Genomic DNA, 72,089 nt, shown 5'->3' with positions numbered 1-72,089 from the left:
TCGCGCTTGACTCAACTTAACCACCCAACGCAACTAACCCAACACACACTCGACCCAACTCTCAAATCGAATATTTAATTAATAATAACTGCATATATATATATATATATATATATATAGAGAGAGAGAGAGAGAGAGAGAGAGACATATAGGTACCTTTTTGTTAGTGCAAAGAGAGAGAGAGAGATAGAGAGAAAGAGAGAGAGGAGCTCCGGTGCAATGGGCTGGGCAAGGAAGGGAAATGGTAAGAAAGGGACGGATGGGTTTAAGCTGAGTCAATTGAGTTAGGAGCTCGATTGGGCTCAAGCTGAGTTAGGACCAAGTCAATTGGGCTCAAGCTAAGTCGAATCAACAATGATTGAGTTAAGCACTATTAGAGTTTTAGCTCAAGCTTGTGTAAACATTAAATCAGGTGAGTCATCTTCCATTACTTTGATTTTCCAATTTTGAAAATTTTCTTTTCACGATTTATGGGTCTAGTAATCCTTGGTATGTGATTCTTTCTACACTTGAATTCGACTTCCTATGCAACCATATTAGTCTATTGTTAGTACTGAATGATTAATATTATTCTTCATTTTATCTCACGTAAAACGAGTTTATGTTGTTAAATTCCTCTTAAGTTTACTTTGTACACATGATTCTTTTGTACCCTGCACCTAGAATTAATTCTAACATGAATATCCTATACTACGTTGTTAATTCTTGTGTTTGATGTTGGTGTTTGATTTAGGTGATTATCGAGCGGGGGTTCTCTTGGCCTATATGAGAAAGATGATTGTTTGGGAGATTATGTCGTGCTCCAAAATCCACTGTCAAGCTTTCCAACTTCTAAACACCGATCCCAGGTTTCTCTAACTATCTCGCCATGCACCAGACTAAGCAAACGAGCTTACAAAATTTTCGAACTCCAAGTTCAGCTTATAGCAAAGGGAATTTTTTTATTTTTTATTTGTTAGACAAGTTATATTTATAATAAAAACATCAAACGTTAATATCGCATAACAACTAGATCATCAAATAAGTCTAAAGTATATTACATTTACATCCCAAAAATTTCAAAATAGAAATAAAGCTACGGTAAGGACATCCATTAACGTCTGTAGGCTCCTCGAGCCTACTAGTGTCCTGAAAGCAAATAAGGAAACATGGGTGCGAGCAACAAGCTCATGGATCATACTACATGCTGGAAGGTGGGAACAACTTTTATTATGGATCTTCCTCAATTACCAAAGGTATAACATATATAAGCATAATAAATTACTACTGCTATGAACGTTAAGCATGTTATCAAAGACATGATATCATAAATAGGCATTTTATAAGAGAATACATAATGAATGGGTTGAGTTGTAGTGTGTAATTTCGTGGGCCGATGGGGGCCTCACACCAAGGGACATAACCCATGTTAGTGTCATACCTAACGTGCGAAGTAATTCCATACCTATTGGAGACCATGGCCCACAAATATGTGCATCTAGACTATATTTTTACATCTACAATCCCGAATGCATGAATGTATAAATATTAAAATCTCTTGTGATGGGATTCCAATGAGAGAGGGAGAGAGACTTACTTCAAGAAGACTTTTTACTTTTTGTAGAGAATACTTTTGTTACAACTTTGGCATTCTATGCTCTCTCGGATGCATACATCTCTAACTCCTATTGAAGTCATATATAATACATAGCACGACTGCTACGCGGCATCTTCTGAATCATTTAATCTGGACACGCCAAATTAGATATAAACAATGATGAAGGGTGTGAATAAAATTTCTCCCACCATTTAGCACATAATGCTAACATGTATCGGTGTTAGAAGAGGCATGGGAGGTACACATGACTCCATGTCATTGGTGCAGATATGGCATACCTATATGAGATTGAAACCATTCACTGGACATGTTAAATTATATGTCAACCATAGTTCATAACTCGGACTATGGGCTAATACGAGGCCTTTAATTGGAGTATTATAAATTGATAGATGGGACACATTCAGTGAAAGGGGATCAGATTGGCTGGTGTACCACTGACTGGTGTGGGTACATGCTGTACGAAGAACAGTGCTTACGCTCCTTGAGCTTTGAGTTGCACGAACCGTTCAAAGGAAATCAAAGTTGCATGAGACCCACAATGAGGTATTTATTATATCCACACATTTGGCTAGATCATTTTAGAGCACGATCTCAAAAAGAGTCATATGCAAAGCTCAAGTGGGTCACACGCAAATAGCAGTGTGAACAATGATCCCCTCCATTAAAATATTAGTAGGGCCCACCATAATGTTTATTTTCCAACTAATTTGTTTATAAGGTCACACAGACCTAAATAAGAGGAAAAATAAATATTATATTGATCCAAAACTTATGTAACCCCTAAAGGGATTTCATGATAGTCCTTCAATCAACTGCTGCTTTTTGCAGTGTGGTCCACTTAATTTTTGGATCTGGTTTTTTTTTTTTTTTTTTTGTGGCTCAAACCTTACAAAAAGCTATAGTCTGACAGTTTGGATATAACACATACCTCATGATGGGACCCACAGAACTTAATGACATCAACACATCAACTGTTGGTTGGTACACCAGTTAATCCGCTCCCAGTGAGTGAGGGAAGCTGATTGTGTAGTGAGTAACTCGGTAAGTTAAGCATACAGAGCAAACTCTACGGGGTCCATTGTGATTTATATATTTTATCCACTCCTTCCATCCATTTTACCATATAATTTTAGGGCTTGATCCCAAAAAATGAAGCAAATCCAAAACTCAAATGAACCACACCAAGGAAATAGTGTGAATTGAATGTCTACCGATGAAAATTTCTTGAGGGCCACTGAAGTTTTGGATCAAGCTTATATTTGTGTTTTCCAATCATCAATGTTTTTTGATCTTATGACCCGGTTGGAAGACAAATAAATATCACTTTGGGGCCTAGCAAGGTTTCAACAGTGGAAATCAGTATTCCCATTGTTTCCTATGATATGATCTACTTGAGCTTTGTATATGCTTTCATTTTGGTCTCTAACCCCTCCAGTGAGCTGGAAAAATGGATGGACAGCGTGGATAAACCACATGCATTCACGTTAGGCTCAATAGAGTTTACTCAGTACACAGTTCGATTTCATGAGTGAGGGTATTTAAAAGGTTTTTTTTTTTTGGCGGGTGGCCCCTCAGGAAGGGAAGCGGATTAGCTGGTGTGTGGTAGGTGTCATGCGAAGACGAGTGACGCTCCTCAAGTTCCAAGTTGTATGAACGGTTTAGAGGAGATAAAAGTTTAACGGCCCCAAAATGATATATCTCATTATTGGGAAATTCGCGACTGTACGACCCATTTATGGCCCATTTACGAGACCAAGACCACCTTATTTTACCTGGTAAAAATGAGCCCCAGCTGTGCGGATGGCTTGCCAAAGGTCAAAAATGCCCCTGCTTTTTCCTTCAAGCGGATCGGCCGCTGCTCGAAGACGAGTGCTGACGCTCCTCGAACTCCGGGCTATACAAACGGTTCAAAAGAGATCAACGTGACATGGGCCCCATAGTTATGTATTTATTATATCCACAACGTTCATCCATATTTCGAGATCATTTGGGAGCATTATCCAAGCAAAAAAAATCATATCCAAAGAGCAACTGGACCACACCACAAAGAGCAGCAGAAAATTGATTTTCACCGTCGAAACTTTTGTAGGGCCCACCATAACATTTATTTTCCATCCAATCTATTCATAAGGTCACAAAGACCTGGATGAAGAGGAAAAACAAATTTCATAATGATCCAAAACTTCTAGGACCCCTAAAAGGGTTTCAATGGTAGACGTTCAATCTTCCACTGCCTTTTACAGTGTGGTCCACTTGATAGCTAAATCTATCTTATTTTTCTTCCCAAACGTTAGTAAGAGTTCGCCAAATAGATGGACGGTTTGGATATAACACATACCTCATAAAAGGACCCACAAAGGCGATGGGGATTACAACATGGAAAAAAATAAAGCCTGGAATCTATGGCTACGGATTATAACCGTAGAGATAACTACAACCCATACATTTTCGATATGTCCTTTACTATGCATCGAAGGTCTTTCGATATGTACTTCAATATATCTAATGTCTTTCGATTAATTGAAAAAAGTCCAGAACTGTCCAGCAAATTTGCATAAAAAAATCCTGCAATTTTCGATTAATTGAAGTGTATTTGATATGTATCGAAGATATAGCTACAAATTATAGCCGTAGCCATAACTGCAGTCTGTAAAAGTCTATGCAAATTTTTTTATTTTTTTATTTTTTATTTTTTATTTTTTATTTTTTACATGGAGAACTTTATTCTACCTACAATTTTCTCTAATACATATTTATATAAATATGTATATATAAGCATATAAAAAAAAATTCTCTGTTTTTTTCATTTATTTCTCTATTCATTTAATAAAGGGAATTGACCGTGAAATGTCTCGAAATGACCGTTAATTAACACAGAATAATTTGAAATTACCGTGAAATACATGCGAATGATCATGAATTGAAGCGAATTGGCCATGAAATGCATGCAAATGACCGTGAAGTGAAGGGAATTGACCGTGAAATGCCTCGAAATGACCGTGAATCAACACGGAATAGTTTGGGATGACCGTGAAATGCATGGGAATGATCATGAATTGAAGCAAATTGACCGTGAAATGCATGCAAATGACCGTGAAGTGAAGGGAATTGACCGTGAAATGCCTCGAAATGACCGTGAATCAACACGGAATAGTTTGGGATGACCGTGAAATACATGGGAATGATCATGGCTTGAAGTGAATTGACCAGGAAATGCATGCAAATGACCGTGAAGTGAAGGGAATTGACCATGAAATGCCTCAAAATGACCGTGAATCAACACGGAATAGTTTGGGATGACCGTGAAATGCATGGGAATGATCATGAATTGAAGCAAATTGACCATGAAATGCATGCAAATGACCGGGAAGTGAAGGGAATTGACCATGAAATGCCTCGAAATGACCGTGAATCAACACGGAATAGTTTGGGATGACCGTGAAATGCATGGGAATGATCATGAATTGAAGCGAACTGACCGTGAAATGCATGCAAATGACTGTGAAGTGAAGGGAATTGACCGTGAAATGCCGCGAAATGACCGTGAATCAACACAGAATAGTTTGGGATGACCGTGAAATGCATGGAAATGATTATGAATTGAAGCGAACTGACCGTGAAATGCATGCAAATGACCGTGAAGTGAAGGGAATTGACCGTGAAATGCCTCGAAATTACCGTGAATCAACACGGAATAGTTTGGGATGACCGTGAAATGCATGAAAATGATCATGAATTGCAGCGAACTGACCGTGAAATGCATGCAAATGACCGTGAAGTGAAGGGAATTGACCGTGAAATGCCCCGAAATGACCGTGAATCAACACGGAATAGTTTGGGATGACCGTGAAATGCATGGAAATGATCATAAATTGCAGCGAACTGACCGTGAAATGCATGCAAATGACCGTGAAGTGAAGGGAATTGACCGTGAAATGCCTCGAAATGACCGTGAATCAACACGGAATAGTTTGGGATGACCGTGAAATGCATGGAAATAATCATGAATTGCAGTTTCCTAACAAGCATATTCATAATGAGGAAGTGCCACAACTCAAAAGCACTAAATGCAATTGCAACTTAAGAGACTAGAATAAGCATACTATGAACACAACTTGGCTAACATGGAGTGTGTACCGACATGGGTGTGTACTAACAATCTAACCTAAAAAAGAAAAACAAACAAAAAAAAAAAACTTTAGAAAAGAAGTAAAAATTACCTTCGATATATCGAACTTTACACGATATATCGACAGTTGATGCATTTCGATATATCGAATATCATATGATATATCGAAAATAGTTTAAAACTGTCTAGAGACGAAATGATGTTTTAAAACAATTTTCCAATTATATCGAGGTTGTTTCGATATATCGAAGGAAGAAATTTCGAAATTCATCGAAAGACACTCGATTATATAAACAGAATCCAATGAATTTTAAGGAAATAACATAAGTACGATCCGATATTATCGAAATCTAATCGATTACAAGTGGCTTAAGTTTTCGATTACATCGAATTCTAGTCGATGATATCGTACTAAGTCACGTGTCGATATATCGACTATAGTTCAATTTATCGAAAATGGACAGAAAATGTCCAGAGACAGAATGCTTTTTTATAGGAATTATTGAGAATATCGACTACAGTTCGATACATCTAAGACACGATATATCGAATAGAGTTCGATATATCGAAAATGGTCAATAAATTTCCAGAGACAAAATGTTTTTTTAACAGGATTTATCGATCATATCGACAATATGTCGATATATCGAAGTAACGATATATCAATTAAACTTAGATATATCGAAAAACATCAAAAACTCTACAAGGATGAATACTCATTTAAAACGAATTTTCGAGTTTATCGATTAATATTCGATATACCGAGTATCTTGTCAATATATATTGAAGTAGTCTCGATTGAAATTCTTTGTAGATATATCGATTGGCATTCAATATGTCGAATTTGTGCGTGTATTTAAAATTCGGCGCCTCCATTCCATTTCAACACAGAATGACCGTGAAATGCGCGGAAATGACTGTGAAGTGAAGGGGCATGACCGTGAAATGCGTCAAAATGACCGTGAATCAACACGAAATAAGTGGGAATGACCGTGATATGCATGGAAATCACGGTCATTCCCCTATTCCGTGTTGATTCACGGTCATTTCGGCGCATTTCACGGTCATGCCCCTTCACTTCACGGTCATTTTCGCGCATTTCGCGGTACAATCGCCTCACTTCACGGTCATTTCCATACATATCACGGTCATTCCCGCCTATTCCATGTTGATTCACGATCCTTTCGACACATTTCACGGTCATGCTCCTTTACTTCACGGTCATTTTCGCACATTTCATGGTCAATTCGCTTCACTTCACGATCATTTTCATGCATTTCACGGTCATTCCCACATATTCCGTGTTGATTCAGGGTCATTTCGACGCATTTCACAGTGAAGTGTAGCGATTGGACCGTGAAATGCGCAGAAATGACCATGAAATGAAGGGGCATGACCGTGAGTGAATCAAGAAATGCGCGGAAATGACAGTGAAATGCGTCGAAATGACCGTGAATCAACACGGAATAGGCGGGAATGACCGTGATATGGATGAAAATGACCGTGAAGTGAGGCAATTGTACCGCGAAATGCGCGGAAATGACCGTGAAGTGAAGGAGCATGACCATGAAATGCGTCGAAAGGACTGTGAATCAACACGGAATAGGTGAGAATGACTGTGATATGAATGGAAATGACCGTGAAGTGAAGGGAATTGACCGTGAAATGCATGAAAATGACCGTGAATCAAAACAAAATCGCTGGGATTGACCGCGAAATGCATGGAATTGATCGCGAAGTAAATGAAATGAATGAAATTGACCGCGAACTGATTGAAATTGACCGCAGTAGCTTCTCCTACCCTAAAATCATATAGGGTACGTCAAGTAACTAATTTTGGTTTAGAAGATATTCTTGTTAAATGAATAGAGAAATAAATGAAAAAAAAGAGAGAAATTTTTTTTATATGCTTATATATAGATATTTATATAAATATGTATTAGAGAAAATTGTAGGTAGAATAAATTTATCCATGTAAAAAATAAAAAATAAAAAGTAAAAATAAATTTTTTTTCATAAACTGGCATAGACTGCAGTTATGGCTACGGTTATAATCTATAGCTATTGGTCATATCACCTTCGATGCATATCGAATACTCTTCGATATATATCGAAAATTGCAGGATTTTTGAGGCAAACTCGCTGGACAGTTCTGCACCTTTTTCAATTAATCGAAATACCTTTGATACATATAAAAGGACATATCGAAATGGCGCGGGCTACGGCTATGGCTACGGCTATAATCCGTAGCTATAGAAAACACCGTAGTCATAAGTTTTTGGCCTATTTATTTATTATTATTTTATTTTTTTACTGTTGTAATCCCCACCGCTTTTTGTGGGTCCTATTATGAGGCATGTGTTATATCCAAACCGTCCACATATTCGACAAACTCGTGTTAAGGCTTGAGACAAAAATTAAGACAGATCTAGCTATCAAGTGGACCACACTGTACAAGGCTGTGGAGGATTGAATGTCTACCATTGAAACCCTTTTAGGGGTCATAGAAGTTTTGGATTATTACGAAATTTGTTTTTCCTCTTTATCTAGGTCTTTGTGACCTTATGAATAGATTGGATGGAAAATAAATGTTATGGTGGGCCCTACAAAATTTTTAACGGTGAAAATCAATTTTCCAGTTACTCTTTGTGGTGTGGTCCAGTTGATCTTTGGGTATGATTTAATTTTTTTTGATAATGCTCCGAAATGATCTCGAAATATGGATGGACGTTGCGGATAAAATAAATACAAAACTGTGGGGCCATGTAACTTTGATATCTTTTGAACCGTTCGTACAACTAGGAGATCGAGGAGTGTCAGCGCTCGTCTTCGAGATCCTCTTGAAGGAAAAAGTAGGGGCATTTTCTATCTTTGGCAAGCCATCCGTACAGCTGGGGCTTTTTTGCAAGGTAAAATAAGGTAGGCTTAGTTTCGTAAATGAGCCATAAATGGCTCGTACAGTCGCAAATTGCTTATTATTATATCAATACAGTTCATCCTTCTATCTTTGCAGAGGTTATTTTAGAGCACGAGCTAAGAAAAAAAAAATTTGAATCACATGCAAAGCTCAAATTAATAAAAATGAATCATATGCAAAGCTCAAATTAATAAATAGCAGCAGGGCAATGATTTTCAACGCAAAAACATGTGTACAGCGCACCATAACGTTTATGTTACCGAAAAGGGTTTCAATGATAAGCATTCAATCTTTCACTGCTTCTGCAGTGTGGTCTACTTGATCTTTAGATCTATCTTATTTTTCATCTCAATCCTTTAGACGAGCTCGCCAAATGGATGGATGGTTTGGATATAGCACATACCTCATAATGAGCCTACAGAACTTGCTGACCTCAATGCACCGGGTGGTACACCAGCCAATCCGCTTCCCTCAATAACGTACTTTCTTCGATTGGACAGGAATATTCTACAACACCTATGTTAGCCAGTGCATGAGACACCTGGTCCGTAGGGTCAACATATGGATAATAACATTTTGACAGCTCATTTAGCTGGAGGAAAAAAGAAAGGCAAATCTAATCCTCACGTAGGCTTCTTCCAAGACTTTTGTGACCCGGTGGAGTTTTTAACGGTGGTAGTTCAATCGCGGCTATTTCCTACAATGCGGTCAACTTGAGTTTTGGATCTACCTAAAATGATATGGAAAAAATGGATGTACGGTAAAACATATGCATCATGCAGCGGCCCACGGTGCTTTATCATCACCGATGCTGGTACAGGAGGGATCACTAACGAATCCGCGTTCGCTAACCATCAGCTAGATCCACGACGTAGATGCCGCACTCGACATGTAACAATGTGAATGACATGCGGATCATAGATTTCAGTGTAGGCCAGCATGGTGTGTTCTTGAAGCAGTTTAACATTGGTTTAATCGGGCTTATCCTCCGAACGTACGGTGAAAATAATGTATCTCACCAGATGAACGGAGTGGATTTTACATATAAAGTACGGTGGACCACACAGAGCTTAAGCACCTTAAGCCTTGACGATTGGGTCACTTTCAGATTAAATACTCGGCCCGACCTTTTGGGACGCGGATTCAGAGGATCTGAGAGCCACGAGTGGGGAACGGATTGGCTACTCCCCCTGACACCAGCCCCGGCGCTGCTGGTCGGTGCTCTATGGGCCCCGCCATGATGTATTTTTTTCATCCATTCCGTTCATCCATTTTTAAAGATCATTTTAGGGCTTTGGATTAAAAATAAGAGGGATAGGAATATTCGGTGAACCACACTACAGGAAAACAATAGTGATTGGATATCTATCATTTAAATTCTCCTAAGGCTCAATGTACTGTTTACCTAACATCCAATCAGTTGATTAGGTCATAAAGACGCAGATGAAGGGAAAAAACAAAGATCAGATTCATCCAATACCTTTATGGCTTCCAAAAAAGTTTTTAATGGTTGAAGTTCATTCGACACTGTTTCCTGTAATTTGATCCACTTGAGATTTTTATATATCTCATTTTTTGTGTAATACCATAAAATGATCTATAGAAATATATGGACGGAATGGATGAAAAACATACATCATGGTGGGGTCCACATAGCACCGAACACCAGCTATTGGCCGGTGGCAGGGGGAATAGCCAATCCGTTTCCCCACGAGTGGTGGGCTCCCTGAGGTGGCAGTATTTGATTGGGGGCACCTGCCCCTGTCAGAGACGGGACACCCAAAGCATTTTTCTTGGATGAATTCTTCCGAGGCAAGGCGGATTGGCTCTTGCCGAGGACGTCTGTGGACCGTTCAATCACCATTTTCTTATAATGTGGTCTAGTTGAGATTTAAATTTTCTTTATTTTTTGGATCATCACCTAAAACGAGTGGGCCCAGTGACGGTCCTACCAAAGCGCGTCCCAAGCAAGTCAAGTCGTCTCCCATGTTTTTTTTTAAAAAAAAAAAATGTTTTTCCTGAGTGCACTCCGGCCGCACCAAAGACGGTACGGTCCTGACTGCGGGGTCCACCTTGATGTATATTTTATATATCCACACCGTCCATCCGTTGTTCTAGCTCATTTTAGATTATGAACCCAAAAATTAGGAAGATCAAATCTAAGGTGGACCATACCATTGGAAAAACTGGTGACTGAAAATTAAAAACTGGTTGTATATTACTAAAATTTTGGATCAATGTGATAATTTTTTTTTTTTCCCTTCATGAAGGTATTTTTTACCTTATCTACAGGTTGGATGGAAAATAAACATTACGATCCAAAATAACGGTGTGCAATAGGAAGCTTTTAATGGTGGCCGTTCAATCACCACTATTTCCAAAGGTACGGTCCATCTAATATTTGAATCTGCGTTATTTTGGGCCACATTCCGTAGAATAAGCTGGAAAACTGATTGACAGTGTGGATATACAAAATATTCATTAACGTGGGCTCCACAGTTAGGGCCGCACCGTGTTTTATACGGCTGGGGCGGCACCTAATCCACTCCCGTTTTTCCACGAAATTGAAGCCATCTCATTATGAACCAAAAAAGTATGTTGGGTACTGTCACACAGGATTCCAAAAAGCTTGGCTTGCTGCCACACCTAAGTCATATCCTAAACTAGGGGGGTTCTGGGCTAAGTCTGGACTGAAGAAAGAGGGTAAGCTCTGCCACTTTAACACTCTCAAATAGAAAGCTCTTGTGTAGCTCTATCCATGCAAGAATTTTCACAAGCCATACCTAACACGTATCCATCTCTCTTCTATGTAGATCGAAGTTGCGTTTCTTGAAAACTGAAGTATGCAATCCTTTCTCCATCCGGATCTCTTTTCTCCTGCTTTCTCTTCTTTTGCTGTTCTTCTTCATTTTATTTATTTATTTACTCACGTCAATTGATTGATTTGTTAACACCCACTAATCATTTTATTTTCTCGAATTAAAATAGTAGAACCAGTTGGACTATAAGTAGACTTGGGCATCCGGTTGAGTTGGACCGGATTAAGTCCAACTTGATTTGATCCGGTTTTTGGAAGTAGTTGACCCGAACTCAATCCGATTCGGGACCGAGTCCAGTAGGGTTAACTCGATCTAAATCAATTCGTTGCTCGCCTAACCCGAACCGAGTCCAACTCGGTTAGGAAAACCGAGTCAGATCAAGTCAAGTTTGTCCAGTCGATTCGGACTGGGCTGAGTCAATCTGAGTCGGAGACTCTAGTACTACGAGGAAGGAAACATGAGGGAAATCGAAAGAGAAAGAGGGAGAGAGGATGAGAGAAAAGAAGATGGAATGGGAGAAAGTCGGCTCAGGTAAGGTTAGGGTTCGAGTAGAAGAAGGGTAAACATTAAAAAAGTAAAAAGTAAAATCTACTTTATACTACCTGATTCCGGTCCAGCTTCGGATTGGATCGATTTGCTACATGACCTGAACTCAACTCGGTTTGACTTCGAATCCGAGTGGGTCTACTCGATCCGATCCGACCCGACCCTAACTTTCGATTTGGTTGAGTCGGATCGGTTCGAGTTGAGTCGGATCCGACGAGTCGGGTCAAGTTGGATCATATTTGACTGGTTTGGTTCGAGTTGGATCCGACGACTCGGGTCAAATCCTATCCACCTCTAACTATAAGTTACAGTCCACCCAAGTAATAACTTCTAACTTTTCATGTTTGCCACTTCCAACACATTGAATAGTTGGCCTTATCACGAGGATCACCTTCTAATTTTATTTTTATTTTTTAAATCTCTTTATCAAGTGTAGCATACTTTTGTTTATTATTTATTACTGGCTAGAAATTGTTTTGTTTAATACAGCCCACCTGATAAGTAGATGGGGATGATTTTTGCATTAGATGATCCTCATGGTGGGACCAACCTATTGAAAGGGTTGTATGTCACATACACTTAATAGATTGGATTTTATCAACTGGTTGGACCGTAATTTGTGTCAAATTCATTAAACTTGAGCATCTCTTTATTTATATGTGTGTATATTTATTTAAGCATGTTGCATTTATTTTGAGATACTAAAAAAAAAAAAAAAAAGTTTAGAACTATGATTTTACCAAACACCCCTTCTTGAGTAATTGAAAATCATGAAAAGTGTATTTAAAGGGAGAAATGATTAGTATCCACACAAGTGGATCACACTTGGGGACAATTGAAGAGGATGGAGTGGATCTCCACTCTCTAATGTACTTTCTCTCTTTCTTCACACTCACACATGCGATGGGGTAGGGACATCCAGGGCTAACTCTACCTCTCCTTTAAAATATAATCATATAAATAAGGATGAGTTAGGGTTTCAGGATTGCACCCAGTAGAGTCCACCTTATAGACTTCGGTGTAATCGACTGTGAATAAAGCTCATTAATCTGCATTATCCATGCATATACTCATGATTCAATCCCTCCACTGCCATGACGTATCCACTACCATGATCACGTATCTACTAATGATCGTATCACATGCCAATTAAAAGTGTATCATTAAATCTAGGCCATCCAGGTTATCATCATGTGCATTCAAAATAGTTTTAACAGTTGAAAAAAAAAAAAAAAAACCTTCAATGATTATACCTTTGAAAATCTGATTAAACAATCAAAATGTTGGGCCTAGTAGAAAAATCACTTGATAAGTCTCTGATCTATACAGATCAAAGGCATAAACATGTTCTTAGGAAAACCAGTGGATCCCTTATTGGTCCATGCAAGAATCAACGATTCTTTATGAAAGCAACCGGCTACATCCACTTTATTAGTCCCTACATAGATATAACGCCCCGGTTTTCAGAACCCGAGTATACAACTCGTTCCCTGAAAACCTGGGTGTTAATGATCAAATCAGTGACAATAATAGTAAAATCAAGGCGCGATAGTGAAATTAAGCATGGATAAAGCCATGAAACCAAATAGTAATATCTTGGTCCACTTAGCTGGGGACTCAAATACAAAACCAATAAGTTCAACTGTGCCAACAAATAAAATCCACTACAATAACTATTGATTTAATCCAAAATATTATGCCGCCTCCTGATGCGGCTCCTCCTTGTAGAACTCTTCCTCCACTACGGCTACATCAACTCCGGAATCCGTGTCATAGTTGTCCCACCCACACCTCCATTCTCTATATGGTTGAACATTAGATGAATGATTGGCCAACTCAGTGTGAATTCCTCTAAGGATTACACATCATCACCTTAGATAAGTATAACGTGAAAAGCAACAAGGCATACAAAACATAATAAGATGTAGTCTTATTATATGCATGGATGCGTGAATGCATCATTTATCTGAAGATGCTCATCCAGTCGAACTTGGGCTCGTCACCTATGCAAAAAAGGCTGGTCATCAGCGCAGCACATCACGTGCGTACATCATGTACCGTATAATGACCAAGTCATCATACATCACGTACGTAGATCGATAGTTGGTGGTATTGCAGCCAGCGAAATGATACCCCAATAAACCTAAGGGCATGTATTACAACATCCAAAAAATAGCCACCCGTCATCACAAATATGTCATGTATGCATGATTAGCTTGGCCATTATTAGTCCAATTATAATCAGTCGGTTTAATGAAGCCCAGGGTCACTAAGGGGGGCTCATCACCCAGCGTAGGCCGACAGCTCTGGCATAGTGTCTCATACCACCATCCCCGGCCTATGAGTCTACCGCCTTAGGGTGTTGATAGAACCCGTCAATATGTGGCCAATCGATTCTCAATATAGGAGGCACCTACCATCGTATATTGAGTAGGAATGAAATGTCGAAGATACTAAATTACACGAACAAAATGAGTCGGTATGTATGCTACAAATACGAATAAGCAACAGTGATAAAAACGTTAAATGGTTCATCCCATAGTCAAGTAGGTGGAATCACCCCATAGATGGTAAATCCCATGAATAATTTGTTATTCACACCCCAAGTATAGGGCTGCAATGTAGTAATAATCTCGGTAAGACCGAGGTCGAATCTACAAGGACTGAACTTTGTACGTAATTGTTCACACCCCAAGTGCAGGGTTGTGATGTAGTAATAAACTCGGTAAGACCGAGGTCGAATCCACAGGTAATGATACCTATACGTTATCTGAAACCAAGTAGAACTAGAACTAGACTAAGATGTGATCTAAACCAAGTAGAATTTAAGAAATAATTGTGGAACAATTATCTAAAATTTTAAGGAATTTAGAGGAAGGAAACTAAGGTTTCAGAGGATCCACTTGTAGAGATCAGGGAGATCTTATGCCTGCATCAAGGATTATGGAATTCAAACTGAACTTACTTGATCTAGTTTTCAAGAGATGAAAGGTATATGAATTAGAATGGATTCCATCACCAAACCATGCCCAGGAGACAAAGTAAACAACAGAATTAAACTAATTACCAACCAACCAACAATGTATGAAGATCAGGAAGGGTACTGTCATCCTACCATGCCTATGGAACAATGACGAACAACAGGGCTTCCTGACTTCATAAACACAAAAAAAAAAGGAAGAAGAAATATTCAAAGCCATTGCAAACCCATTGTAATTTCAGTCACAACAGACCATTAAAGACTGAAAAGAATATTCCTTTAATAATCAACTTAAAACCAAGTTCAGTTCAGAAATTTTAACTTAAACGCATGAAACAGTATCTCCCATCTCGCTACAGGCTTCACCTCTTAGCCCTAGCTAAGAGGTTTAGCCACACATGATTGGCCTAAACCCAAAGCAAATAGAAAGAAAAAGAAAACGAAAAATAAAAGAAAAATAAGAAAAACTTCTTATCTTTTCTCTCCCATCTTCTCTCTCTGTATTCTTTTCTTCCGTCCTCCACACACTGCCAGCAGCTTGAATCCCTCCAGCCACGTCCAGCAGCTCTCTCTCCAAAACCGAGCTCTGCCTCTGTTCACGGCGTTCACGGCTTAAATCCCTTTCAATCCCTCCTTCAATCTCCGTTTTTCTTCTCTTGCCTTGCTCCTCACGTCCCAGCCGTGGATACCCTTCTCTCTCTTTTCTTTTTCCTCATATAGAGCCAGGAGGTCGGTGCGGAAGGCTGGAGTCCGCGGACGAGTCAGCTGCAGAAGCTTTCTTTACGCACAGCAACTAAATTCGGAGCCTTCCACTCTTCTTCTTCTTTGCTTTCCTTCCAAAAGGACAACGTCCCATGGGAGATTTTTGGCAGATCTACATGATGAATGGCTCAGATCAGCCATCTGATCGCCCCCATGAGCGCACAACTCGCCTTGAAAATCGAACGGCGTCCGATCGCGAAACAGAGTGCGTTACGCACTTGCGCTGGCTGATGGTGGGGCCCACATAGCTTTCGTTTTGGGAAATCCACGCCGTCCACTGGTTTCCCCTCGAAATTTCAGTCAGGAAGGTATATTTTGGAGTGAAATCGAAGGGGTACACAAGATCTTCTACTCCACCATTCATCATGCATTTAACGGTTAGGATTCTGCAATATTTTACATGGTCTCAAAAGGCCGCCTTGGTGAGGTAAATACCCCACCTACGCACATAATGGACGGTCCCGATTGATGTTATGCATGATGTGTGGGGCCCACAAGCAGAACCGACGGTCGGCAGCGTTACGCTGTTGCGTAATTTAAAAATTTTGAGTTTGAGTTGGTCAGCGCCTGCTGACTGACTTTGAGTGCACGGGTGCACGGCTGGTGCACGTGATGTTATGCACATTCATCACAGGCGGGGCCCCACAGAGATGTTAATGAGAAATCCGTTCCGTCCATCAGCTTTTTCACCTCATATAATGGGTTGAGAAAAACTTGAAGCATATCCAGATCTCAAGTGGGCCCAGAATCAACTGTTTATGGGCTGATCTGACCGTTGGGCCACTTCCACAGTGATCCAGGAGCTGAAATTTTACGTGTACGATTCATTTATGGTCTTCAGGCCACCTATGGAGTTTTGAACTGATCAGATGGTGGGAACCCTATGATCTTACATTTTGGACACTTTTCAGGTCACTTAAACTTCAATTCCTCGATTTTCTTGGATCCCTGGCGTGCAAATCTGTCGATCTTGGTCTCCTAGGGTCTGTCGCTTGCCTTGGTGACTTCAGACTGTTAAATCCATGCTTTTAGCACCCTTTTCCAGTCCAAGCTCGTGAATACGCCCTGCATCACAAACATGATTAAATCAAGCCGTTAAACAATACATGTTTGAAAATCCAGGCAATAACAGGGTCTGATATACAATATTTGACCCTTAACAGTAATCTGATATTAACTCGAACTAAAACTAGGAGAAGATGTAATCTAAATCAAGAAAATTGAGAGAATAATTGTGAATAGATTAATTAAAAACTAATAAAAATAAAGGTGGGAAACTAAGGTGTTAAGGATTCACGTGTAGCAATTGTGAAGCTACCTTGTTGGCGTGCTGCACAATAGTCATTTCACCAAACACTCAGCGAGCACCATCAATATAAAAATAACTGAGTCACCAAGCGAACTTGATTCGAATCGATTCGAGTTGAGCTTTGATCTGATTTGAGCCAAGCTCAGGCAAGCTCGACTCCAAAAACCAGCTCAACTCGGTCCAAATCCAATTTCAAGGTGAGTCGAGCTTCTCTGAGTTAACTTTAGCAAGCCGATGGAGCTAACCGGTGATTGAATGCCCACCACTAAAAGCTTCTTTGGGGCTACAAAAAAGTTTTGGATTAAGCTAATATTTCTATTTTCCCTTCATCCAAGTATGTATGACCTAATCAACTGGCTGGATGGCAAATAAACATTATAGTGGGCCTAAGGAAGTTTTTAATGGTGGGCATTGATTTACCACTATTTCCTATGTTGTGGTTTGCCTGAGATTTGGTTCTGCCTCATTCTCATGCCCTAAGCTGAGCTGAAAAAATGGATGGATCGACGTGGATAAAACACATACATCATGGTGGGGTCTATGAAGCTTTTTGAGCACCAGCACCGATGAGTATACCACGTCGGTGCTGCGTAATTAATGGAAACTGATAAATGTCTGGCAAACAATTTCAAATGGAGCCAACCAAGTGTAATGTCTGAATTCCGACTTTTTGAATGATGAACTGTCAGTGAGCTAAATCTATTTTTCTAGAACGATTTTCATTAGTATTCTGTCTTGGGAAATAATTCAGTTTTTCTTCTTGTTATTATTCTTGTTTATGATGCAATTTGTGTTGAATAGGCGATGCAAGTGGCGAGTTCAATTGTTGTCGAAATTGGGAAGTGTGCATGGAATCCTCTTAAGGAATACATGGGCTATCTTATTCATTTTAATGACAACATCAAAGACATGAAATACAGTGTACAAAAGCTGGTGGCAAAGAGGGAGGACATAGATCGACAGATAAGCACGGGCTGCTCCAATGGTGAAGAAGTAACCGGAGAAGTTAGTTTATGGCTAACACAAGCTACTCTCATGGAAGAAGAAGCAGGAACGATAGATCAAAGAGTAACAGAAAATAAAAGATGTCTATTTTGTCCGAATCTGGGCTGGTATCACAGTATAAGCAAGCAGGCGAAACAGACTATGGCGATGATTGCTAAGCACCATGATGAAGGTAATTTTGAGAGAATGACAATGGCACCTCCCACTCCGACAGTCTTAAACCAACCAGCTCCATCAGTTGAGGATCTACCATCAGTAGAATCATCCCTTGAAAAAGTCATGAATGCTTTAGCTGATAAAAATATCAAAACAATTGGTGTATGGGGCATGGGTGGCGTTGGTAAAACTACCCTCGTGAAAAATGTGAACAATAGGTTGAAAGAGGCAGAATTCAAGAAAGTTATAATGGTGACCGCTTCTAAGGACGTGGATATCAGAATGGTTCAAGGCGACATTGCAAAGAGATTGGGTCTCAGACTTATGGATGAGACAGTATCGTCACGAGCAAGTGATCTGAGGATTAGGTTGATACAAGAAAAGAAATTTCTCATTATCTTGGATGATTTATGGGAGCAGATTGATTTGGCTGATGTAGGGATTCCCTCTATTAACAGTCTTGAGGGTTGTAAGATCATATTTACAACACGGAGTGAAGATGTCTGTAGAGGAATGGAAAGTCAAGTTAACATTAAAGTACATGTGCTCTCAGATGATGAATCTTGGAAACTATTCAAAGAGAAAGCAGGTGATGTTGTTGATGACCCTTCCTTGCATACAAAGGCAAGAGAGGTTTTCAAGGAATGTGGTGGTCTTCCACTTGCAATTATAACACTTGGAAGGGCACTAAGAGGTGTGAGAAATTCTAACGTGTGGGATAATGCATTGTCACAGCTGAAGAAGTCCGCACCAAGAGATATTAGAGGTATGGAGGATAGGGTGTATCAGTCTATTAAAGTCAGTTATGACCATTTACGACCTGAGCTGAAACCGGGCTTCTTATTCTGCAGCTTATTTCCTGAAGACTATGATATTGATGTAGAGAGGATGATCAGATTGTGGAAGGGTGAAGGCTGTTTGGAAGATGTTGGAAGTTTGGAGGAAACAATAAATAAAGGGCATTCTTGGGTTGAAGAACTCAAATCTTCTTGTTTGTTATTAGAAGGTAGAGGGAAAGGGTATGTGAAGATGCATGACATCGTTAGGGATGTTGCCATTTCGATTTCGTTAAAAGAAGATGAGGGCTGCAAATCTTTGGTGAGAGCTGGAGTTAGACTGAAAGGTTTGCCATTGGAAAAAAACTGGGAAGAACAGAAGAGGATCTCTCTCATACGAAGTGGAATTGATAAACTGCCAGAAGGTATGCATTGTCCTAAATTACTTACATTGATGATGCCAGAAAATAAGCAGCTGACTAAAATTCATGGTCGGTTTTTGAAAGCGACAAAAGACCTTAGGGTTTTAGATCTAAGCGGAACGGCTATCAGTAAGTTACCATGCTCGCTGTCAAACCTAGTCAATCTAAGGGTTCTTTGCTTGAGAGAGTGCATGTTTGAAGGGAGTTGTCTTTCAGCACTTGGGGGACTAAAGCAGCTTGAATCCCTCGATCTGTCATATAACAAATACTTACAAGAGCTACCATTTGAAATAGGAGAATTGGTTAATCTGCAGAGCTTGGACTTGACTATGACTTTGAGTCTTGTAATCTTTCCAAAGGGTGTTATATCAAAGTTGACTCGCTTGGAAGAATTGAAGATGTGGGACAGCTTCTGCAAGTGGGGAGTTGAAGGAAAAGATGCAAGAAACAACAGCAACAGCACTACTTTGGGTGAGGTGGCATCTTTGAAAGAGTTATCTTATTTAGACCTCCAGATTGTGGATGTGGAACGTTTACCACAACACTATCCTCAGATTAAGCATTGGGCAAAGTTGAAGAAATTTCGTTTCTGTGTATACCAATCAGGGTATGAAGGAATTGCATCCGAGTATGAAACTAAGTTCATCTCCAGTTCCTTGAGATGGATGTTGCTGGGTGGTTGTAGTGCTATCCCTCAGTGGGTTAGAATGCTTTTACCAGAAACTACCAGTTTACGATTATATGATTGTAAAGGTCTAAGGGCACTTGATGGTTGTGGAGGATTCGCAAGTTTGGAAGACCTTAAAATTCAAGAATGTGTTGATATAGAATTTCTTGTCAGTGCAAAGAAGACTCCTGAAAATACATTTCATAATTTACAGATATTAAAGTTAGCAGATCTTCCAAATCTAGAGAAAATCGTTGCTGAGGAAGAAGATGGTTTGCTTTTGGACACATTCTTTCACAATCTTAAGACGCTGGAAGTGTATGTGTGTGGATTAAAGCATCTACTCCCATCTAGTTTATTGCAAGGAATGAAGAATCTAAGCAAAGTCAATGTCCAATTTTGTGAAGGAATGGATCATGTGTTTGTTGGACCACCCATGGAAAAACAACACAATGATATTCTCACCAAACTCATGATCTTGAATCTTCGACATCTAAGAAGCATGAGAAGTATTTGTGAAATGGGGTTAGTGGTAAAGCTTCAAAACCTCACTATTCTGACCCTTGAGGGTTGCCATAGCTTGAAGAAGAGTGTTATGTCGTCGATGCAGATGAAGGGCGGGCTCCCTAATCTTTTCAAGCTCAGCGTGAATAATTGTAAAGGAGTGGAGGAGATTATTTCAGATGTGGTGGATGATGAAGGTCTCCTACCTAAACTGAGTCTTTTAACATTAACCTCCTTACCGAATTTGGAGCGCATATGTGGAGGTGGAGAGGCCACTCACCAGCTAAAGCTGGATTGGCATTCGTTGCAAGAAATTCATGTGCTGAAATGTCCCAAGCTTAAGAAGTTGCTGCCACTGCAAGGTGGGACCCACGGTGTGCCGGCTGTGCGAAAGATTACAGGAGAAAGGGAGTGGTGGAGGGGATTGGAATGGGATGGAGACGACACCATCATAACCCATTTCCATCTCTTGTTTACACCGGTATCATATCATAATATAGCATATATAATGTATTTTCTTTTGGGGAAATGGTACGATGAGGTCGACCTCATGGGAATTTTCTTATGGGGAAATGGTACTATGAGGTCGACCTCATGGGAACTTCCCATCGGGTTGACCTGTGTGGGCTCCACCGTGATGTATGTCGAAAATTAACTCCATCAGTCAGATACATCATTTCATGGTAGACTACGAATTTAAAAATCAAGTCAACCCATGACTTGGATAGGCCACACCACGTATAGCAGTTAATAAGAATTATCCTCCCATTAAAACATTCATAATTATTTATGTTTTTCAACTACATTCAAAACTCATGTGGGCCCCGCCAAGTGATTTTATATATTTTAGGCATATATTAATATGGTTTTAAATGGTATGGCTCACCTGAGCTTCATATACAGCTGATTCTTAAAATATTTCTCATAATCTAAAGGGGACCTACAAATTCTCGGTGTTGACCTTCGACATACATTACAGTGGGGCACCAAAAATCGACCTCATGGGAAGTTCCCATGAGGTCGACCTTATAATACCATCTCCCTTTCTTTTTTGGGTTGCTAACTGCGCAAGCGTGTGGAGCCGTACATATCATACTGCAAGTATAAAGCACGTGTCCGGGATCTGAGCTTTCTATATCGTTAGGAATAATGTTATATCTTACCAAAACATCAGACAATCTCACTCTTCAGGTTTGCCTCTATTGTACGGAGTAAATTGATTGTTATCTTTTTCTGTCCGCTCATTTGTTTTGATTTCATGTGGCCCACTTGAGGTGTTAAACCGCCTGAATTTTTTACCACAAAATCTAAACAGTGCAACACACTTAATGGAAAGTTCAGATCTTACATATTTCTCCTATTATGACACATACACCCGCATGTCGATTGTACGGTCCCCACGTGTGTGTGGAATTAGCCGACCTCTTTATTTTTATTATTTATGCTTTCTTTCTTCCTCCACTGCATACTAATTACGAACTCTATTTTCCTGATGCTTCCAGACCTCACACGCACAAAGAAACCCTCATCGTTCACAGAAAGCTGTTATCTGAACTTCCCTTATTACGCGCCACTCGATTTTAGTAAAATATTTGTTTTTGCATTGTGGCCCACCGGAAGAGTGAAATAGCCCGATGCTTTAACCACATGATCTGATCTAATCAATGTCGCAAGTGGCTGGATCGATGTTTATGGCAGGAGATCTACGTACGTGAAAGCTTAGCAAACCTTGCCATCTCAATTTAATTATGTCATTATTATTATTATTATTTGGGTTGGAATAGGATACATATTAGACAGCAGCTAATGTTTGAGCACTGATTTTTTTGCCAGTGGTAGTGGGATTCCTATCATTCACATTCAAAATTTGTATACCATCGAAGGCTATGGTGGATGATACGCAGGTGTCAAGAACTACACGTGATACAATTTAAACTTTCTGAATTATGGGTCCCATTTTAGATGGATCATCAATCAAATATTATACTTGTTTGATTATTTAAGGGTCAGATTTGTTCCAAGAAATGGAAGTGCAGTTTACAGTAACCCAAGGGGCCAGTTTTGAATATAGATGCAGAGGGACAGACGGTCATGCAGCAGAATTGAGTCCTAACGTTCAAACACAGTGCAGAGGCGGCGATGGCAACAGTCAAAAATGCGACTTCATGTTGATGCTGAGAAGAGAATCCAAGATGTAGGTAGCATCAGAAGCTCATGGAAACCTCACCACCATGGAAAGTTGCCAACATGAGGAACGTGTGATATCTGAAATTCCCACAAGGTGTGCCATACTCTTTATTTATTATATTTCACTGTAGCTTACGTAAGAGTGAAACGACCAGTTTATTTAGATTGAGCTCTTGATCAGACAATCTAAGCTGCTAGATGTCTTTTGCGTATTTCCATTGGTATAGGGTTCAAGTTTCAGCACATTAATTTGATTTCAAGTGAATGTGATCCTTTGAAAATAAGATGAACAATTCCAATCAAATCCAATTCAGATGTAGATGTGCATCATCAGATTCAACCAGACCATCTGGTTGAGTTTGTTAAGATATCTAAATTGACCAATTTTCAGGTCAAACCGATGTACAGTTAACGAGATATGGCTCGATCCATGTAAGGCTCTGATAGAAAAAAACATCTTATTTCTAACAATCAAATCCAATTCAGATGTAGATGTGCATTGTCAGATTCAACTAGACCATCTGGTAGAGTTTGTTACGATATCTAAATTGACCAATTTTCAGGTCAAACTGACGTACAGTTAACGAGATATGGCTCGATCCATGTAAGGCTCTAATAAAAAAACATCTTATTTCTAACAATCCGTACTAGGGCTGAAAGTTGGGCGGGTTCAACCCAACTGACCCGTGACCGACCCGACACTAGGTCAGGCTTGGTCAGGATGTATCGGGTTTGGTCTTGGGCCTGGGCCATACAAAAACCAACCCGATAAAACTTGGGTTAGGCGTGGGTTGAGGTCTCGGGTTGCCTGACCCAATTCGAACCTGATCAATATATAAATTTGCTATAAATTAATTATAATTGAATGTAGATCTTCTATGTTGAAGGCACATGAAATTCTAATGCCGTCAAGTTTCATTGGTCCACTAATTTCTAATTACTCAAGCTAACAAGTTACGTTGGATTTCTCTCTTCCAAATAGATTGTTTGATACACAATACAACTTTTAAAGGAGTTTTTTCCTATATTTTTGCTTGTTTGTTTAGAAAAAAATGAACTTCTTTACAATAAATAACTACATATATAATTAATAAAATTATAGGTACAAAAAAATAGACATGTATTTTAATTATAATAGACTAATGTAATAATGAAAATATTAACATATATTTACCTGACCAACCCGGCCAACCCGGCCGAGACCGCTTGGGTTGAGAATTCCCAACCTGAGATTGGGTTGGGTTAAAGTTAGGGTTGAGGTATAGGAACCTTGGGTTGGGCTAGGGTTGCGCACCAACCCAACCCGCCCGACTTTCAACCTAATCCGTACGATGTCCAGCTAAAATAGCCACATAAGTGTTATGTCAATGATATTTTAGGCTCTTCCATTGGAACTAATTGGTTTGATACTGGAACTAATTGGTTTGATGGACCCTAGGCTGAGTTAGGGGACTTTGATAGCTCGAGTTCTTTGCTCAAACATCTCCAAAATTATATAGATTGTTTATTAGACAGTTTTAGACCATGCTCAATCGTTTGAACTTCTTGGTCAAACGATCGATATATATATATATATATATATATATATCTCCAAAAAGGAGAGCTTGTATTGCATAACAACGAAAGCCAAGGCTATACAGAGCTAGAACTAATTCGGGCAAGGCTATCAACAAAAGGAGAAGGCCCGCATATCCTGTGAGTAAATGAAGGAAAATACACCCTGAGAGGATTATACCTCCCTAAGGTAGTCCAAATCTACTTTATCCAAAAACATGTTACCCTTAATGATAGAGGGCAGGGACTCCTTGGATCTGAAAATCGTCCCTACTTAGGACTTGGTCACCAGCCTAACTAGACCATCCACCACCACGTTTGCTTACCTAGGTTTACAGGAGATATGGACGTCTAAGAGCATCAATCCTTCTCCTCCATTACGACAAAGCCCAGGACCCGCTCGCCTCCTTGGCAAGGGGCGCAACCGCCTTACTAGAGTCACTAGATATCTCTACTCTCGAGTACCCGAAATGGGTTTGTTGTTTGGTGCCATTCAAAATCACCCTAAAACATTGAGTAAAGGCAATGGACTATATGGGCTTTTGGTTTTGAGTATAAACTGGAGCTATATTGCTACGGCTTTCATCCATAGACAAAAGTGACTAACTCTACTGGTCATATCTAGAGGTAGGCAGTCCCGTAAGAGCTCTATGGGCCCACCACAATGTATATGTTTTATCTAAGCCGTCCATCCATTTTGACTCCTCATTTTAGGACATGAATGTAAAAAAGGAGGCAGATCAAGGCTCAAATAGACCACACTATAGGAAACAGTGGAGATTAAGAACCTACCGTTAAAAATTTATTGGTAATGGCGTGGTCCATTTGGGCCTTCGATATTACTACGTTTTGCGATTATCTACTAAAATTACTTGACAAAATTAATGGACGGCGTAGATAAACTACATACATCACTATGGCCCCACAGAGCTCTCGGTAGGAGCTCTCGTCTCTAGCTCCGTGCGGTGGGTGTAATACCCAATCTGCGCCCAAAAAGAGCCCGCGAGGTTTTATTATCATTCTCGCGGGCTCTAGCCTTTCTCTACCCATCTCTCCCTCCCTCTCTCTTTCTCCATCTCATGCTACAGAAATCTGAAAAGGAGATGGTTTCTCCATACAGTGAAGAAAGAATATCATGCTAACAGAATCTGCCGAAGCTCGACCAGCAACTCCTCCTCCACTCTCCTTCTTACTTTGGTACTCTCTCTCTCTCTCTCTCTCTCTCTCTCTCTCTCTCTCTCTCTCTCTCTCTGTTTATTAATTTTTCTTTCGCCCATGGAGGATTTGGGGGTTTGTGGATCTTAGGAATTGGGGAGTTGTGGATTTTGGAAATTGGGGAATTGGGGATTTTAGGAACTGGAGGATATTGGGGACTTCATATTGAAGGAATTTGAGGAAATTAGGGATTCGTGATTTTCAGCTACCAAAATCTAATGTGGAATCTTGATCTAATGTGATTTGTTTCCTGGAAATAAATTCTTTACAGGTTACCAAATGATCCCTTAGGGGTCGATTAGATGCCTGTAGGTTTGGATCTTCAGAGGTTGCTCAGGTGGCAGATCCTCAGGCAAAAGTCTATGCAATTCCTAAGGTGTTTGGATTCCCCTTTCCTCCCATATAGTAAGGAGTTGTTTGAATAACCATATTGTGGGAAGAACGAATATGATGTTTTTATCAATGTGCTGGAAGGGATGGGTAGATTCAAATAACCTCTCAGCTCTCTGATCATCTTCTCAAGAAATCAATGGGCTGTGGCAAGCCTGATGCAATTGATAGTGGAGGTATTACAGGATCCCACACATCAGCGAATGTTTGGTTTACTGAATTGCAGGATTTTGTGAGTGGGGCCATGGTTCACTGGTCCAGGTCATTGATCTGATGGTCCCCAACATGATTGGGAGATCCTAGACCATTGATCTTTGGACTGTTTTATTTGTAGGCCACTGATTGAAGGGTTTGATTTTCAAATCCAGTAGATTTCTGAGGTGTCCTCATTGTCCATCTGATCAACATTCTGGAGCAACCAATGTTTGATCTATCTATTTCTTATTGGCAGGCATCGGTTCTGCAACTGGCTCCACACGCACAACACCGACTTAAAGGGCTTGAAGCTAGAATCATGAAGTGCAATGGCTTACTCTTCTCAACTGATTCACTAGTAATATAAAATGGTCTATTTCTTTCATCTTTTTTAATGTCACCATCTATTTTGAATTTTTGATCCTCTTATGACATTGCAATTTTTATTTTCATTTTCTTGATATCTTCAATTCTTCAGGGATGTTTTGTTTTCTCATTCTTGCAATAACCACTGAAATGAGCCTGACATGTCGCGTGTGCCGTCTTAAACATTGTCATGATCAGTCAGACCAACCACCTCCATTGTCAGCTATCGACCACTCATTTGACAGTGATCATTTTCTCTATCTACTGTCAACCACCCACATCAAATTAACTGGTGCAAAAAGATTCATGTCACAATGCACACACCCAACTGAAAAAAAAAAAAGAAAAAAAAAAGAAAGAAAGACTGGCAAATGTCTTAATGGACATGGAATAAAAGGTGTATTTGAAGTATGGCTTTATCGGGTAACCAGAACCGACGTTACCTAAGAAGTAAATATAGAAAAGGTTCCTGAAAGGCTTTTCATTTGATTATTATATGTGCCACAATCTCTGTCAATTTACAGAAATTCAAGGGTTGCGTACTATTTTTTTGTCTTTGCCATGTAGTTCCACCCACAATCTGCAGACAATTTTGATTGGTTAAGTGGAATTAATATTAATATAAAGAAAGAAAGGAAGGAAGATAACAAGTCTGTTTGGAACTTTGGATCAACCCCAGAATGAGAACGTTGGGAAATGACTACATTTTCTTAGGTAGAGGCATTTGGAGCACTCCGAAAATTGTGGATGTTGGGATGCACTAAGCACTCACTGTCTGCAGAAATAACCACAACATGAATACAATAGTAATGGGTTTATTGTTGCATTCTCATTCCAAACTAGATGAATGGGTCTTCCTGTATTTCAAGGAATTCCAAACAGCACCTTAGTGCCTTGTTCCAAAAAAACACAGGTTCAGATGGTTTTGAGTACCTGAAGTGTCCAGAAATTGAAACCGATGTAAGACATTGGATATCGCCAGACAGGTTTTGGGATGTCCTTTGGGAGCCTAAAGTACCCAGAAACCAGCATGAAAATTCCCTGATCCATGTGCAAAACACAAAATTATTGTCAGCCCATCTGATGTAGTTGGTGACTGTAGCTTAAACACAGAGAAACAAATATGGTGATATATACATGAGGCTGTTGAAGTTTAAGAAACTGTAGTCTTAGAATTTTTTTGAATGACTATAAAGGTATTTAAAATCAGTTTGTCATATAAATACCTCGAATCATAATCATAATCATAATCATAAAAGTTTTTTAAAATTTTATTTGGTTGTCCAAATGATTCTTGAACTTTTATTGAAAATGATACTCTTGTCATTCAATATTCAAAACTTTTGCCCGTACTCCAGATTTTTTTATCCAGTAGCTCAATTAGGTCAATTGTAAGCTCACCAACCTCATAAAAGAATCAGACATTGGAAGGGAGTCAATCAAAGAGTTTCTTTAATTTTCTTTTTTCATCATAAATTGATACTGAGATTAAACCAGCCATTATATTCTCTGGCACATATATTTTTAACTGTGGAAAACAGTCTTAGAATCTCCATCGTTGGGGATGTAATTACCGTCTATATGTAGTTTCTCTTTCACTTGTGAATTTATTTCTCTACCCAGTTTTAAAACTAATGAGTTCTTTGTACTCATTTCATTTAGCATCTCTTCGTATCATTAGATTTTGCCTCCATCAGCCCATGTAGTAACATCTACTGCATCAAAGTTTCTGCTGAAATGGTTGTTTCAGTATGAACATGAGCACAGACAATGGTCGGCCGCTATCTCGTTGGGACAGATATCAAGTTGTTTACATACAACGGATTCAAGACAAATTCCAAATCATCATCGGACTTCTTGAGGTACATACTGGTTCATGCATACATACAAATGCCAACATCATTGTCGTCATTATCATAGATATCACCCGACTGTGTATGGTCGCTTGGCTTGTTCTTAATGATACTACAGATTTTTCAAACCTTATACAGTGAGACAATTCAGCAAGCTCCACTTTTTCTCAAATTGAATTTGAAACCTTCAGTCTACAGAAGAGGAGGAAACCAAATTGTTGTAATTCTAATGATGTTTCCATAATATTCACAACAATGGAGAGGAAAAATCTCTAAGCATGTTAAATACAATTAGAGAATCCTATTGAAGAAGTTATATAAGCTAACTTTCCACATTCATTCCTTAGGAACCTTCAGCTATCAAATGTTGAGATTATATTACCAGATGTAAATGATCTTCTCTCATCTTAAAATCAAAGCTTATTATTTGAATCATGGGGATTGAACCAGGAGTACTTAAACCTTATTTGTTTTCGCAGCACATGAAGAACAAGGATTTATTTCTAAAAAAGGTATATCCAAGTGGATGAACCATGACAACCTTCTTTTTGTGGAACATATATGCCATAAAACCATGGCTTATGAGTACGAGGTTTACTCCCAAGTCATCCATCAAGCTCTAGGCTTAAACATCACCATTGCATAGTTTTAGTTTTTATCTTGAATTTGATTATTTTTTTCATCTTTCATTCCCATTTTCTGTTAGCAAATTCCTATGCTTCGTGTTTGTGCCCCCAATTTGAACTTATTGTGATAAGATATATCACATGTTAAATCTTGTTGACCTCCTTTGCATGCGTCTTTTACAGCTTGTAGATGACAATGATTGGTATACGGATTCCATATTCCTTCTGGGACATTCATCATGACATCGACCTCACTTGTATATTTCCAGGTTAGACCACATAGCTCTATTACAAGTATTTAGTACGTTTCTTGAATGGCACGATAATTTTGTTATGTATTCCTATTCCTTGGCATGTTTACAAGTATTTTATGCTATTTTTTGTAATCCATCTTTGGGTAATGTATTAGGCAGGTAAGAAATATTCTTCTCTATATGATTGATATTCTTTAGTTAAAATATTAGAAAGAAGAAGTATTTCCATTACTTTTATCTCAGGTAAGTGTTGCAAAACCTCTAGGTTAAAAAGTTCATTTAATTTCTCTCTCTTTTTTTTTTCATCCCCCCAAGGGGTGGGGACCACTACTCATGATACCGGACAACCCATTTCACATGTGCAAATGCACAACAAAATGTTGCGCATTCCTCCAATGCATGGAAAGTGGACCAATCCAATCCTCATGTAGGCCACACCATGCATTGAGTTAGACCAATGGTTTCAAAGGTCTAGCTTGCCTGACAAAATGTCAGCCGACTGCTGCTCCCGATGGCGGAGTTCCAGTATTTTCCAACTATCAGAAATCTCCCATGCCACTCCCAATCAGCTTAGCAGATAGAATGCAGTAATTTTGGCATGTGGGTCTGGTATGGAATTATTGTGAGTGGGCGGCTCATGAGCACCTACAATGACTGGTATTCCAGAAACTTGAGGTTTGTACAGACACTTTAGTGGGGTTACATAGCTTCATATATGTAGAGTAATTTGTGTAAATATAATTGTATTTTAGCAGTTTTATATCCTTGCATTATTTCCTGCAAGAATATGATACCACATATTAGTTCCATTACCCTCTTCCATTCCTTTACCGTCATTATACATGCCATGCATTTCCAAGTACCAAACAAGCAACAAAGTTCTAATAGACTTTTCTTTTTGTCATGCAGAAGACAGGAGCATCTGGCCAGAAGTTTCAGCTACATATTATCCTTTCCTCCATCTTCTACAAATGATCAATTTCCTGACATAAATGCAGTGTGGTTTAGGATATGATAAGGTATGTGCTAGAGAGTGGGTTTTACATTTGTCTCCAACAATGTATCTTCTTCATTTTTTCTTTTTTTTGAAGGATTGATGGACGAAGTCAGTGGCAGGATTGTAGGAGGGGAATTCAGGAAAAAGGCATCACTGGGTGTCATGGGCTTGTATTTGTTATATGAAATTCTGAAATTTGCCAAGCACAAATGTGTGTTCAATATAGCTCATTTAAGAGCCACATCCAGCCAGTGTTCGAGTTGTCGGTATCGCTACAAGTTTCACTAGCCAGAGATAAAGATATAATATTGTTATCGCTGATAACCGAAAATGTAGGGAAAAAGGGGGAAACATGGAGAAAATCGTGGAATTTTTCAGTGAAACTTCAGGACATGCGTAAATACACATATTTACATATTCAGGAATAAAAAAATTGCAAAAAGAATGCATTAAATTAGAAGTTTCCATTTAATGGGGGCCAAAAGGCATTCGTTGTCGTAAGAAATCACTCAAATAGTAACCAAAATGAGTTTATATAATACAAATGCAAGCTTATAACAATTAAGACATGCAAAAGTAAATGAATTAAAACAAAAATACACATTTCTGGCCATGAATTCAAAAAAAAAGATAGGGTTCTTCCCTTTGAAAGTTTGGGGAATCATGGTCCATTCGTGATAGGTAACCAGATTAATGGCTTGATTAAACCAACCGTACGATCTGGACCCCACCATAGAAAATAATGGGGACAGTGACATCCACTGTTCAAAACTTCTTAGGGACCACAGTAGTTTCCGATGAAGCTGATATTTTTGTTTTCACTTCATCTATCTCTATGTTAACTTATGAATAGGATGAATCTCAAAAATACATCACTGTGGGCCCTATAAATGTTTCAATGGTGGGTGTGACGACTCCCACGGTTTTCTGTGGTGGGTCCACTTGAAATTTCTCAGATCAAGACTTACGACGAGCTCACCAAGTGGAAGGACGGTTTGGATATAACTCATACCTCATCAGTCATGATGGGACCCACAAAACTTGGTGACGTCACACGGTGGTAATTAAATTACTACTGTTGAAAAATTCTTAAGGGCCATAGAAGTTTTAGATCAAGATTATATTTGTTTTTTCACTCCATCCAGGTGTTTGCGACCATATCAAAGGGTTGGATGTAAAATAAACAATACAGTGGAGCCTAGGAAGGTTTCAACGGTGGGTGTCCTTAGCATCGTTACTTCCTTGAGCTTTGGATACGGTTTGTTTTTGGCAACATGTCTTAAAATGAAATCACAAAACGGATGGACGGCGAGGATTTCTCACAACATCACAGTGGGCCCCACCACCACCCCCACCTGAGTTTGCAGCGCGGGAACGGGAAAGGCTTTTGCAGGAAATCCGGGTCCCTGATCTATGCCCATCCGCTGCGGAAACGGATTGGGTACTCCCCCTGCCACTAGCCAATGGTTGGTGGTTGGTGCTCTGTGGGCCCCACCACGAGGTATGTGTTTCATCCGTGCTGTCTATCTATTTTTATAGATCATTTTACGGTATGAGAAAAAAAATGAGGTATATCCCAATCTCAATTGGACCACATTACAGGAAGCAGTGTTGAATGAACTTTGACCATTAAAAACTTTTTGGAGGCAATAAAGGTTTTGGAACAACCTGATCTTTGTTTTTTCCCTTCATCTGGGTTTGTATGACCTAATTAACAGATGGGATGTCAAATAAACAGTACAGTGGGCCTTAGGAGGATTTAAATGGTGGATATCCAATCTCAACTGTTTTCCCGTGGTGTGGTCCACCTGAGTTTTAGATCTACCTCATTTTTTGGATCAAGCTTTAAAATGATATTTAAAAATTAATGGACAACATGGATACAATAGATGCATCATGGTGGGCCCACGAAGCACTGACCTGCACCGTCAAAGCACCAAAGCACGCCCGATTGCGTACTGAGTAACTCGGTACGCTAAGCGTACTGGGTAAACTCTGTGGGGTCCATCGTGATTTATGTATTTTATCCACTCCGTCCATCCATTTAAACAGATAATTTTAGGTCTGGAGCCTAAAAACAAAGTATATCCAAAACTCAAGTGGACCACACCCTAGGAAACAGTATGAATTGAACATCTACCGTTGAAAATTTCTTGGGGGCCACAGAAGTTTTAGGTTAAACTTCTATTTGTGTTTTACCTTCATCCATGTCTGTGCGATCTTATGAACAAGTTGGATGAGAAATAAACATCATTGTGGCCCCTAGAAAGGTTTTAACGGTAGAAGTCATTATTCCAACTGTTTCCAATGGTATGGTCCACTTAATCTTTTGGTATGCTTAAATTTTGGTCTCAACCCCTAAAATAAGATGGAAAAACGGATGGACCGCATGGATCGACCAGATACATTCGTAGTGGGCCCAACAGAGTTTACTCAGTACAATAAGAGCATACTGAGGAACTAAGTACGCAATCCGATTTCACGCCCGATCCCCAATTTCATTAAAACCCCGAAAATCCCTCTCCCCATCCAAAATTTTCAAAAATTTATCTCCTTCCCACCAATTTCTCCGGATTTTCAACCCGAAAATCCCTCTCCCTCATCCCAAATTTTTTTTTTTAAAAACCTGTATTTTCCAACAAGATCTCGGCCCGCAAGCCGATTCTTTTCTGGAGAAGTTGCCAGAGGAATTTTTGACGAAAAAACAGATTTTTTTGGGGTTGAATCTTACCGGAAAGTTGTCAATCTACACTTAACAGTCGGGAATTCACATCTTCAAATAGATCCGGGTGAAAAACAAGTATTTTTTGTGTTTTTTGTTTTTGATTTCGACGATTTTATCGTCGACAACATCGCCATTTTATTGATAAAGGTGGGTTGTTGGCTACAGTTCCCACCTGTGGTTGGTGGGAATATTGAAATATCGGCGACATTTCGAAAATATCGACAATCTGATATTATCGGCGAGATTATCGGTGATTCCTGGTACCGAAACGAATAAATGGGGTTTCGGTATCACTGAGCTAGCGATACCGATATTATCGGCGACAATTCGATATTGTCGCCGATAATTTGAACACTACATCCAGCATGGCATGATACATCTGATATCCAATCCATTCATCAGAATAGCAACAGTATACTGATGTTTTAGCCCAGGATTCAGGGTGACCCACTGGCAAGGTGGGCTACACTTTGCAAAACAAATGCGTGGCTCTCAAAACTTGGTCTGAGGTTTTCCCTTTCGAATTTAATCAGATGCATGTGGGTTCACGTTCACTTACTGTTAGTGCATCTATGACTAGACACTAATGCAGGGACATTTTCACACCGGGCTTGAGTGGGGTAGCCCGTGGGATGTGGGGACACACTTGAGGTGGGTGACCCATGTGATTTGGGGCCCACGGGGGAGGTCTTATGTTCGAGACTCCTCACCGAGGGTGATTTATGCGCATTTCACACCGGGCTTGAGTGGGGTAGCCTATGAGATGCGGGGACACACTCGCGGTGGGTAGAGCTGTACACGAGTCGAGGTGAGCCGAGTATCGCCCTACTCGTACTCGACTCTTAATGCCCGTGTCCTGCTCGTACTCGGCTCTACTCGGCCATCGAGCATGAATTCGCTGCTCGTGCTCTACTTGCCCGAATACCAGCGAGTACGAGTAGAAAACGAGTACCAGTCAGCTTTAATATGAGAAATTCAGATCTAAATTCACCCCACCACCTGCCGCGTGTCAGCTTTAAAATCTAACGGCCACAGTCAAAAGGAATGGAATCCTCTAAAAACCCTTCCCAGGAAGAGCGTGCAACACCCGACCTGTTTGGGCCACTGTGATGTACGTGTGAAATCCACTCCATGTATCGGTTGCATAACATCATTTCAAGACTTGGGTCCCAAAATCAGAAAGATTCAAACGTCAAGTGGACCACACTATAGAGAGCGGTGGGGATGGGGACACCCAACATAGAAACCTTCCTGGCGTGTACCGTGTTTTCTATAAGCCATCGAATCTGTTCATATGGTGAGCCCCACCCGGACGAAGATCCATACCAAATATCCACTTGATCCAATGGTCAGTCGAGACTGGTTGAATTAAAGTTTTTAGCCGTGATTTTACATTATTCCATGGTGTGGCCCACCACATTTTCAGATCAATCTTATTTTTGCATGGAGGTGAAGATGAGGTGTAGACGTGTAGTGGATGTTATAGTATGGAGAGTGAGTGGACAAAAACTTACTTTCTCCAAGTGGGACTGGATCTGGTTTCTATGAAACCGGTATTATTATTAACAGCACGCTCCTGTCTGCAATTTGTACGAGTACAGACCATGTTTGAGTAATCCAGACCATTGATATTAGTCTAACTCAGGTAGATGACCTCTGCACCAAAAACTGCCCATCCTAATGGTCAATTAGGTGTCTAAGAAATAGACAATCGAGAAAGACGGACAATGTGTAGAAAAAAACCACTAGAAAAAAAGATGGACACGAGTCGAGTACCAAGTAGAGTACCGAGTCGAGCACTACTTTGCTCGTACTCTTTTCAAACTCATAACGAGTAGAAAAAAACCACTCGTACTCGGCTCAAACACCTGACGAGTAGAGTCGAGTCGAGTACTTGCGAGTTAAGTCAAGCGAGTACCTGAACTTTCTCTGCTCGTGTACAGCTCTAGTGGTGGGCGGCCCGTGTGAGGCGGTACTCCTGTAATTTGGGGCCCACGAGGGGGGTACCGAGGTCCTAACCCATGCAATGTGGGGCCTGGGCTATGCGATGAAGGGATTAATTCGCCATAATCTAACAGTTCGAGCTTTTAGAGCATATGGTTAATTGTCCTGCATCAGACACTGAAAATTCTGAATTGTTGACTTTCTAATTCCCAATGCACTGTAAAATGTATGGCCTGCTTCATGAATCCGTGTAACATCCAGTGTAAAATTCTACAGTCCATATCCCTTGTTGTTGTCTGTAGTTCCACATGGTCTTGAAGGTGGATAGAACTGTTGTATTTGCCCAACTGTTGCTATATGTTTTGAGTGATTTCAACTTCCGCTGTTTTTTTTTTTTTTTTCTTGGATGAAAAGTTTTTATTTTTATTTTTATTTTTTTACGATTTTCCATTGCTAATGCATTTAAAAGATAATTCCAAAGAACTATGGGTCCATTTATGCATTGAAGGATGTTATTATTCAATAACACACTTACCTTGATTATACATACTGTATAATGAAGTAAATTCCAAAGAACTATGGGTCCATTTATGCAAATTGAAAACCTGTACATGCCATATAAATTCTGTTTGAGCACTGTTAACTAGCTCCTTTTTTGTTACTGGATTGCTTTCTATGGTTGGCTGATTTATTTGGCAAACAGAACATTTAAACACCATAATTTCATCAAGGAATGCAAATGGAACTCGAACAAATGAGATGGAGAAGGGGCCTAGCAGCACATGTGCTATCCTCGTACAGTTGTAAGAAAATGAGCAAAGGGCAGCTGGTGGTTGAACTAAAAATCAGGCCGGCCTGCTTATCAGGTGAGCGACAAGCTTACATTGAATGTCAATCAATAGCTATTTTCTTTGCAAACTTTTCATTTTTGTGCTACAAATGTGGTGCAACCATTGTAATTGGAGTGTTTGCCATCTAGGTTGCAACTTAACAAATTTTGAATGTCTACAAATCTATGGTTGTCTCCATTTACAAAGGGGATGCAAGAAGGAGAAAGGTAATGATGGGCACAAGATTGCACACATCTCAGACATTCAGATTGGATGGCCGCCTGATTTTAAGCACCACTTCTTGCTCAACCTTATCAATAGGATGAGTTTCGATTTGAGTTTGTGAGTTTTAGAACTATGCCATGCATAGTTGTGTTTGTTTTATCATTTTTATTCAATTTTGTTTCAAAACAATGGATCCTTGAAAATTTTCTTGGAGCAAAATCGTTTTTAAAGTATGATAAATGTTAGCTAAGCTTGAAAACTAGTTATAGCATTCGACTGAGACACTAATTCCATTCTCCAGGCTAAAGATGATCATAGTAGTTACACCAGCTTTTTTTTTTGCCTTCATCACATCTACTAAGTCGTTCACAAGGACTTTTTGTTATTTTGGCAAGAATAACCATTAACCATGTTCACTGCACAAAAATTGGTCTAAGTGGAACAGTAGCCTGTGATCTAACTGCTCATCTGGTGGGGCACTCACAATGAGCTGAGGTAGAAAAAATCCCAGTGAACAGACAATCTTAACTGTCTGAATCATAGACCATGGAAAAAAAAAAGAAAAAAAAGAAGGAAACAATCAGCATCAATTAGAAAAAAGCAAAAGAAGACGGGTAGGAATAGGATCATCCAATCCATGTGACTTTTGGAAAGTGGTCGAGCCATAGTGCGACATACATCAACAAGTGGTCCAGCTCACCAGACGCATGACTGACAATCTAATTTTGCCAAGCGTGCTAAAAAAAATGTGAACTGAGCAAGGATCAAAATCCACTTAATGCCCATCTTAACTTAATCTATTTTATTGGGTACTAATTCTCAACTGCAAAGTACAACTGCAGTTATCAATATCCAAAAGAAAATTGTAAAGGAATGCCAAAAATCATAAATATAAAATCTCAATGATAAAAGCAACATCTCAGAGAACAGATGAAATGAGGAGAAAGTGAGTTTTTAGGTTGTAGAAGAGTGTCCTATTTCATGGGATTGCTATTTACTAGTTTTACTTCTTTTCCATTACTCTAACCACTATGTTATATGCAGGTACCTATGGTCTCCTATATATTTGTTGTATATGATTACTTGGAACTGAATGTGCAAGCCTTCATTACTAGCTGTAGTTGCTACATCCATCTAATTGATGGATGAATGGAATGGTTTATTTGAATGTAAAACTGTCATGATATGTTCGTGTGATGTGTGGACAGTCTCTGTAGTCATTTCACACCCGTTTATTGTACTTAATACTTTCTGCAAAATGCACTTATCCATAGTGCTTTCAACTTGATTTTGATATATTCTTTGGTGACGTCAAGATCTTATATATATGGCTTTTATCATCTATGCAAAACACACTTATACATAGTGCTTTCAAATTGATTTTGAAACCCAGCATTGTTTCAAGAAGAACCTTCATTCTGTTTCATGAACAGTGCATGGAAAACTACAAGTGATGAGCTTTTTTGTTGTATTAGAAAGAAAAATTATTAGGAGATGTCTGAGCGAGGCACATGGCATAATTATAAGTCCTATCTCTCCATATGTCACATTAGTTATATATGAAAAGATCATCAACTATCTACCCTGTTTCAATCTAGAAAAGAAAAAGCAGTATTTGGTCTAGCTGGATGTATCTGACTAATAAATTGGAATTTTTTATTTAGTAAATGTTTTCTTGATGTACATGCACTGTAGTTCCATTGAATTCTCAACCCTATAATCATTCCGGCGATTATAATGCAAGAAATGGTTTGTTTCTGTTTAAAGTGGCTAGGAGATGTAAAAATGTGAATTTTCTTGTTCTGGAAATAAATAAGAAGGTAAATATTTCTTTTTTCTTTTTAATTGGTGAAAGCAACTTTCATGCTTTAACAAATTTCGATCTGGTGAAGCTTGTGAAAGGATGTCTAGATTTTGTTCAACAACTAGGCTTGAAGAATTTGTGAGTGCTCTTCTTTTAAGCATGGTTAATCTGGATCTTTTTACTAGATGTAATGTAGACTTCTCTATTACTTTTCTGTGTTTCCTTTCTTGTCTGGTACATTGTACTTTCATAAAAGATGCATGTTGATAACTTTTATTCTAGATGAATCTTACAAGACATGTGGATGCTTAGTCGCCAGCATCATCATCTAAGCGTTATCCCAACTAATTGGGATTGGCTACACCAATAATATTATGCAATTCTACTCCATCAAGATCAGATCACAGTTATAATGGAGTGTGTTATATAGTGTGTTGGTGGGCAGGGGAAGGGTATGTGTGAAATCGAGGTGTGTATTTGAGTGTTCTGTGTGTAAATGTAAATCAATGCAGCTGCTCCATGTGGGTTGTTGTTGCTACTTGGTTCAGGTAGTGGTTGCAGACGCCTCTGTTTGGACGGGTTTTAGCTGATGTTGGTTGGAATGGGAAAGCTGTTCCTGCTAAAGTTTGGAGTGTGATCAGCAGCTTATGGTTGCAGCTGCTTCGGTTGGATTTAGATGAATCTGGATTCGTATTTTTAGCTGCGGCTGCTCCTGGTTTTGCAGGACATATCTTCATCCTTCAACCTCATTATCGTTGTCTTGAAGACTATAATTTTGTTTGTGCCTCTGCCTGCAAGTTTTACAAGGCCATTATGTTGATTGGGAAGGAGGGCAGTAAGGGCTATTGGAAAGGCAATCTAGCACAGGTGATACACAATTTTAAATAGTGTCGTGGAACTGTTTGCCTGTGAATCTTACAAGTATTCAATTTGTTATGTCCGAACATATGATCGGTCTTTTCCATCTTGGGATATGGAATATTTTCACAGGAAAGGATGGGGAGAGCTCTGTTGTTGGGTGACTGGAAGTAGGGGCTTGAGCTGGTGACCCACCATCAAGTCCAATTTCAATCTTTTTCTTTTCTTTTCTTTCACTATATGATACTTTCTATTGTTGCTTGAATATACATTGCAGCCATTTTATTTTTATTTTTTTCCGGAAATTGTTCTCCCTGGTTCTTAGTATACCCTTGTTTGTACAATAGAGGCATTATATTCCTACCATTTACATTTGGAATTTGAATGTGAAAATTGTTATTTATTTATTTTTATTTTATTAAATAATGCAGAAGTAAGGTTGCATGCTCGGGGCTATCGATCAGGTGGGTTGCACGCACGTGCTTAAAGATGCGCATGTTGCCTAACCATGATTGGAACGGATTTCTTCACACGTACACGCTAAGGCTACCCAGCACATCGATTGGTTACTGTGTAAACTGTGGGGCCATATGTGTTTTAATTATCCACGCCGTTCATCTGTTTTATCGGATCATTTTAGGGCATGTACTTAGAATTGAGGCATATCCAAAGCACAAGTGAACCACACCACTGAATATAGAACTTCTCGGAAAAGCCACTGGAGTTTGGGATCAAGATTATATATATGTGTGTGTGGAAACGGTTCTATGCGGTTGACCGCATGGGAACTTCCCATGAGGTCGAGCTGTGTGGGCGCCACCATGATGTGTGTCGAAAATCAACACCGTGCATTTGATGGGTCCCCGTTAAATTATACAATATCCCGAAAATCAACCATATACGGAACTCAGGTTGGCCATACCATCTAAAATCATGTGAAGAGTTGCGTAAAACATATAAAAGCACTTGGTGGGGCTGACCTGAAATTTGGATGCGTCTGCAACTTAGTCTGACTCCTCATCCAAGTGGGACACACATAATGGATGGGTTGGATTTGTGAACCACATCTCGGTGGGCCCAACAAATGATTATGAATGTTTTAATGAGAGGGTAACCCCCCCAACACACACACACACACGGGAAAATGGTTCTATGCGGTCGAGCTCATGGGAACTTCTGTGGGCCTATCGTGATGCTTGTTGAACATCTACCGCATAAGTCAGATGCACCATTCCATGGTTGGCCTCGGGCTTAAAAATCAAGTCAATCGATGACTTTTATGGGCCATACCACATACAAAAGTTGAGAGGGGTTACCCTCCCATCGAAACATTCATAATCATTTGTTAGGCCCTCCGAGGTGTGGTTCACAAATCCAGCCCATCCATTATGTGTGTCCCACTTGGATGAGGGGTCAGACCAAGTTTTAAATGCATCCAAATTTTATGTGGCCCCCACCAAGTGATTTTATATGTTTTAGGCATGTCTTCACATGATTTTAGATGGATGGCCCACCTGAGTTCCGTATACGGTTGATTTTTGGGATATCCCATCATTTAAAGGGGACCCATCAAATGCACAGTGTTGACGTTTGACATGCATCACGGTGGGGCCTACACAGCTCGACCTCGTGGGAAGTTCTCGTGATCTTGACCAGAGAGAGAGAGAGAGAGAGAGAGAGAGAGAGAGAGAGATGCTCACCTTTGCACCTATGCACATGCGTACTTTTGACCAGGTGTCATAAGCGTCTAATCCGAGCGGTCCATGATTTTCACCCTGATCTAAAATTTTGGCGGGCCATAGCATAGAGAAATACAAATCACGGAAGGAAACTGTTTTTATTTTTCATGGCCCACCAAAGTTTTGGATCAAAGTAAAAATTGGGTCCAGGGGATTTCATGAGGTGCTCTTCACGTGGACTGTTCAAATTTTAGAGTCACATCACATACGATGTGTTCTAAAAAAAGTTTGCACAAGTTCAATGGGAACTGGTAGGTAGGTGAGCGTTCCACTATATATATATATATATATATATATATATATATATATATATATATATATATATATATATATATATATATATATATAGATATATAGATATATATGGCAACTTCTCATGATGTTGAGTCGTGTGGGCCCCACCATGATGTACATGGAAAATCAACACTGCGTATTTGATTGGTCCCATTTTGGGTATAGGATATCCCAAAAATCAGCCATATACCGAACTCAGGTGGGAACTCAGGTGGGAACTCAGGTGGGCCATACCATCTAAAACCATGTCAAGACATGTATAAAATAATTAATGCACTTGGTGAGGCCCAACTAGTTCTAGATGAGGCTGAAACATGGTTTGACCACTCATTTAAGTGACCCCTCATTTAAGTGGGAAACACACAATGGATGGGCTGGATTTGTGAACCACATCTTGGTGGGCCTAATAAATAATTATGAGTGTTTTAATGGGAGGGTAACCTCTCTCAACTGTTGTATGTGGTGTGGCCCACTCAAGTTATGGATTGACTTGATTTTTAAGAACTTGGCCCACCATGGAATAATGCATCTGACTGATGGAGTAGATACTCGACACACATCACGGTGGGGTACACACAGCTCAACCTTACGGTAAGTTGCCATGAGGTCTGTGTGTGTGGAGCCTCATGGGAAAGCTGTGTGGGCGCCACTTTGATGCATATTGAACATCTACCCCATCAGTCAGGTGCACCATTCCATGGTGGGCCTTGGGCTTAAAAATCAAGTCAATCCATGACTTGCTGGGCCACACCACATGCAAACGTTGAGAGGGGTTACCCTCCCGTTAAAAAAATTCATAATAATTTGTTGGGCCCATAGAGATGCGGTTCACAAAATCAGCCCATCCATTATGTGTCCCACTTGGATGATGGGTCAGACCAAGTTTCAGATGCATCCAAATTTTAGATGGGCCTCACCAAGTGATTTTGTATGTTTTAGGCATGTCTTCACATGATTTTAGATGGTATGACCCACTTGAATTATGTATACAGCTGATTTTTGGAATATCCCATAATTTAAAGGGGGGCCATCAAATGCACGGTGTTGAATTTCGACATACATCATGGTGGGTCCCACACAGCTCGACCTCATAGGAAGTTCCCATCTCGACGCAAAGAGCTAGCCTTTTCCATATATATGGGAACTTCCCATGTGGTCGAGCTGTGTGGGACCCACCATGATATATGTCAAAAATCAACACCGTGCATATATATATATATATAGAGAGAGAGAGAGAGAGAGAGAGAGAGAGGAATGCTCAACAGGTTACAAATTAACATCACTTTGGCCCTAGGATGGTTTCAACGATGGTAGACATCATTATTTCCCTCTTCCTATGGTGTGATCCACTTGAACTTTGGATGGCTCAGGCCTTATAATGAGTTGGCAAAATGGATGGACACATAAATAAGAGTTTTTAGTAAGGTCCACTTGAGATGGATGGCTTCCATTACTTCTCCTTGAGGTGACCACGCCACAGTGACGGTGGGCATGTGAAACCAACCCTAAGTTTGTCCATCGGGCAATGTGTGCATTTCATAGAACCTGTTTTGCCTGATAACGCGTGAACTCTTTTTGTTTTTTTTTTCTTTTGGGTTAGCTTGTTAGTACACACCCATGTCAGTACACACTCCATGTTAGCCACCCCCACTAGGGATCGATACCAAGACCTCAAGTGTTGAAACGAGGTATCTCCACTCAGTCTGCCAGTTAACTTAAGGGGTTTTCCGTGCAATTTTATATGCTACACATTGATGTAGCGAAACTGAGTCTTATATGGCTGATCCTCCGTATGTACAGTGAACAAGTGTTCTCCTGATGGACGGGGTGGATTTCAATATACAATATGGTGGACCCCAAAGTGCGAACATGAGGGTGTCCACCTGATGGACGGGGTGGATTTCAATATACAATATGGTGGACCCCAAAGTGCTTGGGCGTCGTACGCGTGTAGATGATTCTGTCCATTCACTTGCAGATTGGCAGTGCTGGAGCACGGACGAGGAGTCTCAACTCTCGGCCCTAGATGGAACCTCCGTGCTCGCAGACGGGACTTGCTTGTAACCTGGAGTGCTCTCACGGTCCCACTGTGTCATTTGTGTTATATCCACTCCGTCTGACTCCTTCACGGGCTTATTTTAATGCAAACGAGGAATATTTAAGAAAGAAGGTCATATCGCAGAAAAGCGGTGGGGCTGGAAATATGATTGTTGAAACTTTCTTGAGTAACTCACTGCGCTTGGCGTACCGAGTATGCTCACTGCGGAAGCGGTTAGCGTATGAGTAACTCACTAAGCTTAGCCGTAATGTGTGAACTTTGTGAGGTCCACCATGATCAATGTATTTTATCTAATCCATCCATCCATTTTACCAGATAATTTTATGACTTGAGACAAAAAATACCCATGCATATCCAATGTTCAGATGGACCACACTAGAGGAAACAGTTGAATTGAACATCCACCGTTGAAAAATTCTTAGGGGTCACTGAAGTTTTTGTATTAAGATTATATTTGTTTTTTCTGATCATTTATGTCTGTATGATCTTATAAACAGGTTGGATGACAAATAAACACTACAGTGGGGCCTAGAAAGGTTTCATCGGTGGAAATCATTATCCCCACTTTTTACAGTGGCATGATCCACTTATCTTTTGATATTCTTCAATTTTGCGCTCAACCGCTTAAATTAGATGAAAAAAAATGGATGGACGGAGTGGATAGACCACATACATTCAAGGTGGGCCCAACTGAGTTTCCTCAGTACGATAAGAGCGTACTTGAGTAACTCAATACCTACCGTTTACTGTGGTGTGGCGCACTTGAGTTTTGCGTCTCCCTCGTGTTTGTGTTCATCTCTTGAAATCAGCTGGGGACATGGATGGACGGAGTGCATCCAACACAAACATGACGGTGGGCCCCATGGAGCTTTAGGTTACTGGCAAGTCGCTTCCTGTGCGCTCGTCTGATTGGCACAAATCCGGAAGAACCCAAGCAAGTGCCGAAAAGATGGACGGCTTCTGTTGCTTTTCCTTGAGAGCTTCGCGTAAGGCGCACGTGACAGGGAATGGCGAGGAAGGGGGGAACGTCCTTAAGATGCGTTTTGAGGAAGATCAGAGGTCAGCATTTCTTTTTTCTTTTCTTCTTATTCTTTGCGAAATCTATGAATGGGCAATCGATAGATATATAGATAGAGTGGTAGGGACGTAGCAATGCACGAGAAACCGCCTGCAACGTGTTCGACATTTTGCCCAAACCAGAGGACTTTGTTCCACTGTAGCATCAACGAATTCAGTTCTAGGAGGAGGCAATTGGCATCGTGAGATTTGTGGTTGTCACTATTCGCAATCGGATTCTAAAGTAAGTTTTCGAACTACTTTCCTTGTAACCGTTCCTTTGATTTTTCCTATAATTCAATTAGAGGCCCCTTAATCACTTTTGAATGTGTGTTTGTTTGTGACACCTTGACAAACAATGGATTCAGTAGACGTCACTGCTTTCCAAAAGGTAGAGGCTTTGTAGTGAGAGGAATGCTTGACAAACAAGTCGCCCTCATAAGTAGTGTACTTAGAGGCGATCAACTCCTTCCAAAGCCTACCCGTCTCGGCTCCAAACCTCCGAATTCATTTTCCAAGCAAATCAGTGTTCATGTCTCTTAAAGGATTAATGCCAACACCCCCCTTCTTAAATGGTTTGAAGACCTCTTCCCATCCGAGAAGATGGAACTTCTTTCCTTCACTAGCCCCTTTCCACAGAAACTCCTGTCTCAGTTTTTCGAGCCTATTCACCACTATTCACCACTACTTTGGGACATTTGAATAGAGACATAAAATACACAGACATTGGCCATAGCCGCCTTAATAAGAGTTAGTCGGCCCCCCAAGGAAAGGAAGTGACGCTTCCAGGAGGCTAACTTCCTCTCAATCATCTCGATCACTCTTTTCCCACAAATGTTTGGGTGGCTTCCTGATACATACCACTTTCAATGCATTACATTTAACAAAGCTCAAGCATTGGACATTTTGGAGCGGTGCAATCAATCCCATCCAGATACTTCTCAGCTTCGGTAGACCCTCAAGATGCATAGTTTTGAGTTTCGCCCACAAAATTCAAGTTGGGTGGAAGAAATGGAGATGCGCCGCTAGAGTTTTATGTGATAGTCATATACCACTTAAAGTAAAAGGGAAATTTTGTAAGATGGCTATAAGACCAGCCATGCGTTGTGGGACCGAAGGTTGGGCAGTTAAGGGACAACATGTCCATAGGATGAGTGTTGCTGAAAGGAGGATGGTGAGATGGATCCGTGGCAAGACAAGAATAGAAGTAGAAATGAATGCATTTGGGGGAATTTAGGCGTAAGACCATTAGGGAACAAGATGAGGTATGGTAGACTCAAATGGTTTGGTCATGCGCAATGGAGACCAAGAACTATGCCAGTTAGAAGGATTGAGTTCATGTGAGTTGAAGGCTCTAAAAGGGCAAGGGGAAGGCCCAAAAGTATGTGGGTGTAAGTAATAATAAAAGACTTAATGACTTATGGTCTAATTGAAGTTATGGCCATTGATAGAGTGAAATTGCACAAAAGGATTCATGCAGGTGACCCCAATTAGTTTGGATAAGGCTTTGATGATGTTAAGTCTTGAGTTGGTTATATTTAAGATTTAAAATTCATAAAAATATTTTGGAGTCTTGGGAAGTTTGAGTTTTATCGAGTTTTGTTGAGTCGAGTCAACCTAGTCAATAGAGTTTTGACTAAGTCATTAGCAAATGAGTTTTCCTTGAGCTACAGGGAAATCTAGTGGAGTCGAGTTCACTTGGCCGATCCATTTTCGAGTTCTCAGACGTATATCCAGACACTCATGGATATTTCTCCCATTTTCTAAATAATATTCCATGGCATATTAATTTCCAAAGTTACTTTTTTGTTTATAGCATTTATTCCAGGAGGCCGGGTCATCTACAATTGTTGTAGATTAAGCTTAACCTACAACTCTTTTTCATACACATGTAAAACATATTCCTATACATCTGAAACAAATTCATATACAACTTATTCGTATGTCCATAAAACTTATATGTTTTTGGTGGTTGTCCATTGTTTTTATAGTGTGGCTTACTTGATGATTGGATTGGCCTGTTTTTTGGTTTGCCCCATTTTCAGGTGTGGGAACCCTATTAGATGGGTTGGATGCCATACACACTCTACAGTGGGCATCACATGCAGCTAGTTTCACCAAATTCTCATGAACAACAATGGTAGAGCAACCAACCTCTAATTCCTAAATGGAACTCTATTTAGTAGGACAATATAAGAATATATCATCTAAATTCAATCTGAGATACAACTACAGTAGAATAACAAGTATAATAAATAACAAGAAGAACAAATAATGACAGAAATTACATTTATAAGTCTAAGGGATATGTTACATTAGAATCTTTCCATATATATTCTATCTAAAAAATAACAGTCATTATTACATGTTCTAAAGAGGCTTTCTAATGCCGCCTAGGAGAATAGCCCGACCCAACCACACTGTATGTACATGCCAATTCGGCATATTTGTAAATTCCCAAGCTGACCCCACCGTGTTGATTCCCTGGCCCACAAATCAGGTTGGACCATTGATCAGGCATGCCATAGTGTATGGAAGCATATCTAATTTGTTTTGTGTATTATAGCAGATCTGATGAGTGAAGTTGCCAAATTTTTTAGCAATGGGATGTACACAGCAGGGTCCACATAATGAACAACTTGGATGCTTATAACATGCGCCAACTTAGTGTTTGTAGATGGGGTTGAACATAATCCCAGGTGGGGTGATCAAGCCCATATTCTTTATAACTAGACCATTGTGGTTTGTACCATACCACTCACTTCGTCCGGTAGGAAGTAGTAGCAAAGCCCGTGAAATGCTCGAGGATGGATGTCGACGTCTCTAAACATTGGCTGAAAGTGGGCCTTGGCATGCTCTTTGGCCCATTCCAGCCCATCCCACCACCTCTTTGTTCCTCTGACCCACCGTAAGCAGGGCGCACTTCGTGCATCCAGGAGGAGCTTCTTCAAACTTAAACACTCTTTCACTGCGATCTCTTCCAATGATTGCCAGTCCAACACCCCTTCACATATATGTCCCAGTTTCGGCAGGCCACGTAACTCCAAGAATGTTAAATGGGGCAGCATTCCCTTATCGACCACCCCATCTGCTTGGGATATTATCACCTCAACTCCATCACAATTGTGTACATGAAACTCTACCATATTAGGTAGCCCCTTTGCTAGAGTCGATGAGAGGGCCACTTTCAATGCATTACATTTAACAAAGCTCAAGCATCAGACATTTTGGAGCGGTGCAACTGATCCCATCCAGATACTTCTCAGCTTCGGTAGACCCTCAAGATGCATAGTTTTGAGTTTCGGAAGCATATTTTCCTGTCGTGACCCTACTGTTGCACCCATAAGCACATACTCCATTTTTCCACAGTTATACACCTCTAGGTTGGTTAGATTTTGCAAACATTGCAATAAACTGGATGTGAATACATTGTTCATCTTGTCGCATTCCACCACTTTGACGTACCTTAGATTTTGAAACGTTCTTTCTGGAAGAGATTCGTCATCAAAGACAATCTGCTTTAGCTTTTGAAGAAAATGGAGCTCAAATGTTACAAATTTTGTAACATATTCTCCGTGGTGCCCTCTCCATCTAGCACGTATTCCATCTCTAGGCATTTATAGATTTCAAGATATTCTAAACTTTCAAAACTGACCGCCACTGTCTTATCTGTATCTAGTCCAGAGATTGTTGTTAGGCCCTTACGATAATATAGCTGTGGGAAGGTTGTTCTTGGGAACAAAATCTTAGCCCATTGAGGTACGGACTTGTGACCATCAATGATCATCATTCGACGGTGACTTCTCAAGTCATCAAAGACATTAGAATCATACTCTAACTGATCTATTCGGAAGCAAAACCTCTCCAATTTTTCCCAAGATTTAGATATGATATCTTGCTGAAAACTGCCTGCTTCTACTATGTCAAGGCACAAACAACTCAGCTGTCTCAAAGATGCGACTTCGGCTAAAGAAGCATTGCTTTTGCCCCACCTTCTTGTCCCTGCAGCTTCCCACCCTGTAAAGCTTAAGACCATCTTTAGTTCTTCCAGACGAGTCAGCTTCGTTATTACATTTGCTGGCAGAATTTTAAGGCTCGGATTGAAGGATAGGTCCAAACGCCTTAAATTGGCCAATTCACCTATTCCAGCTGGCAATTCGCTGATTGCGCTTCGTGAAAGATAAAGAGATTCAAGTCCTTTCAGTGACCTGAGTGGTGACAAACCTTTTATTTCCAAATGCAAGCATCCTTGTAGGCAAAGTTCCCGTAGATTCAACAAATATGACATTGATGATGGCAGTCGCGTGATAAAAGTTCTACCAAGGTCCAAAACACGAAGTGATTTTGCACCTTCAAAGAACCGATCTGGTATTTTGCTAAAATTGTCATTTTCCTGCATCATCAACGTTAACAGTTCAGGACATTCCAACCTCTCAGGTAGCATTTCGATCTCGTTTTGCATCACCGAAATCCTCTTGTATTCTTCCCACCGGTCCACTTTTGGCCATTCTTTCAATGCCAATCCCACTCTGACAAAGAATTTATAGGAATCATCATTAGACACAATTGAAATGGCCATGTCTCGAACTATGTCGTGCATCATTACATACCCTTCTTTGTCACAATCTAATAACAAGCATGCAGCTTTGATTTTTTCAACCAATGTATGTCCCTTGTTCAGAACTTCCTCCAATGTTTCAACATCCTCTAGAAACCCTTCACCCATCCAACATCTAATCATTTGATCTGCATCAATTTCGTAGTCTTCTGGAAACAGACTACAAAACAAGAAGCACAACTTTAACTCCTCAGTTTGCAAATGATCGTAGCTTAATTTTAGGGATCGATACACCTCTTGCTCCATGCCTCTGATGTTCTTAGGGGCGGACTTCTTCAATTCCGACAATGCATGATTCCACACTCTGAAGCTCTTCTCATCATTCAACGCCCTTCCAGCTGTCACAATTGCCAATGGCAGACCACGACATTCATTAGCAACCATCTCTGCCACAGTATGCAATGTAGGATAATCAACAACCTTGCCTGCTTTCGCTTTAAACAATTTCCACGACTCGTCTTTGGAGAGCAGTTCCACCCTGATCTTGAAGTCGGCCTCCATTTTTCTGCAAACATCTTCACTCCGTGAAGTGAATATGATCTTAAAAGCTTTGTGGTGCTCACTAGAAGGAATACCCACATTGGCCTGCTCGATTCTAGCCCATAGATCGTCAAAGATGATGAGGAACTTCTCCTCTTCCATCAGTCTCTTCATGAGTTGAGTCGCTTTACGAGATACGCTTTCGTCCTTGAGATCCAGGCCCAATCGCTTTGCAATGTCATTTTGGACCCTTTTCAGGTCCACTTCCTTGGACACTGCCACCATTATGACTCTACTGAAATTTAGTGTCCCTTTTAGATGGTTGTTCACATTTCTCACGAGGGTAGTTTTTCCTACTCCCCGCATGCCATATATGCCAATAACCCTGATTTTTTCATCATTTAAAGCATCGAGAATTCTCTTCATAGATAATTTGGCTGATTCTAGACCCTTGATTGGCGGGGCATGGTAAATGTCTACAATTGAACAGGGTGGGGCCATGGTCACCTTTTCAAAACCCCTTTACCATAGTAACTAACAATAGCATATAACTTCAATTTTTCTTTCTTGCTTAACTCATAATGCCAAATCCAATTTGGACACCACCCCTTCAGCCATCTCTTGTTTACTCCTGCCTCCTCCTCTAACATCTTTGCATCTTCTTCCATGCTATCTGCTCTTGCTAGCCACCCTCGAACTTCTTCAATGGTCACTTCACCATTTGCTTGACCTACGACCACTCGTTTTTCAATGTCTGTTTTCCTTATCGCTAGCTCATTTGCATGGCTCCTCAAACCCGCAATATTGCTCTTGAAATCTATAAGATAGCCCATGTGATGTTGAAGAGGAACCCACAGGCAATTCGTGATTCCCATGCATGCTGAAACTGCCAAGTCTTTCATTACATCCGGGGCCACCTATTTTGACAAAGAGACACCATAAGCAATGCAGGAGGAATACCAAACAAACACCAACAACATTGAATCAGAGTTTAAGAAAAAACAGGCTGAGTTGACTCGCCTGGGTTGGCCTTAAACAGCCCAGAAATTTGAAAAGCTTGTGACACAGTCATTAAAAAAATAAAAAATCATTGACTTTAAGCTGCTTTCCTTTTTATTTTGAAATATAAATATGTAAAAGCTATGCTATTTCTTTCATTCTTTTCCCTCAAGTTATCAGAACCTTGTTTGTACATGTGTCCCACACATACAATAACCAAACTAATCACTAAGCAAACCTTGAATGGAGGAGTGTTGAGGAAAGGAAATGAATAGTTAAAAACAAGTCAAACCAAAATTAAATTGGTGCATTTTTTTCTCAAAATAAAATTTTAAAAAAATGATGCTGACGTTTGAGGTTTTCCGATTAGTGTGATTTTAGCCTATGGCCCATCCAAGGTCATCTGGAATCAGGTTGGACCTCTTACATGTGTGTTACGTGTCAAAGATAGTGGTCTGAAAACTTAGGGAAAAAGATGACAAACGAATTATGTTTTTTCAATATATAATGCAATGTGACAGATAGACTGGTCCTCTAGGCTTTGTTTGTGCCAAGGATTGTAGTCTAAGCATTCCAAATGGTGAGTTTGTATGCACCATCAAAGTGAATTTCAATTATTAGTTTGATAGAGGGAAAAATCAAATTGCAATTTCGTTCCTTATCATTCATATCAAGGTTCTTGGCTCCAAAAGTCTGATTACTTTACCTTCAAGTTGAATTTGGAAGAAACGTAACTGCAAATTGAGGGCTACTTCTCTATGAATACTAAGCCGTCTTTGCTTATACAAGCCCATTTAGATACATGGTAAGCAACACTTTTCATTAATAATATTAATTTTATTTCTCTCTCTCTCTAGATTTTCTCTCCTTGTGGATTCAAGGGCTATTGCGGGGAAGAAGACGGTGATCTCCTCTTTTATTTACACACCCATTCTGTTAGATTACTAACCACGATCCATTGTAGTAAAATCATACCTATATATTGCTAGGATCCTCCATGGGGCTATCGTTGATGCATACCCCTCCATTTATTGGATGGTTAAATAGTATGAGATTAAAAATGGTTTTTTAGGCCGATAATGAAGATGGGCAGTCTGATTGGATCAGTTGATTGTTCTTATTCTAACAAGATTTAAGATCACTAGTCAAGTTAGGTAAAAAATGGAGTTAAATGGTCCAATTGTACCAATATCGAAGATTAATGGTCCGATTAGGATGGAATTGTAGATGAATTGCTTGATTCAACCTATCTATTAATATTCAATCTGATTTAACCTAGTTATTAATATTCTATCTTGGCCCAATTGAACCATTTATCTCCAATTTTGTCCCAATCAAACAATTGTACTTTAATATCATTACAATCTAACCGTCGATCTTTATTATTTGCTCAATCATACTATCGAAATGAGTATCTTTAACATTCGCTCAATCATACTATCGATATGTATACAGCTCGGTTAGACCATTTGTATCCTAATTGGGACCAAACAAACTGGACGCTTCTAGTTTGTTGATGTTTAATTTTGGTTTAGTGAGGCAATTGATCTTTAATATCATTCACATAAGAGCTATAGGCTTTAGTATCACTCTAATCAGTCCATTCATCTTTGGTATTAACCCAAGTAGATTGTTGATCATAACATCCCCAATCAAACCGTTCAACTCCAAATATAGTCTAATCATACCATTCATCTTTGATATCAGTCAAATCAAACCATTCATCTTTGATATCAGTGAAATCATACCATTGACCTTTAATCTACAACCAATTAGACAGTTGATCTTCAATATCGAACCAATCGTACCATTACTTTCAATTTTGGTCAATTTAGATGTCCAAATTGTTAGCATTCCAATCATACCGTTGATCTTTAATATCCACCCAACTGGATTGTTGATCATCAATATCGGCCCAATTGGACTGTTCATCTCCAATTTTGGCTCAAGCTGACCATTCATCTTTGATATTTGTCCAATCATACCATTGATCCTCAATATCTGCCCTATGGAACCATTGGCCTTCAATATTAGTCACACCTTTCATCTCCGAATTCTAGCCAAATTAGCCCACTCATCTGATATTAGTCAAATCATATGTTGATATTCACAAATCATACCATTGATCTTCAGTACCAATCATCTTTAATTTTGGTCGAATTTGATAGCTTATCTTTTATAATTGACCAATCATACTATTATCTTCAATATCAGCTCAATCAGACCATTAGTCAATGATCTCATGTTGATAGAACTCTTCCTCTTCAATTTTGGCCCAATCAGATAGCTTATCTTTGATATCAGTTCAAATGATAATGTTGACCTTTAAAATGAGTCCAGTTAGACCGTTCATTTTCATTCAACCAATTATACAATTCATCTCCAATTTTAGCTAAATCTGACAGTTAATCATTGATACTTGTAGAGTCAGAGTGTTTGTTTTTAACATTACTTAATTAGACCATTCATCTTCAACAATGGTCTAGTTGGGCCCTTGATCTTCAATATAGGCCAAATCAGACCATTCATCTCTAACTTTGGCTCAATCAGGTTGTTGATCTAGATTTCAGTGTAACAAGACCCTCTTTTTTTTTTTTTTTTTTTTCAATATTTGCCAAACCAACTGTTCATCTTTGATATCATTGTAATTGGATTTAATCTTGTGGTTGATCTTCAATATCCATCTCTAATTGAACAGTTGATCTCCAATATCAACCTGACTAGACCATTCATCTGTAATTCCAGTCCTCTCGGAGCTAGTTGCTTAAGGATTGTGCCCCAACTTATTTCTGATGGCCCAACTGAACTGTTCGTCTTTGATAGTGCTCCATTCGGATTATTGAACTTTAATGTTGCCTCAATTGGACCATTCATCTTCAATTTTGAAAAATAAGACCGTTCATCTTTGACAACGTTGTCAAATGCGATCACATAGTATGTATCCTATTGCATATTCTTAAATACGAGTACTATGTGATTGTATATGCGAGCATGCGATTGCATAGTGCCCAACGGTCAAAAATATGACCATTGGGACTTCTTCTTTTTCCTTTTTTTCCAAATACCCTTCTTCTTCTTTTTTTTTTTTCCTTCTTCTTCTTCCTTTTTTTTTTTTTTTTTTTTTTGGATTTCAGTCACTTTTTCTATAAATAGGCACTCAAATTCCTCCATTTTCACTATTCTCTTCTCTAAAGCTTACAATCTCTCACTTTTTTCTCTTTTACTCTCTCTTAATCTAACCTCTCTACAAGACTACAACTCTTTTGAGTTCCAAGACTTCAAGTTTCTCTATTACATTTACTTTTCATTTCCCATTCAAGATCAAGATTTAAGAATATCATCTAAGTTCGAACTTTGAATTTGAAGTTTAAAGTTGAAGTATTCAAAGATCAAGATTCAAGAATACCATCATTCGAGATCATTTTATTTCTTTTTCGGTTCTTCCTATTTCTTTTATAGTTTTAGTTCTCATTCATTCATTCAATTCATTTAGTAATATTCATTTATTGTTATTCTTTTCCTTTTATTTGTCATTCATTCGTTGATTCATCCTCATCTCTCTCTCTCTCTCTCTCTCTCTCTCTCTCTCTCTCTCTCTCTTACATTCTTTCATTCATTCTCCCTTTTTCTCACTCATTCTAAGACTTGGATTATTTTTTGTAATATCTCACATTCTCTCATAAATCATAATATCTCACTCACTTATTCTCATATAATCTCATATTCTCATTCTTAGACCTAGATTCATCATTCATTCTTATTTATTTTTCTCTCATAGTTTCATGCTCCATTCATTCTTTTTTACTTACTCTCTCTTTCAACCTTTTTTTTTTCAAGACTCAAGAGAGGAGTCAAGTGAACTTACAACTTGTAAATTAACTTATAAGAACAAGCTACAAGTGTACAAGCAAGCCTACAACTACAAGTTACAACTTAGAATGTACAACCGCAAAAGTATAACTATACAAGAACAACACAAGTTTAAGATTCAAGATTCAAGAAGATTAGAACTTAAGTCTTCTCTCTCTCTCTCTCTCTCTCTCTCTCTCTCTCTCTCTCTCTCTCTCTCTCTCTCTCTCTCTCTCTCTCTCTCTCTCTGTAGTCTCTATAAGTGTAAGTGTGTAACTCTCTAACCTCTACAAGTGTTAAGTGTGTAACTCTCTCTAGTATCTACAAATGTAAGTGTGCAAGTCTCTCTAGTCTTTATAGTTATAACTCTTGAGCCTTTACAAGTGTACAAGATCATGCATTCTTCTTCCAAATCTTCCTCTTTGAAACCCAAATCGAATGACCTAGGTTAGAAGTACATGCACTATTGTATTGTGTGTGATATGTGGGTTTATAAGTACCGGTGACATTACACTACACAAGCAAAAACCTTACACATATGCCAGGATCAAATGCAAGAGTATGTCCAACATTACTTCAAAATTCAAAAGAAAATCATAGAGTACATGAATAAACTATAAAAAAAGAAAACACGATAGTGCCATACTTCGAGAAGAGTATATGAGAATATCAATATTGTTGATATGGTTGAAACCCCCCCCCCCGGCGATCAGGCGATCTATACCACCGGCCGCCAAAAGAGCTCGTGGGCATAGGCTTATGATAGGTGGTGTAGGCTACATCCTGAGGATGTGGTCGACCAAATGGGTAGTTGCAAATGATTGCACAAACCACTTTGGAAAACTGACATAAACAAAAAAGAAAAAGGTAAAAGAAAAACTACAATTCAATATATCGCTAAGTAGTTGTACCAAGATGGTGTTACTTTTAACATTGTTAAGTTAAAAAGTTTCAAGGTTATGGTGGAAGCAATTGGTCAATTTGGATCTGAGCTTAAGCCTCCTTTACATCTTGAAGGAAATATACTTAAAAAATGACTTTGATTTTACTAGAAGCTTCATAGCGGAATATAAAGAAGCATGGAAAACATATGATTGTACTCTTCTGGTCAATGGATGAAGCGATAAATTTGATCGAACTCTAATAAATTTTCTAGTGAATTTGTCTGAATGGGATAATGTTTCTAGAGTTCATGGATGCATCAGTTCATTTCCACATAGCCGACTATTTGTTCAAATTATTAGATAGTGTGGTTGAGGTAGTAAGAGAGGAATGCATTGTCCAAGTTATCATAGACAACACAACCTTATATATAGCCGTTAGTTGCGTTCTTATGGAGAAGTGGCACTGTTTATTTTGAACCCATCGTGTGATACATTGTATGGATCTAATGTTCATAGATATAGGTAGATTGTACATTAAAGTGATCACTAGAGTTAGAAGAATTATGGTGTGTATATATAAACATATCATTCTTCTTCATTAAATGAGAAAAACACATTAGGTATAACTTGCTTTGCCCAACTATCACCCAATTTGCAGTAACCTTCTTAACATTACAAATGTTGTATTTAAAGAAAGCCGAGCTTAGAAGCTTTGTAGTGTCAACTAACTGGAATGATGGGCCTTGGTAAAAGAGAGGTTGTCCTAAGCGAAGTTAATTCAACAAACCATCCTTTCATAATCTTTTTGGACACAAGTGCTAACTTGACTAAAATCATTGGAACCCTTAGTGACCGTTTTATGATTGATAGCCGGAGATGAGAAGCCACGAATGGGTTACATCTATTATGCGATGGAGAGAGCTAGAAACAAAATTATGGATCACTTTAACTATAATGAATGATTATAGGCTCATTTTAGATATTATAAATAAGAGATGAGACAACCAAATGTCATCTCCATTTTTTTCAGTTGCCTGTACCTTTAATCCGACCATATTCTTTAGTTTTGTCAATTGGACAAAGGTAGAAGTGATCCATAATTTTGTTGAGGGGGAGCAGTAGCATTCAAAGGCAGGTGGTAGATGCGATTGAGGAGATAGAAGAAGAAGATGATCAAGATCAACCATTAGATGTAAATGGAGTACTAGTGGGAACCGATAATGAAGGAACAGAAGAGGATGAAGTATACATCCAAGAAGGATACGACTCTGATAATGATGATAACAGTAATCAGATGCCACAATAGCAACAATCAATGTATTTAGTATTATTATATTAGTGTCCTATGTTAGCGTGTTTATTTATTTATATTTTGTAAGTTGTGCTCGTTTTTTGTAAATTGTAAATTGTATTTGTATTATTATATTAGTGTCCTATGTTAGCGTGTTTATTTATTTATATTTTGTAAGTTGTGCTTGTTTTTTGTAAATTGTATTTGTACATTAAGTTGTAAGTTGTTTAAGTTATCTACTTATCAATAAAATTTCTATGAATTTTTTAATAATTAATTCTCTCTTAATGTTGCTTGTTGATTATTTTGTTAAAATTTATGTAAACATAATATAGTAAGTAATTAAATATATAATGTGCATTACATATCTGATTACGTATGCAATTACATATGCGATTTGACAACATTGACCTTTAGTGTCATTCAAATTAAATCATTCAACTTAAATATCGGTCTAATCGAATTGTGATCTTCCAACATGCCCCAATTAGACAATCCATTTCTAATTTCAGCCCAATCAAACTATTGATATTCAATATCATTTCGATTTGTTCCCACCTTTATTTGACAATCCCTTTTAAATGTCACTAAAAACGATTACCATAACCATTCTATCATGGGCATGAAGATGAACAACGCATATTGATTATAATGGAGGTTGTGTAATAGATTTCGACTATAAATGATATGTGGTCTACCTTTGGTTGCTACTTTTGAGATGAAGCTGGAAGAGATGAGGGGAGAGTGTGAGAGATGGCTGGGAGAGAGAGAGAGGCTCACGGAGTTACCTATGAATGAATTAAGATTATAATTCTAATTAGGTTGTTAGAAATTAAGAAAGTAATTAATTATACATGCATAATAACTTGAGATTATAGTAATAGGGTGCATGACATGTGCTGCATAGTTGGAGAGAGGAAGGAAGAAAGGGGGGAAAGAGAGTCCAATTGAGGAAAGAGAAAGTCATCGAACTTTTAGAAAGGTTTAAAAGTAGGAGATGATGAGTTGTTAAGTACAAAATTGTCACTTCCTTCGGTAAAAAATACTTTTCATGTCATGCAATTCTCACCATTGGAATTAATTATGTGAGTAAAATTTGCCGATGGCTGCTTGCTTTTTCCGAATAAAATCTAAGTCGTTTCTGGGATTTTAAAGGTAAAGTCTGAATTGTAAATCGAATGTCAATCACTTTTTTTTTTTTTTTTTAAAAAAATACCCCCAACTTCATTTACAATGTCTTCACATGTCCTTCGAATATTCAAAGTTATCTATTTGGAGAAAACTAATTGCGAGGGTAAAATTAGTCAAACACTACATCGCTTATATATAATATAGACCATGAACCATCCAAACACCAGCTTTTGAAATAATACATTATACTGTAATGCATTATTCATGTAAAAATGCATTACTGGCTCCACAAAAGTACAATTTTTTATAACTGTTAATTTTTCTTCAACAAAATTGATCACTTGATTAGCAGACCGACATTATTTTTTGTCCATGGCATGTACCCTAACTGATGAATGACCTAGATCCCTAACATGGAGCAATCTGTCTGGATCTCTGACATGTTCCATTCCTTAGCACGGCCTCTTGTTGAATCACGACAATAGTTAGCAAAACAGTATACTGCACTGGATTTGAATGCTGTAAAAGTTCAGGTTTGATGGGTTTTGGACTTGAAAAAAAAAAAACAAAAACAGAGTGAACTGAAGGGCTCTAAGTGTACCTATGTGCATCTATATATTATATATAAATAAGGTTAAAATATAAAATTTCAGATAAAAGTTAGAATTTCTATACAGTATGAGTCCAACGATGTTCCTTGGCTCTACTAAATCTATCCTTTCCAAATAATTATCATATAAATCAATTTGTCTCTACGAAAAAAATTCATTTCCTACTCAATTGTATCAATGGGTGGTGACCACACTCTATTTTTTAATGTCTCCAAAATTTTGTTTTGAATAAAATGTGTTTTATTGAAAACAAAAAATAAAAAATAAAAAATTAAAAAAAATAAAATAAAATTGTTTAACTTGATTTTCTCCAGAAAAAAAAAGAGCTTTTCCCATCTTTCTGAGAGCTTTGCTAGGCGCCAATGTGTGTGCAATAAAGCTCATGTACAGGTGTCCCAGCTTGGCACATATGTGCGATATCTAATCTATCCATTAGGTTGGTCCTACCTTCGATATGTTTTTCCCAAAAAAAAGATCTGGTCTAGTCTCCATGTGGGCCACAACATTGGAAACAGGGGAATGGGTTAGAAAATTTCAACAAAGATTTTCAGCACTGTAGATTTGTTTTGCATACTTTGGCCCACTGGACTAGTGGATCAACTTGATTTTTGGATAGGGCGTCAATATACATGCATAATAACTTGAGATTATAGTTATAGGGTGCGTGGCATGTGTGACATACATGAAGTGAAGAAGGAAGAGAGATGGGGAAGGAGAGTCCTATTGAGGAAAGAGATAGTTGTCAAGCTTTTGAAAATGAGATTTTTTTTTTTTTTGAAAGGTTAAAAAGTAGGAGATGATGAGTTGTTAAGTTATAAAATGCCATTTCTTTTGGGAAAAAATCCCTTCCATACCCTGTAGTTCCTACTACCAAAACTAACTACAAGGGTAATATTGTCTAGGGTTGCTTTTTGTGGGTAAATTCTAAGCCGTTTTCAGGATTTTGAAGGTAAAGTCTGAATTATACATCGGATATATTAGTAACGATTTTTTTTTAAAAAAAAATTAATTTATTATTTATTTATTTATGTTCTAAAAAATATCCATAGTTAGCAAAATGGTATACAACACAAGATCTGAATTAGGTAAAAGTTCAAGATTGATAGGTTTAGACTAAAAGAAAATGGAGTAAACAAAAGGGCTTTATGCTTGTGTGTGTGTGTGCCCCCGCTACTAAAATTCTTCACTTTCTGCTCAATGGTATGAACAGCTGGACCGTAATATATTTTATTTATTATTTATTATTATTATTTTTTTAATACTTTGGAAGAATTTAGCTGGGTGCACATGCCTTTGCAATAAAGCTCAGGTACATGCCACACATGTGCCAACTTAGCGCATATGTGGGAGTCCTACACCATCCATAAGGATGGTCCTACCTTCTACATGTTTTCCCAAAAATAAAATCTGGTCCAGTCTGCATGTGGGCCACAATATTGGAAACTGGGGAATGAGTTAGAAACCTTCAACAAAATCTTTTAGTGCCATAGATTTGTTTTGCAGACTTTGGCCTGAGACCTATCATGCCATGCTGGTGCATGCGTAGTGCATACATGGGCTTTATTACACAAGCACGTGGGCATAGCGAAGCTCTCTTTCAAAATAAAGAGATTTAAATGTCTGATCAACTCTACTAGTTTATGTTAGAGAGTTTAAAACAGAGTCTTGCTAACTATGATGACGACCCAAAACGAAATTCCATCAGGAGAAAAAAAAAAAACATTCATGGAAGGAATTGCTATTTGCAGCCACATCCCAAAAATCCAATACGTCCATCTGATGTTGGGTCGCTTGCTACAAGTGAATAAGGCTAGGATAAGGACAACCAACAATCCATATTCATTCACGTGTGAGATCCACCTAATGAGTTCACTTAGTGGTGCAAGTTGGCATGTGTGGAGCATCTTTGACATGTGCGGGATGTCCATCTGCAAATAGCATTCTTTTTCCCAATATTATTCAGTTTCACATCCAAAGAATCTGGTGTCCTTTGCATTCCATAATGGCGAGTTGCAAGCACCAGATTTTGATGATGTTGCTGTCACTACACCAAAATTGTTTATCAGGAACGGCTAGTGCTTTGGTTCAGAAATGGTATTAAGCCGTCTCTAATTGGACACGGTTCTGAACCGTTTCTACATGTGGGGAGTGTACCCTCTTTCCATGCACGTTTCTAAACGCAAGGAGTATATATACCCTCCAACTTCTCTTCGAATCTCCAGTTTAGGTCACTCTGCCCTCCTGCTCGTCCTGCTCTTCTTCTTCTTCACACTCCTTTAAAAAGCATCCCCATTACGGCAGATCTACGCCTCTAGATCTATTACCTCTCTCATTCTCCTCTGTTCTTCCTCCTCCAATTCCCAATTTCTCTCCAGATTTCTTCAGTTTCCTCAGATCTAGGGTTTATAGATCCCGTTTCTGGAGTCAGATCCACGTTTCTTGCATTGTGGCCACGGATCTGTCTCTTTTGTAGCTGATTATATCTGTTAATTTCATCAAAAGCGGGTTTTAGGAAGAGAGAGAGATGGAAGAAACCGATGTCTCTGTTTTAAGCGCAAAAAAATCCCCCAAATCTCTCTTCGGAAAATCTAGGGTTTCTTTCTGCAACTGATGATGGCAATTCTGTAATTCTTCTGTAATTCCTTCTCGATTTTTTCCCTCTCGATCTGGTTTCTCTGTTTTTAGGGGGAGAATTTGGGTCCTAGGCTTCAGAATTTGTTCTAGGTTTTTTTTTTTTTTTTTTTCCTTTTACATATGGAAATGGCATTTCTGTGAATATTATTTTTAAATCTCCGTATGAGAATTGAAATTATGTATTTTTTAATTTTTATTTTTTCTTGATCTTTTATGGATGATTTTTCTATGTTGTTCGAATATCTGTGAAATTATGGGTTTCCACTTTAAATCGGATTTTTTTTTTTTTTTTGTCATTTTCTCTGATTTTTTATTTTCAAAATTCCAATTTGGTTTTGCTGTTCCGTACGTGTTTTCATAGAATTTCGTGGGTGATTTTCATGTTCAAATGAAAATTTTTGTATTCTTTAATTTAAGAAAATTAGGCAATTCTAGCCACTGAATCTGTTCATTCTCTATTGATTTGTACAAAAATTTCACACATTTTTGTTACATTAATTTCCTGCGATTTTGAACTTCTTTTGAAATTTCCACAAAAATTTCCAAATGAAGCTCTCTGCCCGCTTCAAGGAGAAGGCAAAATCTACACCATCGGATCAGGCCCTTGTGATTGATATTACGCAGTTTGGGTATGTCAAGCTCCTCGGCAAGGGGATGCTACCGGAGGGGCGGCCAGTCGTTGTGAAGGAGAAGCTAGTGTCAAAGACCACGGAGAAGAAGATCAAGGAGGCTGGCAGGGCCGTCATGCTCACCGCTTGATCTATGGGGACCAGTCGATGAATTGTAGGTTTTGATTTCAGATCTTTTTTTTCTTTTTTTTTTTTAATGGGATATGGATACTTTGGGATATTTTGAGTTTCATGAAAGTACCATTTTGCACTTAGTAGGCTTTTTGTTCTTTGGTGAAATATTCATTATATATCGTCTTTGGTATTTGATCTGCTTAAATTCATTTATTTAGTGACTGATTTGTTGGTTTGGACCTGAGATTTTTTTATTATTTATTTTTTTAACATACATGCATAAAGTCTCTCACAGTCTGACCATTCCAATTGTAGATATACATGTATATGTCTTACATAAGCACATAGGCTGCCGACTCTAATAACATAAATGCATAAAGTGTCTCTTACTCCGAGCATTTCAAATAATGTATATATGCATGCATGTATGTACGCATGCATGCATATGTATATAAGCATAAGAAAGGATTAGCAAGCTAGATGAGGTTAGTTTGGCGTTGAGGGACAAAAATGACATTATTACTCCCATCAGACCTCAAAAGCTTCACAAGATGAGGATCCACATTTAAAGCTGCTTCCAGAAGTTATGGTGATAGAGCTCTGAACAGTGATGTCTTCCCACCAAAATGACTGAACACAGGCAGTGGACTAGAGATGACAGAAAACCATTCCAACCCTTCACCATCTGCAATTGAATATGAAGGGTACAGTTCTGCTATATGCGGTAGTATTAAAGATTTAGTTAAAGATTCATACATGTAGTAGCCAGATCTATTGGTGATTTCAGATTTACATCTATTGACTGTTTCATATCTACATCTTCTCTTTGTAGGTTGATGCTTGATCGATCTGGTAAAATGGCTTATTCATTTGGTAGCCTCTTTATCATGTCTTAATGTGCTCTTTCTTTCTTTATTATTATTATTATTATTATTATTTTGTCTTAACTCTCCCTTAGCATTAGAAAAAAAAAATGCAGGGGAGTTGTTTGTTAAAATGCCAAAGAGATGTGATTTTACGGAAAATTGTGCTTGATCTATGTAGTCATTAGCCATTTATTGAGTAAAATGGTTTAAGTGAGTATGAAGAGATCATGGTGAGACTACTGAGCCCAATGCAAATGTACGCGTTGCTGGAGATTGGATGTGCTTTGTCATGCATGCCCAATACATGGTGTTATTGCACCTTGCAGGCATCCTCAAATCCACCCAATTTTTTTGAGACTTTTTATATAGTCTTATCTGAGTGTTGAATGGCTGCAAGCTGATATCACAAAAGCTTGAAATCATTTATGTTAGAGGTTGAAAGTGGTTCAGATGCCTTTCTTACATGTTCAGTCTATTGGAAATGTAAGTGGGTGTTTCAATTGTTGCAAGTTGGTCTTGCGAAGAGCTGTTCTAAGTACTTGGTAATATATTAATGGATGGTGAAATTTTTGCAAGATTGAGGTTAGATTCGGCCATTCAGCAAAGAACTGGTCTTTGGTAAATTCACAATACATATCTTGCATAATTTTTTTTTTCCTGCATCAATTTTCTCATAAGATGTTGCTTCTTGTGCAACAGATTCTGTACGTGCATGTTTCCATTTTCACCAAGACACTAAGAATAAAAGACAAACAACAGATGATTGTCTCTGTAACAGCCAAAAAGTTAGAGTGCCACCAATTTTATGGTTAGTAGTAGTAAAGGTGGAAATGGAAGGCAGAGATGTGGATAGAAATTTAAAATAAACATGTTACTTACAAGGAGAATGAAATCATACCTTACCAAGTTGGCTAGTTGTGGCCAGTAGTACATTACATTTATGTTTATTTTGGATTACAAAGAAATCATACCTTTGTACTCTTATTAAGGTCAATGCATTACAAATTTCAGGTCTACATTATAGGAGGAGACGGAACCCAGAAGGGGGCGTTTGTAATATATGAGGTGACTAAATGAAACCAATAAACATTTCCATTCTTCTGTTTCTATTATTAGCTCGAGAGATGCTGCATATGAAGAGATTAGTTTGTTGTATATTTCCCAATTTGGAAATCATTTGGTTACACTGCAAATTGAAATCATTTGGTTACCCTGCTTTGAATTTGCTTGCAAATTATTACGTGTCCTAGGTTGAAGAACAGAAGGTTAATGGTGATGCGTTCCAGATGTTCAATGAAATGCCAAAGGGAGATATGCATACCAAATGTTTGATGTAATAACTAATAGAAACTTGGTTTTTTCTTGTTGTTTGTGCTTCATGTGATTCCAACTCTATACCAAAGAAAGAACAATTAGCATGTTCTTTTTTGGCAGTATTGGACATTTTAGTTGCGACCTTGCTTTGCATCCTCTAATGCTTTTATTTACTGTTTAGTGCAGGGATGTGTGCTCAACGTGGCAAAGTAGGCATCTTCAAGAATGATGGGAAAAACTGATGCAGGCTAATGCAAGGGGTTCTGGCATAGTTGATGTAAGCTGAAGCAGGGGGTTCTGGCATAGGATGAGAATTGGATGTAGGAAATTCGCTTCTATTTTTTTTTTTTTTTATCGTAAAAATCTGTGTGAATTTTCTGCTCATGGGATTTTTTCTACTTGAAAGAAAGGGAGTTTGGAATTTTAAGTTGCCAGAAGTGCCCTTATGAAGGGTTTAATGCCTTTTCAGTAACTGTTTAATGCCCGTCTCACTTAAATGATATTGAATAAAGAAAATCAGAGATACTTTCTTAGGCATTCCACAAGGACCTATCGTGCATATTGGAGCCACTGTGCAGTATTTTGCTCCTTTGCTTACTCAACAAGTCTGTTAGATCATGAGGGGCCTTTTTTCTTCCACTATGCAGTATTCTGCTTATTCAAGGTCGATTCAGGTGTATTGGAAACTGGAATATTTATATTCATTGGTTTTGGATGCTTTGGAGTTCATTTCTCAAAAGAGGTTTGAATTCTGACTGTTGTTCTGCTTCCTTTGTCATATTCAATTAGGTGCAAATTTATAGAAGGATTTCAAACATTTATTTTAATAATTCATTGGATATTGTTTAGTGGAATTCATCCTTTTATTTGTTATTTCTGGTGCAAGGTGTCGACCCAAGAATCAAGGTGGAGGTTTGGCCAAGAGTAAGATTTTCACTTGGGGCATCTTTAGTGTAACCCAACTGTTCAGATCTTGCAATTTTTAAAAATGAAATCTTGTTTATAGCCTTTTCTAATATCTTCAGTAAATGCCTCTCATCTTATATATTTTTTTGGCTAGTAATTATCTTTCTACAATAAGTAATAACAAATCATATGTGAATTCATGATCTAGTCACTTGACACAGGCATCAAACTTTTGACATCACTAATCTAGTCACTTGGAGAAGTGTAGCAGCCTCTGCAAATTTGGGAATCTTGTACTCCAGCTGCTGCAGAGAATTCTATCAAGCTATTTCCACCATTGTCTTTAATGCAACCACCCACCCTGAGAAACGGGCAAACATCAAAATCCAACATGCTGCCATTTATTGTTTGCCAATGTGGATTTTGACATGTGCGCCCAACATGACAATTTTTAAATGTATGGAGTGTTGTTCAAGTTACATTGCCTTGTTTACCTCTGTAACTCAAAGACTCATGTTTAGCACCATTATTTCTTTTTCTGTATTGCATCCAAGCTTGTTTCCATAAGTGGCATGTCTCAAATGTTTTTGATTATCAGGCATCTACTTTCTGGATGCCTTTCTGTTTGAAGGACTTTATCCTTGAGCCCTTGTTTTCTCCTAAAGTCCATTTTTTAATTTTCAGCACTCTTGAACAGACCAATTTCCAGGCCTGCTAGTTTTTTTTAGATACATGAAACAGTAGAGTTCCCCATTCCTTGTTTTGGTAGCAGAGATATTAGGGACAACTGAACTGCGTGGCACAGTGAATTTTAATTCCTTGTTTCCCTTCTTCTATAGCGACAGGGAATACATGATAGGTCGCTGGATTTGGGAGTCAGGAAGAAATTATTGTGTGATGAAGGTAAGATAGGGCATATGGTTTTTAAATTGCATATGATTGAGAGTATCAGTCTCCAATTCTTTTTGTATCTTTATATTGGTAATAGGTATACTAATGCTTAGTAGGCATAGGCAGTTAATGAAATCGAGAATGGCTAATGCCATTTATCAAGAAATATTTGTTGCAGCAAGCTCTTATAGTTTTTCAGAAATGAACTGATCAAAAGGATATATGGAATAATCCTCAAAAAAGCAAACTTGTTACCTTTCAAGTACATTGGGCTTTGCCAGCCCTTGCTGGATCTTCTTTGTGCCCACCAAATGCTAGGAAATAGATGGACATTTTATAGCAGAGGACTGCTCCATTAATAGCCTCACTCTCCATTCCTAGTTAATAAAAGCATATGAGCATGCTGAAAACCAAAATGATGAATAATCTTTTTCCCCCCTATTTTTGTTATTATTCTTGTGTTTATTTGATTGTTCATTTTGTTACAGACAGCTAAAGGCGCAAAGATATTTAGTGCTGCAGTAGCTGCCACCATTGATAGTCAACAAACTGGGAAAGATGGTGAAGAAAAGCTGAAAATGCATACACACTCTTACTGCTGCTTAGATCATGCTCAGGTTTGTCTTGGATCGGTTGGTTTATTTATTTAGGATGAAGTGGAAGTTTGTTTACTGAAATAAATGGTCTCTCTCCTTTAGCTTACTTCATTGAGAAACAAATTCCATGGTGGTTGATAAAAGTCTATTGGGTGTGGCTAGTCTTGCTCTATTTGCGTTGTTTATAACAGTGGGGTGTGTGTACTAAGGTGCTAACCAAAAAAAAGTCCTGCTCTATTTGTTGTTGCCTCTTATTATTTATATCTTGAAAGGATATTGTCCTGGTTTCTCACCTTCCATGAAGTTGTTGTCGCTGATGTCAAATGTTTTAGAATTTTACTTTTTGGATGCCAGTTCGGACACTGCCCTGCGTATTTCATTCTGATGAGATTCTTTCTCCTTTGGCAGTTGAAACCAGTTAGTGTGGTCATCGATTTCACTGACCCATCAATGGTTTATGACAATGTGAAACAGGTTGGTTTTGTTTAGAACTAAGAACTTGAACTTGTCATGTGGCATGCTATTAACATATACTCACAGAGATAGGAATTTCCTGAATAATCCACCATTCAATATACATTGTGCTATGTAGTTGTTTGATTCGGTGACTTCCAATCGCGGGAATTTCCCGTGTCTTGAATTACCTTGATTTTTTTCTTTATTTTTCTTATTTTATTATATTGCAATATGTCGATTGATGTCATTTCATCATTGATACGATTGTGGCCCACAACATAGAATAAGAAATCCCATTTGATATCTTCTATCAATTTAACAAAAGCCCTAAAAATCCAAAATCGTAAATCACAATTTCAATAAAACCCAAATGGCAGAATCCACAACAGTGAGCAGTTCTGTGTATTGGTGATTCGGGTTACACTTTTCTAATGTTTCGGGCAATCTTTATGCAGCAAAATGAGGATAGTGTGAGTTTTGATTGCAATGGAGCCTTTGGACATGAGGATCCGAATTCACAAGCAAGCTTGGAAGATCTTTGTTGCTCACATCTTGTAAAGACAAGTTTCCTAGTAGACTTTTTACATTCATTTTATGTGCATTACACTATCTGTGATTATGTTCTGTTGTGGAAGCCATTGATTCGTGTTTCTACATGAAATTCAAGTTGTCCTAGTGATCCATGAAGGTATACGATATCATACAGCCTAGTTTTGAAAGCTGCAAACAGAGAAACAATTAGATATGCTTCACCTCAATGTGTAGTTGGATTAGAGTTAGCAATATCTAGTCAAGAACTTAATAGAATGATAGAATTTAGTGCTAGGGTCATGATAACCAAAAGTTTGGTCATTCTTGTATTTGGTGAGCCATTTCCCCCCATTTCCTAATGTGTTAACAATGATATAGCGGAAGCCATGCGAGCTATCAACTTTGACGTCATTTGATACAGTATTTGATTTTTTTCCCCCATTTCCTAATGTGTTAACAATGCAAAAACAGGTCAGCCCAGATCTTTATGGAGGTAACAACACAAGGCTCGTCACTTATTAGACTGTAAGTTTATACTTCTTTCATTTTTTAAAAATCTTTTATTGCCCTTTATTATGATTCATTTTTCCTTTACAAGTGATGAGCTCTCTTAAATGACATGGGACAATTCTCAGCTGATCCTTTTAACACCTAGCCTTATACTTTAGACTTCGAGATTTAAAGTGAGCAATTGACATTCTTGCATAATGGTCATGCAAGCAACATTTTCTTGAAAAAGCTATTCCAAAAATGTTTATTTGTAATTACTCTTTTGTCAACTAATTTTGACTGGAATTATATTGAGGGAAGTTTTAGGAAAGGGCAACACACAGAGAGGATTCCCATATTATATTTTAATGGCATATTTCAAAGGTCAAGTTAAAAAAAAAAAAAAAAAAGTGGTTGCATACTGCTTGCTGCTTCTCTGTTTTGATATTTACTAATTTGGGAGCTTCTTTCTTATCCAAGTACAATTACAGGATTGGGGTGGATGCTCTAAATATTAAATTGTGAAACTTGTCCAACAGGCATTAATTACAATTCAGTGTGTTCATTTTAAAATCCTTTCCATTAGTATCACAATTTGGGCTATACACCTAGAAAAGGAGCTTGAAGCAAATGAAAGAAATCTTGCGGAAAAGCTTATCAAATTCGAATAGAAAATGAGGCTAAACAGAAATGCCACACAGACAAATCTTTGGGTTCTTCAGTGGGCTTTCATACAGGATCTGTTGAGAGGACTGCAGTCCCTGGTAAATCTTCTACCAATGCCACCATGAGGACAGGCTTATGTTTGGTGTTTGTGCATTAAGATGGATGCTTTAGTCTGAAATGTCTTTCCAGGTCCATCGAACCAAGGAATTTTGGGGGATGTTCTTTCACCGAGTGGAAGGCAAGCTCATACCAGTGATGGACATTCTCAAACCATATTTGAGAAAGAAAACCATGAAGCCAGCCTTTCTCAAATTGAAGGTTGCTTCAAAGAGCAAACTCATCCATGGGGTAAGGATTATTTTCATGTTGGCTGCAGTATGGCTGAATTCTTGTGTTTGTTTACTTGGGTCAATCAGTACTAAGAGTTTGAATTGCTTCTGAAACATGGAACTAACATTATAATCACATACTTTGAAAATTAGTCGATCCACATCTAGAAGATAATGAATTTCTGCAATTCTAATTCTTTGATTTTATTGTTCATGTGCTCATGAAGGCTAGGCTTAAGTGAATGTGTCTGGCTGAGGTGGGAAGATGAAGAAGAACAAATTTTGTTTTCCGGTTGTTTTATTGACTGGAAAATCTGACTTATCCCAAAGGAAGTGGGAATGGATATGTGATTTGTTTCAGTGAATTGTATCTGAAATCTGAACAGTGATGGCCCGAAGGGTCGGGCCAGTCCTGCTATTTTTGGTGATTTGTATAGCGCCCTATGGTTCTGCTGTAGCGGAACCTGAGAAGGAAGTCAATTGTAATGATATTTCCTTATATTACAATGTGGAAGTGGCCTTCAAGTTGCAGTTATGTTCCTTCCAACCTAAAAGGTATTGCTATTGCAATTTGGTGCTCTGCCCCTTAATGTGAATGCTATAGAAGTAGAATTTGACCATTTCTGTTTTATTTGATTAGCTATTGCAATTTAGTTTGGTAGCACATCCACACACATCTATGACCTTCCTGGCATAAATCCAAATTGATTTTCTTGTACATTTGTCTCATGCTTTAACCTTTTGCTTGATCACTCTCTCCAAACATTTGTACTATTATAATTGCAGGATTCTAGTTGTAGCAAGTGTTTGCCATTTGTTGGGAGAATCCTATAAAGTTGCTGGGGTGTGTATAACAAAAGGCATCCAGAGTGAAGACTGATGGGAAAGAGATTGAAGAAACCCTCTCACCTATTTTTGTAAATTTTTTCGTAATGGAAATTTCAAGATTGTAGAAATTGGATATGAAAATTAATTTCTAATGTGGAACAACTCTTAAAAGTATAGGATGCACAAAGGATAGTCTTTGTTTTTTCTTATGTTTTTCTTTGGATTAATCTCTATTTTGATGGAATGCAAACCCTAAATTTCGTGTTTATCAAGGTTTGAAATTGTTCTTAAAATTCCGATCTAAAATGTGACCATTGGCAACATTAAGAACGGTTTAAAAACGTTCCTAAAATTTTGTTCACATCCAAAGAATCTGGTGTCCTTTGCATTCCATAATGGCGAGTTGCAAGCACCAGATTTTGATGATGTTGCGGTAATGAAGTTAGAAAGTAAAATGCTTGACTCGGTTTTATGTCCAACGTGGAGAAAATGCTTAAATTAGTTAGAAAGAGTGAAATTAAATAAAATGATGTCCAAGTCCAACCGGTTGCATCACAAGGTAAGGTCCACCCAACGGACAAAGGTCGACGCACCATGAGGAAATTAGCCTTATTTACTCATCATGTGGGCCATACCATGAAAATAATTTCTAGCCATAAATAATAACATACCAACATGGTTCAGTCGATGAGTTGATATGGCAGATTTTTGCACAAGTTGACCTTGTAATGAGGCCAACCTATTGGATGGATTGAATGTGGCACATACACGAAAGGTTGGAAGTTATACACTAGGTGGACCTTAACGCAACCAATCGGACTTGAGACTCAAATAAAATAAAATGATCACACAAACGAAGAGTGGAACAGGCTAAAGCTTACCTCCATCTTGCAATCTCTCTCTCTCTCTCTCTCTCTCTCTCTCTAGATGTGGGGAAGTGAATATAACTAGGAAATCCGAAGGTAGTTCTGTGCATTTTATAACCGTGGAGTGGCAAAACGTGAACAATCATATTCTCTAGTACAAGTAAGTTACAACACGTATTATTTAGGATTTTTACAAATTAGTACATCGTTAATACAATATTTACATTCTGTTGCCTTTTTAAATTCAGTTTTCATTAAGATACCTCATTAATCAAGTTATTGCCAGACAGGTACCTTTTGTTAGTTTTTCTTGACTTCCATTGTAATTTTTCTTAAAATAACAAAAATGCCCACCAATTGGACTTGCATAGGAAAATTAAAAACATAGTTAGATGGAAAGGGGATGGCCTCCCACCACGCCTACATCATAATCCGTCGCGGCAGGGGCTGTGTGGAGCCAACCGTGATATATGGGTTTCATCCACACTGTCCATCCATTTTTACGGTTCATTTTAGGGTATGAGCTCCAAAATTAGGTAGATCAAGGCTCTAGTGGACCACACCACAGGATGCAATGGTGATAATGACACCCACTCTTGAAACCTTCCAAGGAGCCACTGTGATGTTCATTTTCATCCACCCTATTCATAAGGCCACATAATCCTAGATGAAGGTTAAAAAACACATTTCAGCTTGATCTAAAACTTTTGTAACCCCTAAAAAGTTTTCAATGGTAGATGTTTAATCCCCAATGTATGGTCCACTTGAGCCTTTTAACTCACTCACTTTTTGGGTTGTATCTAAAATGATTTGGCTAAATGGATGGACGGCGTGGATAAAAATCTCATATGTCACTATGGCCCCACCGAGCCCTGTGTGAGGAAGTCTGCTTTCAGTTGGATGTAATTATCACCGGTGTTTGAAGTATCGGTATCGCTGCAAATTACGCTAGCCAGGGATACGGAAACAATATCGATATCGCTGATAACCGAAAATGCGGGGAAACACGGGTAAAATAGTGGAATTTTCAGTGAAACTTTAGGAGATGTTAAAATGTAGATATTTGCATATTTAAAAATAAAAAATTGCAAAAAGAATGAATACGTAAGAAGTTTCCATTTAATGGGGCCTTAAAAGCATGTGTTATTGTAAGAAATCGGTCAAACCATCCCATCCGGCCTATTTAACCATCCAACCATCCATCCAAACATCCATCGATATTGCAAAATATCAACAACACATGATATTTTACCAAAAAATTATCAACAATTGAAAATAAAAAGAGATATTGTGGTCTCAATATTGCGCATGTTGCGATATCGATAAGATCGAGATATTATCAATATTATCAATGACAATTTGAACACTACATACAACCATGTGCCCAGGAAAAAAAATTGAAATAAATTTTTTTCTAATAAACAAAATTTTGATGATATCAATATGTTGGCGATATTATTGAAATATCGTCGATACACTTATGATATAAGCATTACCTAGAATTTACATTATTGAAAATATTGGCGATGCATTGGCGATATTGATGCATTGGCAATACAAGCAACACCTAGAATTTACATAGTTGAAAATATTAGCGATTATATTAGCAATATTGATACATTGGTGATACATTGCTAATACCTGGAATTTCTAATACTACCAGTGTTATTGATATCGCTACCAGTGTTATCGGTATCGCTGGGCTGGAGATAATGATAATATCGGAGATATTTTGATAATATCAGAGATAATTCGAACACTGATTATCACTAATGAAGTATAATTATCAAGAAAATCCTAAGAAAAAACAAAATCCCAAAGTGTTTTTCCAAAGGCAGATTGCTTAGGGATGTGGTTAAATGTCGGTGATATGTGGGCCCACCATGATGTATGTGTTTTATCCATGCCATCCATCCATTTTTCGAAATCATTTTAGGGCATGACCCTAAAAATGAGGCAGATCCAAATCTCAGGGGACCACACAGCAGGAAACAGTGGTGATTGAGCGAGAATGTACGCATTTCTTCCTTGTAACCAGCTGGTTCTGCAGAGAATGTACGCATATGAAATAACACTTTGTTGAATAATATCATTAAACACTTGGCGAGCAGCATTAAGATAAAAAATAACCGACTCACTGAGCTGAGTCAATTCGAGTTGAGGTTCGAGCCAAGTTCAGTCAAGCTCGGGCAAGCCTGAATTCGTTTTGAAATATTTTTGATCTCCAAAAACTAGCTGGACTCGGTCGGAATCCAATTTCGAGCTGAGTCAACTCGAGCGAGCTGACCGAGCTAACTCGACTCGTGTATAGCTCTATACGCAATCCACTTCCTTAACCTGAAGTGACA

The 72,089-nt window shown here is 38.6% G+C and overlaps 3 protein-coding genes and 1 long non-coding RNA gene across 11 annotated transcripts; 3 read left to right on the top strand and 1 right to left on the bottom strand.

Annotated features, from left to right (window-relative positions):
- The first annotated feature begins 17,866 nt into the window (after nt 1-17,866).
- LOC131236314 (disease resistance protein At4g27190-like) lies at nt 17,867-20,718 on the top strand. The gene is made up of 2 exons (XM_058233424.1): nt 17,867-20,620; nt 20,668-20,718. The coding sequence occupies exons 1-2, from the start codon at nt 17,867-17,869 to the stop codon at nt 20,716-20,718; spliced, it is 2,805 nt and encodes a 934-aa protein (XP_058089407.1).
- A 4,522-nt stretch (nt 20,719-25,240) lies between these two features.
- LOC131236320 (uncharacterized) lies at nt 25,241-39,022 on the top strand. Of its 4 annotated transcripts, XR_009166683.1 has the most exons (8): nt 25,241-25,530; nt 25,820-25,924; nt 29,162-29,247; nt 30,142-30,251; nt 35,602-35,764; nt 35,878-37,895; nt 38,482-38,624; nt 38,748-39,022. It is a non-coding gene; the product is annotated as an uncharacterized LOC131236320 (long non-coding RNA). The 4 variants fall into 4 exon arrangements; XR_009166684.1 differs by lacking the exons at nt 25,241-25,530; nt 25,820-25,924 and adding an exon at nt 28,236-28,361; XR_009166682.1 differs by lacking the exons at nt 25,241-25,530; nt 25,820-25,924; nt 29,162-29,247; nt 30,142-30,251 and having other exon boundaries at nt 34,969-35,764; nt 35,878-37,773; nt 37,846-37,895.
- Nucleotides 39,023-46,375: 7,353 nt separating this feature from the next.
- LOC131236313 (probable disease resistance protein At4g27220) lies at nt 46,376-49,362 on the bottom strand. Its single transcript, XM_058233423.1, has 2 exons — nt 47,320-49,362; nt 46,376-47,278 (listed from the first exon to the last, which is right to left on the bottom strand). The coding sequence occupies exons 1-2, from the start codon at nt 49,360-49,362 to the stop codon at nt 46,982-46,984; spliced, it is 2,340 nt and encodes a 779-aa protein (XP_058089406.1). The 3' UTR covers nt 46,376-46,981.
- Nucleotides 49,363-62,865: 13,503 nt separating this feature from the next.
- LOC131236316 (uncharacterized) lies at nt 62,866-69,076 on the top strand. 5 transcript variants are annotated; one of them, XM_058233425.1, is made up of 7 exons: nt 62,866-62,934; nt 63,370-63,925; nt 64,070-64,107; nt 64,929-64,992; nt 65,469-65,597; nt 65,985-66,050; nt 66,488-66,979. In XM_058233425.1, the coding sequence occupies exons 2-7, from the start codon at nt 63,680-63,682 to the stop codon at nt 66,689-66,691; spliced, it is 747 nt and encodes a 248-aa protein (XP_058089408.1). In that variant the 5' UTR covers nt 62,866-62,934; nt 63,370-63,679; the 3' UTR covers nt 66,692-66,979. The 5 variants fall into 5 exon arrangements, 4 of the variants coding, with proteins under 4 accessions (XP_058089408.1, XP_058089409.1, XP_058089410.1 ...); XM_058233426.1 differs by lacking the exons at nt 62,866-62,934; nt 66,488-66,979 and adding an exon at nt 68,834-69,076 and having other exon boundaries at nt 62,941-63,925; XM_058233427.1 differs by lacking the exons at nt 62,866-62,934; nt 65,985-66,050; nt 66,488-66,979 and adding an exon at nt 68,834-69,076 and having other exon boundaries at nt 62,941-63,925.
- The last annotated feature ends 3,013 nt before the right edge of the window (nt 69,077-72,089 follow it).

The sequence above is a fragment of the Magnolia sinica genome, unplaced genomic scaffold, assembly GCF_029962835.1.
Source record: "Magnolia sinica isolate HGM2019 unplaced genomic scaffold, MsV1 ctg360, whole genome shotgun sequence".
Classification (NCBI taxonomy): domain Eukaryota; kingdom Viridiplantae; phylum Streptophyta; class Magnoliopsida; order Magnoliales; family Magnoliaceae; genus Magnolia; species Magnolia sinica.
This window is presented reverse-complemented; position numbering and strand designations above follow the sequence as displayed.

Bases quoted from the DNA above. Each gene is read 5' to 3' on its own strand.
- LOC131236316 (XM_058233425.1), top strand. From the start codon at position 63,680: ATGATATTGAATAAAGAAAATCAGAGATACTTTCTTAGGCATTCCACA. The intron at 64,108-64,928 runs GTAAGATTTTCA...CTTCTTCTATAG, and splicing joins AGGTGGAGGTTTGGCCAAGA to CGACAGGGAATACATGATAG. The intron at 65,598-65,984 runs GTTTGTCTTGGA...CTCCTTTGGCAG, and splicing joins GCTGCTTAGATCATGCTCAG to TTGAAACCAGTTAGTGTGGT.
- LOC131236314 (XM_058233424.1), top strand. From the start codon at position 17,867: ATGCAAGTGGCGAGTTCAATTGTTGTCGAAATTGGGAAGTGTGCATGG. The intron at 20,621-20,667 runs GTAAAGCTTCAA...GGGTTGCCATAG, and splicing joins TTTGTGAAATGGGGTTAGTG to CTTGAAGAAGAGTGTTATGT.
- LOC131236313 (XM_058233423.1), bottom strand. From the start codon at position 49,362: ATGGCCCCACCCTGTTCAATTGTAGACATTTACCATGCCCCGCCAATC. The intron at 47,279-47,319 runs TTGTAACATTTG...AAGCTAAAGCAG, and splicing joins CGGAGAATATGTTACAAAAT to ATTGTCTTTGATGACGAATC.